Source organism: Carya illinoinensis, chromosome 9 (assembly GCF_018687715.1).
Source record: "Carya illinoinensis cultivar Pawnee chromosome 9, C.illinoinensisPawnee_v1, whole genome shotgun sequence".
Classification (NCBI taxonomy): Eukaryota; Viridiplantae; Streptophyta; class Magnoliopsida; order Fagales; family Juglandaceae; genus Carya; species Carya illinoinensis.
The window spans coordinates 26,742,352-26,814,440 of NC_056760.1; the positions used below are offsets into that span (position 1 = coordinate 26,742,352).

At 35.8% G+C, this 72,089-nt stretch overlaps 1 protein-coding gene and 2 long non-coding RNA genes across 3 annotated transcripts; 1 reads left to right on the plus strand and 2 right to left on the minus strand.

The window, feature by feature from the left end:
- Positions 1-23,804: 23,804 nt before the first annotated feature.
- LOC122275219 (alpha-L-arabinofuranosidase 1-like) lies at positions 23,805-41,594 on the minus strand. Its single transcript, XM_043084200.1, has 17 exons — positions 41,228-41,594; positions 40,524-40,578; positions 39,895-40,109; positions 39,478-39,599; positions 39,229-39,382; positions 37,915-37,984; positions 31,221-31,366; positions 31,062-31,107; positions 30,911-30,963; positions 30,091-30,238; positions 28,777-28,895; positions 28,564-28,635; positions 28,387-28,487; positions 26,033-26,089; positions 25,721-25,919; positions 24,751-24,897; positions 23,805-24,145 (listed from the first exon to the last, which is right to left on the minus strand). The coding sequence occupies exons 1-17, from the start codon at positions 41,402-41,404 to the stop codon at positions 23,996-23,998; spliced, it is 2,031 nt and encodes a 676-aa protein (XP_042940134.1). The 5' UTR covers positions 41,405-41,594; the 3' UTR covers positions 23,805-23,995.
- Positions 41,595-54,180: 12,586 nt separating this feature from the next.
- LOC122275051 lies at positions 54,181-55,541 on the plus strand. The gene is made up of 2 exons (XR_006228482.1): positions 54,181-54,878; positions 55,028-55,541. It is a non-coding gene; the product is annotated as an uncharacterized LOC122275051 (long non-coding RNA).
- On the minus strand, positions 54,937-57,143 carry LOC122275050. The gene is made up of 2 exons (XR_006228481.1): positions 56,610-57,143; positions 54,937-55,635 (listed from the first exon to the last, which is right to left on the minus strand). It is a non-coding gene; the product is annotated as an uncharacterized LOC122275050 (long non-coding RNA).
- Between the last annotated feature and the right edge of the window lie 14,946 nt (positions 57,144-72,089).

Sequence of the window (72,089 nt, forward strand, 5' to 3'; positions counted from 1 at the left end):
TAGTTGATTGATTCTTGCAATTTTAAGGGTGATTTAGAACATGAAAAAATGGAATTTGTGAAATTTGCTGAAATTTGAGGCCAAAATATAAATAGTGAAAGTTTAAGGCCTAAGTAGCAATTTTGGGAAATATAGGAGTAGTTTTGTTAATATCATTTTTGAAACCTTTTGATTATGAACATCTTCCTTAGTTTTACAATTCCTAACTTAGAATGCCTCTTATTATAGCCGTACCAAAGTCCTAAAATACTCGAGAGTTTGTAAGTTAGCTTCTAACTTATTCTTAGATAATTTATTTATGATTCTAGTATAAGTGCCACATTCTTACTAAATGTCATTTTGAGCATAAAATATAGTTAAGCATTTGATTACTTGCTTACCTGATATGTGAATTTCTCACAATTTTAGCATATTACATGCAAATTTCATTTTTACATAAGCTTATTACATATGCACATATCATGAAATCCATTTTTCAAGTATAGCATGAAAATAATTTTTTTCACAACTCCAAATACTAGGACGGGGAATTATTTTAGTGAAACTCTTTTGTCTACTCGAAGTGAGTAAAAAGGAATGGTATCCCCTAGGTTGCAAAGAGCAGTCAATAAGATTCGAATGGATTCTTTTTAAAAAATGCCAGAGCAAAATCATATAAGGCACCTAATGCTGGTTGGTGCATAACACATATGTTATGATACCAATGCATTGACTAATGAGTCTACAGACAACGTAATTTCAACAAGAGTTGTACTACAGTCACCGGCAGGTACTGATAGTGCAAAAGGGGATTTGTGATGATACCATATGTTATGCTATGTTAATGATGGCTCTAATAAATAAGAAATTTTCTTTGGAAAGGATGAAGTGCAAAATGTTCTCTATATAAAAATGTGAATTTAAGTTTTTCTGAAAGATATTGAGAAATCTGGATGGGAGACAAATACGATATTCTCCTGCATGCATCTCATGTTTATCATTAATCATGCATATTTTATCTCTATGTAAGTTGGCTTTTTAACTTACTATGATTTAAGGAATCTTACTTTAGTAGTCCCTTTACTATCCTCTAGAATGATAAAAGTTGTGTTAGGACTGGCGTATGAGGAACAAGATAGTAATGAATTTCAACCCTTGGCTTAAGATGGTTGAGGATGAGCTTGAACCTGATGGGAAGCTGGATTTCATATTGATGTTTATAGCAATGCTCTGTACACCATAGAGCAAATGAGAGAAATGATCTAACTTGTTTCTTTTTGAAAACTTTGATGCAGTGTCTATAATAAGGAGAATCCATCTCCCCCTTTATGTCTGAACTTATGCCTTACTATGTAGACCTCTTTAAGTAAGACAGTATCTATCTATGGTTAATTTGATCTATTAGGATGTTTAGTTCATTCAAGCATGGATTTTTATAAGTAACCCTTATTCCACTGCGATTATTGCATACCTCTAGTTGCATACTAGGATGCATTACATATTAACTATTATGAATGAAGGTATATAACCATGTGTTACATGTCCCGATGCTCCAAGTCTCCGTTATATCCCAAGCGAAGGTTTAGGGCATCACAAGGCATTGGAAAAGAGACAAGATCTCAATTTTGAGATCGTGAACCATTTTATTTTCCTTGGAATTGAACGGCAGAGTGATTTCCTACTTAGTATTTACATGATGGTTATGATGGATTTTATCCATTTTGATGAATGGGTGGTTCCTTGCTTTGATAATAACTTTGCATACATGAGATTTGCTCAGAGGGTGACTTCTCACCATGCTTATATACTTGTTTTATTTAAGAGGTGGTTCCTCACCATAACTAGGAATACACGTGTTTCTACCCAGAAGGTGATTCCTCGCCATGCATAAATATATGTGTTCACAGATCATTTTACATGAACCAATGCATACATATTCATTTGCATTGTCTCTCATTAGTGGTATTGTCATAGATGCTTAACCTACTTATGGTTTTGTTTACCAGACTTGTAGACCTTGATACAGTATGGTCCAAGGGGTTTCCCAAGGAAGAAAGATCGAGCTCACCCAAGTGAAAGAAACGGAGGCCCTAGTCCACTATTATTTATTTATGTTTCATTGAGCTATACTTGTTGGTGAAGCAACCAACCATGTTTGGTTTGTTGTACTTGAACATAAGTGATGAACAGTTGGTGCTATATGATATTATTTTTCTGTAACTTACTTTACTTATCGTGTATTTGAATCATGATTATGCGCCTATGTCAGGCAGTGATACTAGGGTGTTGTCGACCGGCTGGCATTGCTGGCACCATAGATCCTTGCTAGGGCCCTTATCAAGAAATGAGGCACCATAGCTTGGTATCAAAGTGCCTTAAAGCTGTGGATAAATCCATAAAGTCATGTAAGGATAGTACTAAAGAACTAGGGATTGATCTATAGCACCATAGGCTTGAATTTTAGCATGATAGGAATTGATCTACACTAAATAGATGAGAGACAAACTAGAATGCCCTAGACTTGGGTTATGTGGGAAGATTCGATTATGGTGCAATCGAGAGTTCCACGAAACAAGCAACCAATGTGGCAAGATTTGTTGAGATGTACATGCTGGTCAAGAGACAAATCATGTTTAGTTTGTTGTATTTGAATTTAAGTGATGAACATTTGGTGCTTATGATTTTATTTGAGAAATAACAATTACATAAGGGTAGTATTAATCTTAATGGATGAGCCTTTTATCGATCTAGGCATCTAGTATGATTCACATTTAGTCTCTAAATAAACCTTCACTTATTTTGCTGTGACTTACTTTACTTAACATGCATTTGAATCATGATTATGCGCCTAGATCAAATAGTAATACTAGGGTGTTGCCAACCAATTGGAATCCCTGACGCCACAGATGCTTGCCAGAGCCCTTTTTAAGGAACGAGGTGCCACAACTTGGTATCAAAGCGCCTTAAGGCTTTGGGCAAATCCATAATATCATGTAGGGATAGTAACAATGAAATAGGGATTGATCCATAGTTCCATAGGCTTGAATTTTAGCATGATAGGAATTGATCTACAGTAAATAGGTGAGAGACAAACTAGAATGCCCTAAACTTGGGTTGTGTGGCAAGATTTGATTATGGTGTGACCAAATGTTCCACGAAATGGGCGACCAATGTGTAATCGCGGGGGAGATTAACCTCGTGATGAGGGAGACAGTGAGGTAGCACGGGCGATTAACCATATATTGGATATACTCCAACAGCAAAAAGAATACTACCAACACCAAAGGTAGCTGCAACAAGTTACTCACCTTACAGAAGTACAACAAGGGTGCACGTAAAAAATTTTTTTGGCCTATGTTACCAAAGATTCTTTGGTAATGACAGACTGATGAAGGTGGAAAGGTATCCTATGGACATTGAAAGGACCTTCAAAGTGTGTGGTTGTATGAAGGGTCAAAAGGTGTTATACACAAGCTATTTGCTCCAAGGGGAAATGATATGGTGTGGTGCCAAGAGGCAGCTGCTTGTCATGGAATTGGGATTCATGGCAGTGCTTGCTTGGTAAAGTTTTAAGAAGAAATTTGACGATCAATACTTTTCCATGATTATGAGATAGTAGAAAGCAAAGGATTTCTATAACGTATTTCTGGGTAGAATGATGGTCGATTAATATGCTGCTAAATTTATAGAGTTAGGAAGGTTTGCCCCTCACCTTATCTCTATCGAAGAGAAGCAGATTGTGCAATTTTAGGATGGGTTACAGCCGCGTATACGGATGTAAGTGGCTTGTCTCCTAATCCATGATTTTCAGAAGTTAGTGAACGTGGCATCCATCGCAAAGCGTGAGCATTGTAGTTTAGCAGTTGTCAGACAAGCCAAAAGCAAAGGACATTTATGGGAGAATGCAACAATTCAGATTTTCTCAAAAGTTCATGACAAGAATAAGGGTACACCCACAAAATACTCTTTGAGTATGTATGAGAAGTAGTGTATCAGTGTGTTATCATTTTCATAGGTCTCACGAAGGGAGTGCCATCAAGCCTCACTCGCATGCTATAAATATAGACGGATAGGGCATTATGCTAAGGATTGCCTTCAAGCAATTCTAATTTAGAGGACTGGCTCTATTGGAGGATGGGGAGACCAAAGGTAGGCTGTACGAGAAATAGCGTACACCCGAACATGAGGAGAAGTCAATGAGGGTTTGATATTATTCTGGGTATGGATTGGCTGCTTCGACAATTTGCAAGTATTAACTGTCAACAATGAATGGCAATGTTATAAGTGCCTGAGATGGAGGATAGAGTATTTCAGGGTAGTAAATTACGATGATTGCCAGGACTAATTACCTCATTGCAAGCCAAGAAGGATTTGGCAAGTAAAGTCAAAACTTATTTAGTGCATCTAGCACTCAAGATGAAGGAGTCTAAGTACAAGGAATACCCATAGTGGACAAGTTCCTAGAAGTATTAGGGGAATTTTCAGGATTAACACCTCTTACAAAATTTGAATATTCAATCGAACTGAAACCTGGAATAGTTTTGATACATAAGGCACCCTCTAGAATGGCCCTAATAGAGCTAAAATAGCCAAATAGTTAATTACAAATAGTAATGACGAAAGGATTTATTAGGCCTAGTATATCGCCTTAGGGAGCAATGGTACTATTTGTTAGGAAGAAAGATGTGACCCTTAAAATGTACATTGACTATCAGGAATCAAACGGGGAGTTAATAAAGAATATATATCCTCTACCCAGGATAGACGACCTGTTTGATTAGTTGCAACGAGCTACAATATTTTTTAAGATTGATCTTAGATCTGGTTATCACCAACTAAAGATCAATTACGGTGATGCCATTTGGATTAGCTAATGCCCCAGTGGCATTCATGAATATCATGAATAGGGTGTTCAAACCATTCTTGGATATGTTTGTGGTAGTGTTCATAGATGATATCTTAGTATACTCCAACAATGCCGAGGACCATAAAAACCACTTAAGGCTGGTACTAGGGAAACTTATGGAACACAAGTCGTTCACCAAACTCACTCAATAAATGTGAATTTTAGTTAGAAGAAGTTAAGTTCTTTGGTCATGTGATATCCAGGGAAGGAGTCGCAATGAACCCAAGTGAGATTGAAGTAGTCATGGATTGGCAGAGTCCTAACATGGTGCATGAAGTTAAGAGTTTCTTGTGATTAGTTGGCTACTATAGGAGATTTGTGGAAGGATTCTCCAAATTATCAAGCCCTTTCAAGGCATTTACTGGCAAGAACATCAAACACATTTGGACCGACAAGTGTGAGAAGAGCTTTGAGGAATTGAAGAAATGCTTGACCATAGCTCCTATCTTGGCATTACCAAAATCATACAAATCATCCGTGGTATATAATGATGCATCAAAATATGGATTAGAATGCATTCTAATGCAAGAAGAGGGAGTAGTGGCTTATGCGTTGAGGCAATTGAAGGATCATAACAAGAACTAGCCTACTTTGATAGGAAATTAGCAACCATATTGTATGCCTTGAATATTAGGTAGCATTATCGATACAGACAAGTGTGCAAAGTGTACATGGATCGTAAGAGTTTGAGACATCTCTTCCCCTCCCAAAAGAACCTCAATATGAAATAAAGGAGATGATTGGAGACTATAAGCTATTATTGGTGTGCAAAAAAAAAAAAATGTTCATAGACCTAATTAGATTGAATGGATTGACCAAACCAATAGCTAATGGTCTAGTCAGAAAAAAATGATGGACTAAAAGTTTTAGTCTGGGACCCCCTCGGACTGAACTAATTACAACCCTATTAGTATCAAAGCCCAGGTCGAGAGATTTTGCAGACCTTTAGAGAATAAATCCATATTTAAAATCAATATTTTATGAAAAAATTTATGTTTATTATGTTTACGTTGTGATAGGTTTATTACTGAGCCTTGACTCATTTTAGTTTTATTTTATATTTTAACCACACCAGGTGAGCATCTTTATAATGATTGAGCTGCAAGGCGGGATTTGGCCCAATGAGGCGTGGTAGAGGCCTAGAGGATATACATAGCTTTTACATTAATGAATATTATAGTACTACAAAGTTTGAGAAATTTTAATAAGTGCTTCTACATACTCTCTTTTATGGCTTCAGTATTTTGAAAGATTTTATTTATTATAAATAATCTTTGTATTTTTCGCTTCCTTTAAAATAATAGAAAATCTATTTTTAAAACCAAGGTTTGTAGTAGCACACTGGTCCCCTAAATTTTTTTAAAAAAATGTACATTATGGGAGTGGAGTGTTACAATTGGTATCAAAATTAGGTCGAAAGATTTTGTAGAAATATATTTTACAAAGAAATAAATTTTTTTAAGGAAAAGAATGGAAAACATGAGAGAAAGAAAAAGAAAAATCTACACCAAGTCTCTCAAGACATATCTTACGTTGCAGTAAGTATCTTGAACTATTACTATTTTATTATTTTAAAAGAATTTTAATGAAATTTTTAGATATATGCAATAAAATTTTAAACGATGATTTAGACACATGCATGTCAAAATGGCACCTACTATGTGACCCTGGAAATTTTATGGTTACTGCTACATGATTGATTGAGGTAATTTTAGTGTACTAGTAAAGGGCCTAAGCGACCCAAGGTTTAGAGCTTATCTATACAAATAAAGAAGGTGGTGTTAGGAAGCTTTTGCTTTTACGATTTATGGTGTATCTTGTTCATATGAATGGATGGAAATGACCTTATATTTTATGGAGTTTCTTTTTTGGAAATTAGGAATGTAGCTAGTAGGTTTTGGAGTTATGACATAGACTTATTTATGGTGTATAGTATTTCATGATGAATGGTGGTATATATCTTTTGTTCTATAGGTAAAATGATTCTATCACCTAGCATGAGTTGTAAGATTTAGGATCCTACCTATGGAGAGTTTTACATTGCTACTTATTAGTTGCATGTAAGGGAGACTTCAAAGACTGCCTAAGACCCCAGTGTCAGATTGAGACCCTAGGTTCACGGACTATTTTTGGAAGAGCCTGAAAGCAGCAATGGGCATGAAGTTGAGATTTAGTAGCAAAGACTGACAGATAGTCGAAAAGGACAATTCAAATGCTAGAGGACATGCTAAGGGCATGTGTGTTTTTTTAGAGGCTTATGAGAAAGTCACGTCCCACTCATTGAATTTGCCTATAATAATAGTTACCAGGCGACTATTCAAATAGCTCTTTAAGATGCCTTGTACAGAAAGAAATGTAGATAGCCTTTATGTTAGGACAAAGTTGGGGAGGCTAGAATAATTGAGCCAAAGATCATATAGGAGATGAGAGAGAAAGTTAAGCTTATTCGGAAAAGAATGGTTATATCTTAGAGTAGGCATAATAGCTATGCTAATGTAAAGAGGGAGTTGAACTTTGAAGAAAGTGATTAGGTGTATCTCAAGAGATCACCCATGAAAGGAGTAAAACATTTGTGCAAAAAAGGAAGCTAAGGCCAAGGTGCATTGGACCCTATCAAGTATTAGAAAAGTTAGGCTCAGTAGCATATAACATGGTGTTACCAAAGGAATACAGAGGGATCCATAACGTATCTAAAGTTTTTTGGTTAAGGAAAAATCTTGGGGGCCAACAAAGTGAATGATTGATCCATATTTGGTTCCATTGCAACCTAACCTCACTTATAAGGAGAGACCAGTACAAATCGTAGCAGGAAGGAACGAAGGCTACAATCCAAAACCATATCGTTGGTGAAGGTGCAATTGGAAAAAACAGGAAATGAGGAGTTTACATGGGAAAGTTAGCTGGTCATGTGGGAGCAATATTCATGCTACAATAATTGACCTACTAAGTGAGGGTAGATTAATTATAAAGCAAGAGTGAATCTAAAAATGAATTTTTGAACTACCTTTTGGTTATAACATCTAGAACTCTCAAAACTGTCATCATGGAGCGAGAGAAGAGGACGACACAAAAGGCAGCCATACCTCCAAAAGTAATCCATCTCTTCATGGAAGCATGACATAAAGCGGCAACGCTAGAAGGAGAACGCTAGCAAATCGAGGAGGAAAGCCATCAGAATGGAGAGGATCATCAAAGGGCTAGGACTCTAAGGGAGCTATTGTCCCAGACGTAGATTATGAGGGTCAACAGATGGGTTGAGGAAAGAATGGACCATCACCTCGATTGGTGTCGACAAAGAACACCAAAGAATGCTCCATCCCGAAGGATAACCCTCACCGAATTTTAGGGAAAAAATATTTGTTAAGGACAAAAAGATGTCAAAATCGCATTGAAGCATGGGAAGAAATCCTTTCCCACAGGCAAGGTGCTATGAAAGATAAAGCAATGGGTCAAGCAAAGTGCAACTAGTCCAAAGAAGGCGAGCATCACTATGTAAAAAGCCCTGCCTGACACAATTTCAAACTGGGTGATAAAGGTCTTTTCACCTTGTGACTGGTGAGCAAGAAATGTGTTGATCGTGCTAGGCTGAGAGCGAAGAGTTGAAGATGCTGACAGTTTTGGAAAAAGGCGGTCCATGGCAAAAGGCGAGCTATGGACAAGGGCAAGTACAGGTCAATGATAAGGCCAATACCGATGTAAGGGCAATCTAAAATAATGAGGAGATGCTCAGAGCTGACAGGTGCTGTGGGTGAAGGCCTATACTCCATCTGAGATGACATGTCTGGAGTAAGCCTATGGGAAAAAAAAAAAATTATGGATTTGTAGGCCATATCATTTGATCTCAAAGGCATGGTGAGTTTCTCGAGAAAGAAGGAGCAACACTTCTCGTGATAGAAACAGAGATTCATCTCTAGTATTACTTATTTGTATTTTGGTTAGATGTACTTGTTGGGTGATAAATTGTGTTCGTTTTGTTGTACCTAAATGTAAGTGATGAGGAGTTGGTGTTGTGTGATGTTATTTGGGAAATAACAATTCATATGGATATTATCATTCTTCATGGATGAACCTTTTATTGGTTTAGGCCTCTAGTACAATTAGCATTTAGTTTCTGACTAAACCTATACTTATTCCACTGCGGCTTACTTTACTTAATGTGTATTCGAATCATGATTACACATGTAGATCAGATAGTAACACTGGAGTGTTGCTAACCAACTGGCATCTCTAGCACCATGGATCCTTGCCAAGCTCCTTACCTCGAAGGATAGGGTGCCATGATTTGGGTTCATAAAAGGGAATGTATTGTGTCACATTCATGAACCAAAAATAATTTTGGATGTTGTAGCATATACCATCTTTGGATATGGTGTGTGTTTTTTCGATTAATATACTCTTATAATGATATTAATGTGCTAAAACATTCTTTTGCTTTATAGAGCTTGCTGAGGATGTGGTCCTAAGGTCACTACTTAGTCAATGAAAATGATTACACAATACTATCTTACTGATGGTATATATCCTTTGTGATCAATATTTATAAAAAAGAGAAATAAATCATGCTCTAATCGAAAATAAAAAAAAAAAATATTTGACTACAGCTCAAGAGTCAAGAAGAAAAGATATAGAACATACATTTTGGAGTGCTTCAACACTATTTATAATTGTGCATGAAACTGCACGATCTTTAATTTTATCTTAAAATGTTTAAAGATATTATAATGGCATGCAAGATGTTTCATAATATTATCTTAGAAGGTAAGCAACATATTTACCTTGGGGTTGGATAGAAGACTTTGTATATGAACAAAATGATTATACGTCCCAAGATCCAGTGTCACATGATCATATAGATGAATTAGTCATTTTCACTAAGATTATTATCGCATTAGAGATCAACGAGTTCATTGTCAACTCCAAATAAATCTCATTGTGCATTTATGGAAAATATGTAATCAAATCTTAAGAAATTATATTTTTAAGTTTCATTTCATTTAGCTTAATGTGATGTGATATTTTCATTTTGCCTCTTAAGTACTTGTGAATTCTTTGTGGGTAAGTTTGTGTATGAGCTATTTATGAATAATGAAAGCAAAACTTAATTTGGTGGAAATCCAAGAAAACGACTAAGATAACATATAGTCATAATTTGTGGTTCGGAACTTTCCATATTGGCGATTTTCCACGCTCTCCTAGGGTTTCATTTTTTTCTCACATTACATGGCTGCTACTGAGGCTTTGCTTCCATAGGCAGGTCATCCTCGGATGTTCACTGACATGGTTATGGTAGCTCCACAGCCATTATAGGAGGTTGATGCCCCTTTTCATCCCTTGAAGGTGATCGACAGAGAGGTTTGTTTTCTTTTTCATAAAGAAGAGATAGATCGCTCTATTGAACCATTTCGATTCTCTCTAGACCTGAAGTTCATGTAGTTGAGAACTTCCATTGACACCATCAGATCCTTCATCCGAAGCCATTAGGGTCTTACTAGGAAGCCTATTGTCTCAATGATGAAGAGGCTAGGTAATGTTTTCATTCGTATGGCATCTAAAGATGATTTCAATAAAGAGCTCTCAAGGGAAGCCTATGAGATCGACGAGGTGCAATACTGTGCTTTTAGATGGACTTCTTTTTTAACCAAGAGGAGGAGCCTTCTAGGGTTCCTATCTAGATGGGCCTTCCTGGACTACCTCCCAATTTTTATCATTTATCGATGTTAAAGACGCTTACTGCATTGATAGGAAATTTTTTTAGAAGAGATAATGCAACGAGTTGTGCTACATAGACAGATAGAGCTAGAGTTTGTTTGGAAATGGATGCATCTCATGTCCCATTACAATATTTCTTGATTGGGGCACCAGGACAGCCGACTAGTTGAAACCAATAGATTATTTATGAAACTTTTCTTGCCTACTACTCTCGATGTAAGAAACAAGGACATAATGATAAAACATGCAAGTATGAGGGACCTAACAAAAAAGTGTAGAAATTTATGAAAATATTGAAGCTTATAGAAGGGACCAAACTGGACCCACCAATGGCCAAGGTGCCAGAGATTGAACCTAAAGGAAAGGAAAAAGTGGGAGAGATTGGAAGTACGACGACGATTTTGACATGTGATAGAGGTAGATCTATAAATGATGCATGCATATTTGGTTCCTGAAGGATGAGAAGATATGTCTTCTATGAGTAATGAGGGTGCCCAAGAACATGGCACACGTGTGGACAGAGAGAACTTTGATGTGGCAGACAAAGGTGGGGTGCCTATTTGGGAGGATGCAGGAGAAACCTTCTCTATTGCCAGAATGATGATCAGGTGAAAGAAGGTGATGAGGTGCAAAACAAGTTGGGAGGTAGCATTGGTTCAATTGTGATAAATACTGCACTGGGGCCAATTTTGCTCAATGAGGAGAAATTGGGGGTGAGATGTTTTACAGAGGGTGAAGAAGTGAAAATTGAGACAGTGCCCCTTGATGACTTTGGGAATGAACGAGATCAGGTGGATGGACCACTTTTGGAAAAAGGGGAAGATGATGAGAATCTCTTGATGGTTGACCTTAATGAAACTATTAGGGACAGTAGCCGAGTGAAACTGGGGAAAGCAATGAGTTCTAAAAGGGTGGTGTCTTGCCCTACCAAACTAAATTTATGATTGGACCGTATTTTGCATGGAACATTCAAGGTGTTGGGACATTGACAAGAAGGTTAAAGAAATTGATTTTAAAGTTTTAAGCCAAAAGTAGTGGCCTTAATCGAACTCTTTACAGCTACTAGTAGGGTCCACAACTTTCCTCAATGGTTCATGTGTAATTAGTTCATTACTAATGAATCTTATGAGGGGAAGATATGGATTATGTGGTGTAACGAAGTGGTGGTCCAGGTTTGTAGTATGAGTAATCAATTTATTACCTTGAAATTAAAGGATGAGGATCAAGAATTGTTTTTGACATTTGTGTACGCCAAATGTAATCAGATTGCTCGAAGAGATTTATGGGCTGATTTAGAAGGGACTAGTAATTCAAATAACCCTTGGATTGTTAGTGGGGACTTTAACATTATTCGATCAGATAGTGAATGTAAAGGGGGAAGGCTGATTGAGCTGAGCTATTGCATATTTTTATAGATTTAGAACCAATATATTTTAATTTTTTCATTACATTATTATTTTTTTTATATGAAAAAATTATTAAAATGTATTTATCCGAGTTGTGATTTAAATTGATTAATAGCATGAACTTATACTTAATTTTATAATTTGTGATTTAATTAGACAATGTTTCTTTACATGCATAACATATTTTTAATATTCTATTCTTTATATTTATTTTATTTTATTTCTAATTTTTATTTTTATTTTTTTTATATAGACTAAGAAATTAAAAGGGACTTAAAAAGAGCATGGCAACATATATATATATATATATATCTGTATTTATTCAAAGGGCCCCACAACACACATATTACTTTTTGGAGATTCAATTTGCACAGAGGAGATTTTCTTTTATTGGGTATTATTTGACAATGTTGACCAAGGCTACATAAAATGAGAAGGGACTTTGACCTACGGAAGAGATTTCCTTTAGGGAGATTTTATCGAGTGTCGCACGCTACTTCAAGGGATATGTGGACTTTTGACCGGGGGAGGAAAGCATATATCTTTTTGACCTGCATGGGATTGTTTTGAGCGCCGCATAAAACTTCTTTCTCTTGGGGCCATTAATTTAACTATTATTTTCTTTGAGTTTTTAATTAAAGCCACACCAAATTTTCTCTTGGGGCTTTCTATTCAACATCGCACGAAATTATTAATTGGTAGAAGAGGAATTGCAGCGTCATTGAAAAACTCCTTACAGGGTCCAATTGTTGCTACAATTCAGCCTCCTCCACTACTTTCAATTTCCATCTCTATTAAATTGACTTGATCTTTTCATTCTCTACTTTTTATTTAATTTCAGTTTAAAATACATGAAATATTTTTGAGATTTTTGGCTTAGAAGTTTGGGTAATTTATTTGCTATTTATTTATTTCGTGTTGTTTATTTTTCTCACTTTTTCAAGCTTTCATTTAACGTTCATTACAACTGCTATGGATTAATTTTGAGAATTTGTAATTTGAATACAGAGATGAATTCTATAATCTTAATTTTGAGGATTTTCAATTTTCAGTTCGTATTTTGTCAATTACTTTCTAATATAATTTAATTCTTAGTTTAGTTTTATTAATCTCTTAGTTCCATTACATATTAGATTGATTAAAGTTTAATTAGGACTTAAATAATTTCAGTTTTATTGTTTAATTTTCAAATTAATTAAGATTGTTTAGTTTAGTTGATTCTTTGATTGTTAATTTCAATTTGTTAGTCTTTTAATTTTCATTTCAACACTCAAAATCTAAAAATATGAATCTAGTCCATGACTAGTGCCCTTTTTCATTATTGTTGCACTCTTCCATTCATTGCACATATCATCATTTTTATTTTCTCTTTGTGAAGATTTTCACTATTTTCAACGAGTTTGATTTTAAGTAACTTTCCTTGAGGAGACGATTTAGGAATTTATTCCAAATTATTACGCGACATCCTCCTGCACTTGGGATAGCCTTTGTGCTACTCATTTTGAGTGAGTCAAAGGCCTCATTCGCGTGTGGCTATGGAAGATTTTAATGTTTGGATCCAAAATTGTGGCTTGATTGATATGCCTATGCAAGATAATAGCTTCTCTAAGTGCAATGGTTAGGAAGGCGTAGTAAGGAGCTAGGTGAAGTTGCATTGAAGCTTAATGGATCCAAACTATCTAATCCAGTATCCACAAGCGACTACTCGTTATCTCTTTGTCCGAACTCATAGCCACATCCAAGATCTCAAAGCATTGATTGCGAGATTGGAGGAATCACTCCAAACATATTTTAAAGAGGAAGTTGAGCAAGACCTTCTTGTATCTAAGTTGGAGATGGACACTTTGCTAGATGAGGAGAATTTAAGACTATCGCATATGGCAAAGGTGAACTAGTTGAAGGATGGAGATCAAAATTTTAACTTCTTCCATGTGGTCATTAACAACAAAAAGAATTTAAGCATTTCAAAAATGAGACTTCCGAGTGGAGAAATGATTCACTGTCTCGATGATATTCATCTAGGGGCAGTGAATTATTTTCAAGACTTCTTGCAAAAGGAGAGACAAGGTACACTGCCTAACTTAGAAAATCTTATTTTTCAGGTGGTTCAGGCAAAGGATAATCAAAAAATTATTGTTGTGCCATCGATGGAGAAACTTAGAGAAGCAATTTGTAGTATCCCAAGGTCTAGTAGCCTAGGGCCAAACGGTTTTAGGTCTGACTTTTATACTGTCTGTTGGTCGATTATTAAGGATGATATGCTAAAAGCTATGTCAGAATTCTTTCAGGGTGAGCCTTACCACGAGCCTTTACATCCTCATATGTGGTGATGATTCCAAAGGTTGACAAATCGACAGGTATTGATAAGTTCCATCCAATTTCTCTTTGTTCGGTCTTTTATAAAGCTTGTTCAAAGCTAATAGTCTCTTGCCTGAGTCTTTTGCTTCCAAAGATGATCTCCATGGAATAAGGTGCCTTCATTTCGGGTATGAGTATTTTCAAAAACATTAGTCTCACATGAGAAATGGTCCACTCGATTAATAGGAAAGTTGTTGGTGCCAATATTTTAGTCAAATTGATATAGCAAAAGCATATGATCGTGTGGATTGGGACTTCCTATTACATGTGTTGGCTTATTTTGGCTTTTCGTCACAGGTTTGTCGATTGATTGAAGCTTATATTTCTTCCCCATGGTATTCCATTGTAATATATGGCACGACAAGGAGTTTCTTTCAAGTGGAAAAAGGGCTCCATCAAGGAGACCCTTTATCCCCGTACCTCTTTATTATATTACAAGAATTTCTCTCTCATCTTATTAAACAAAGCAATTTAGAGAAAAGAATTGGTCAATTTGTTCAACCCGCAATATGCCATTGGTTTCTCACCTCATGTATGCAGATGATGTGGTCATTTTTTCTAATGAAGCAAAGAAGTCTCTTCGAGGTCTTATGTGAGTTCTCAATACTTATGAAGAGTGGTTAGGTCAACGAGTTAGCAAAGAAAAAACTACAATTTATTTCTCTAAACAGTTCACAGTTGGGAGGAAGAAAGTTGCTATGCAGTTGACAGGTTTTTTTAGAAGGCACCTTTCCATTTAAGTATCTTTGAGTTTCTATTGTTACTAGTCAATTAAAGGCCATAGATTTAGATGAGATGGTGAATAAAATAAGGAAAAAAAATTGAAGGATGGAAAATGAGGCTTATATTTGTTGGGGGAAGACTCACTCTGTTGAAACATGTGTAATCAAGTATGCCTTCACATCTCCTTATCGTGGAGCAGGTTCCTAAGGTCACTATATATATGCTTAATAGACTGTTAAGTTCTTTCGTTTGGGGAGAGACTAATGGAAAAGTTAAGAAAAAGTGGATGACATGGAGTAAATTGTGTTCCTCGTTTGAGGAAGGTGGGATTGGGCTGAGAAAATTTGAAGATTTGCAAATGCCTTTCCACTCGAAAGTTGCTTCGAAGCTTATGATAGAAGGTTCTCTGTGGGCGCAATTCTAGACAAAATATGTGGGAGATGGGCATTTATCCTTGGTGGCCCCTAACAAAGTATCTTGGTTCTAGAAAATTGTACAAAAAAATGCATCCAGTGGTACTTGATCAGTCCAAATGATTGATAAAAGATGGGAGCGTATCCTTTTAGTTTGACAAGTGGGTGGATGATGGGTCGATCTGTAACCAGTTCCCAATATCTGCTAATCCAAATCTAAAAGTTATTTATTGCAAAATTGAAAGTGGATGGGATATTGATTTACTACAAAGTCTAGTGGGAGTGTATAAAGCTGAGGAGATCTTGTCATTTTTGGCAAGCCGAATAGAATGTAAGGATGGATGGTTCATTTTCATCCAAGACCACCTGGGACTATGTGAGAATCTGAGCGCCATAAATGCAATGGTCCGAATGGGTGTGGCATAACTTTCTACCCTAGAAAGCCTCGATCATAATGTGGAATGCATTACACGATTGTTTTAAGTGTTGATGATTGTATCCGAAGAGTGTGAATTCCTTTGGTCTCTAAATGCGAATGTTGTCAAGAAGGAGCTTATGAGGACCTTAACCATGTCTTGTTTATAGGTGAGTTTGCTTGGGACATTTGGCGAATATATAAAAGGCATTTCAGAATTTCTTCTGTAAGGCACCTTGATTAGAAAAACCATATCCAGTATTGGTTTCGAAGGGCTACATGCAACTCACAAAAAGGTATGTTAATTGGCATTCGTCCTATTATTGTGAGTTGGAGACTTTGGTCCAAACATTGTCTGGCTCGTATTGAGGGTTGGAGTGACTCGGTGGAAAAGGTCTTGATAGATATTAAGCTTTGGCTTTCGTTTATGACCAAAAGTATGAGCAAGGTGGAGAGGTTGTCTAGATCTGATTGGTTAATATTTTGGAAACTCCATATCCCTATAGTGTTGCCAAGAGCCAAACGTATTAGAGTGTTGAACTGGTTGAAACTGAGAGAGGGAAGGCTCAAGCTGAATTCAGACTGGCGTAGTTTTGGAAACCCAGGTTCCATTGGCGCTTGGGGTGATTCTGGACCACATTGGAAGACTCATTTTTACCTACTCAGTTTCTTTGCCTCTAGGGTCAAATAACTATGCTGAACTCATTGGTGTTTTGGAAGGAATTAAACACTATAAGCATATAGGCTTTATGGAAGTGGATATAGAAATGGACTCTATGGTTTTGCTTAATTGGTTATGAAAAGGTAGATGTGGAGTCCGGTACTTGGAAGACTACTGGGATGACACCTTGCATATCTTGAGCACTCTAAAATATTCTATCTGCCACACTTTAAGGGAAGGTAATGCTACAGCTGATTTCTTAGCTAAGTTGGTAGTGCATGGTGTTAGTAATAATTGGAATAATGTGAATGACTTGCCACAAAAGCTTAGAGGATGGGTTTAGTGGGATAAGCTTGGTCTCCCTCACTTGAGAGTTTCCTAATTGTGTATGGAATTTAGTAGTTTGGAAATAAGGTTATCTTATTGGAATGTCCTATAATCATGGTATTCCTTTACCAAAAGTGAGGGTTTTGTCAATAAAGCCTCCAGGTTCCATCCTCTAATTTTTTTTTTTTTTTTAAAATAGCTATTTATGGACACTTTGACCTCTTACTTCAAGGAAAGTGTCCTATGGATCCATTACATAGATTATTTTGGGAATGAGATAAAAAGGTTTTTAGTCTTTTTTTTTTTTTTTTTTTTCCAAAATCAATATCATTGGGATAGGCATTGTTGTTCATTCACCAAAAGTCCTTTCCACATAATGGGACTACAAAAGCCCAATTTATACTCTTGAGTAAGGTCACAATTCATGTTCAGGGGTTTTATTTGTAGCGTATCAAGTTGTGAGTATTAGACTATATAATATAAGTGATAATGGACAAAAAATCAAATTTGGAAACATTGCCACCTCCAACCGCATGATTTTCTGCTGCTTTGTCCAACATGATTAATGCAATACATCTCTCTAGTAACTGTTGTACAATTTTTTAGTTCCTAAAATCTTGTCTTTCCATTACATTGCACAGTATCTATTTATACTGATCTCAAATACAAGGAAATGTGTAATTTTTCCAAAATATATCATGTTTATATAGATCAATCCAAACATGACCTGTTTAATTAAATAGGCTAGACCCTAAAATACAATAATTAGAGATACTTTTCTAGAGTGTGCAAATTCTGCATAATTCATTTGAAAAAAATGAAGCATATTATGAAAAAGTAGGTTTTTTTATGTGGACCATAAGTGTCTCAGTTATTCAAAAATAATGCATGAGATTTGTAAACCTTATAACTATACAAATCATTTTATTTTCTAAATCAAGATAAAATTAAACATGTTGGACAAGTACCATAGACGACGCATCTCATGTCTATGAAATTTAAATAAAACCTTTGAAAACCTTAATCTCTCTTTGAAATAATATTTTATTTTTCTAAAAGATCTTATTGTCTAGACTCTAGATTCACCAAAGTAATTTACCATCTTCTTAATCTTCTTATTGTCTATGATATTTTTTAACAAGAGATGTCCAGAAATCAATATCTCCTACCTAACTAATAAAAATTATGATTATTAAAAAACAACTAAAAAAGATTATGATTATCAAACATACTAAAACCCTCCAAGTCCCAGATTAATTTGTGAACTGGTATTGCAAGTGAAAAAAATATTTCATGCAATACACAAGCAAGTGAAAGGAAGAACAAATGAGAACAAAGGAAAACATGGAAAAAGAATTTGAAGGATGAATTGAAAATTTTCGCTATGGATAATGAAGCAAGTAACAACCCGACTTTCCAATCTAGCGAGAGGATTGTGTTGAGATACGTTAGACACAAGAACTCAAGTCATGTGTCCTTATGAGTAATATGTTTTAGTATCAATGTGTGCTTAGCATCTTATTAGATTTAATAGTTGCAAAGGATTATGGTCACAAAATTTCTAAAATATCAAAGAAAAATATACATAGACAAAGAAAAATGCAACCATGTCCAAAAATCAGATCCACCACCAATACACATCTAATGCTTTGGGAACCTACAACATGCCCAAATTAAAATAAGCATTTCCTTCATAAAAGTAAGTAGAAAGTTTCAAGGAAAGGAATAATTACTCTATACTTCAAGTTACCATTACTCACAAGAGGAAATCTAGTTAGTGGATAATCCTCAAGATCTTCTATTCTTCTACCTCTTTGTGCTTTGCACTTATATGATTGATTTGGTAAAAACAATTATCAGAAGAAATGTGAACATTTAAGTAAAATATAACATTATTCACCTAATCTGTGTAGCCAAACTCTCTCTCTCTCTCTCTCTCTCTCTCTCTCTCTCTGACCCTTCGAAATCTTGACCCCACACCATAAACCCTCGTCGGAGGGGAGGCACCATCTCCTCCTTCTCAATTAAAACTTAGATTGTTTTCTAGTTTGCTTGTTCAGCCTATTGCTGGTTTTCTTTTCTATTTTTTCTTTTCTTTTAACTCTACATCAAACATGTCCAATCTATTGCTTTCAAGTCCACTGTGTTTGCCAGTCGCCGATCTTTAAAACCCTGGTGGAGGAGTAGCCAAACGATCATCGCATGATCCGCAGCTGCCACCAAAGTCGTGTCAATTTCCTACTTGCCAGCCCCTTTCTAGATCTCCTACCACCACAAGTGTGGCATAACTGGACTACCCACTTCTGGATCCTTCCTCGGGCTTTGTCCACACCAGTGTGTAGCACAAACACCAAAGACAACCAGCAACTCAGATTGTCCACACCAGCGTGCGTACCTCCAAAGACAGCTAGCAACTCAGATTGTCCGATTTTAACTATCAGACTATTTTATTGCTTTCCCTAACAAAGAATTTAGGAGGAAAGGATGTGAAGACCTTCATCAACAACTCTGGATTAGATGGTTGCAATGCTTCTTTCAAGGATGTGGATCATAATTGCATTCAACAAATCCACCAGTTGGATTTTAAGATCACTATTATAATGGTTCCCTAGGCTTGGGTCCAATTTATTGGTCTCATTGCCTGTTTTAAATTTGTTTTTTATTATATGCACTACAATTTCTATGAAGAAATTTTTGTCAGGATCCCCTACCCTCTCCTCTTGTATTCTCTTTAATAATTCAATGCAAGTTTGATGGAAAATGTAAAACATGATAAATAATAAACAAAATATGTAATAAAAATATCACCCTTTACTGTGTAACTTCCTCCTTATATTTTGGTGTGCACTTAGGCCCCTACTCACACTTTAGAATTCTAAGTGCTCTCATGCAGTCACATGGTTTTGTTAGGGACTTCTTTATCCTCCCACCCAACCTCAAAGTTGCTAGATGTCTCCATTCCATCACAAAGGTTTGTCACTTTTCATTATCGTTCTCATGGTCTCGAAGTTTTGCTTTGATTTTCCCTTCCCACCAGATAGGTTGAGACTTTTCTTAATTTCTTGAATAGTGGATTTTTGCAAAGCCTAGTATTTTTAGAATGCATAATTTAGAAAACAAGCATAGAAAAATTAAAATGATTAATATAACTTTTTAAAACAACTCAACTAGGTAAAGGAAAGAGCTTACAATCTATCCCAGACAGTCACTTTATCCCATGTACTAGGTGTCAACGTACTTTTCACATATAATATTTGGTTGTTGTGAAAACGATGATAGAAAATTAAAACCAAACACAAGTAAATCAATCACACGACACAAAATTAACGTGATTTGGCAACATGCCTATGTCCATAGAGCTTTAGAAGATTTTATTATATTTACAAATGACAAAATACCATTTGGGGCAAAATTCACTATTCTAAATCGGCTATAAATATGTACTTACTGACTGATGTTCCCTGGAGCAACCTATCAAGCAAACTCTTTACTTGAACTTTACTCTAGCAACATGTCTCGCGAACTTTCTATCTAGCACTTCTAGAATTGCAAACAGTGTCAAAAACCCAAATCTCATCCTGGTCGGGTCCGGTTGGGTCAAATCATTAAATTGGGCTAACACACAAATAAACCAGGCTCCACAAACCCAACAATTTTCCCATTTGGAGACTAGTACAATGAATGCATCATCCTCGCCTCCCAAACTTGTAATCCTCCACCTCTTTAACTCATAGCCTTTGTCTTCAAGCTAGAAGACCAATGAAGTTGCACACAACTTCAATTCCTCAAGTGTAGTGCCTTCTGTCAACCCATCTTGCAAGGCAAATCTAAACTCCTATTGCACTAGGAATATTTGCTCTCGTACTGACCCTAGCACAAATTAGAGAACTTGTGGTTGAGGCCCTCATTTCTAATCTAGGCAATTGATCCCACCTCTTGCTTTTAGTCTATTATTTCTTTAGTCGACGTGCCCATCTCTTGTGCAGTTTATGCTTCATCCTTGGAAGTCCAATTAGCTGCTTTTTAGCTAACTCCCACTTGCTCAATATCCCGTCTCGCAAGATTTTACTTTTGTACCATGGTTCACCGCCTTCAGGAAACAAGATATAATTCAAGGTGGATGGCCATTGTGGAGGTCTAGTTGTCCTTGTAGCTCTGCAAGCATCAACTGTAGGTGTAGATGTCCATGGAACACTAGATGCTCTACCCCGTCTATCACACCTTTGCTCTGCATCATGATCTCGGGAGATTTCCCAAGGCTTACATGAGGAATGGAAAAACTAACTCCATTTTGCTTCCCATCTAACTCGTGCGACCAATCCTACTCTGTTGCAACCGTGTATTTTCTTACACATCACTAGACCCTAATGTCAAATACAAAGTGCCAGTTCTCTTACCACGCACCAAGACTAGCACACCTTTTGTGACTTTCCACTCTCCTTAAAAAATGCTACTATATGACCATTGTCGTCAAGCTACCATATAGAGATTAGACTTTTCTTTAGATCTAGAATGTGTGTGACTTGTTTCAAAGCACACACGCTCTTGTTTGGGAGTACGATGCACACATCACCCATTCCCACAACATCCAATGCCTCTTTATCAGTTGTGTTCATGTTTTCAAAATCACAAGCAATATAGTTCTGCATGATCTCTTGATATAAGTTGCTATGGAACGAAAACCCGTAGTCTAACACCCAATCATCAACTTGACCATGCACTGCAAGAAAGAGATTGTCCTATATTTCTTCAGCTACTGCATTCACAACATCATCCTCAATCTTTTTCTTATTTTGGCAATCTCTTTTGATGTGACCTAACTTGCCCCAATTCTAACAAGTGATATGCTACCTAGATCTCAACTTGCTTCTGCCCCTGTTCTTGGAACTTGACCTATCATGTCTCCTACTCCGATTATCAACATTCAGGGCCAAACCTGAACCCGAGATCTCACCAAGATCTCTCTTGCTTACCTTCTCAGCTAGGATTAGATCTCAGATATTGTCATACTTCAACTTCATTTTAGTGGTAGAATCACTTAGAACCATTCTTATGGCCTCCCAACTATTTGGCAATGACGCTAGCATGATCAATGCCTAAAACTCATCATTAAATTCAATTTCAACAAATGAAAATTGGTTTGTGAGTGTTAAACTCATTCAGGTGTTAGGCAACAGACTTACTTTTTGCCATCGTCAGGTTGAACAATTTCTTCATTAAATGAACCTTGTTATTTGCTTACAACTTTTCATACATACTAGAGAAAGCTACCATGAGATCCATTGTAGTTTTATCCTTGATAACATTTTGTGCAACCGATCTTGACAGAGCTAGCCGAGTAACCTCCAAGACTTGTCGATTTAACAGGTTCCAATCAACATCATCCATTCTCTTTGGCTTTTTCCCCAATAGTGGAAGATGGAGTCTCTTCCCATAGAGGTAGTTCTCTATCTGCATCCTCTGGTACCCGAAGTTTGTGCCATCAAACTTCTCGATTCCAACCTTTACTTCATCCCCTACCAACGTTCTCCCTTCAAACATGAATCTTGGCTCTTAATACCAAGTGTTGTGAAAATAATGACAGAAAAGTAAAAATAAATACAAGCTAATCATCACACAACACAAAATTAATGTAGTTTGGCAACATGCCCACATCCACAGAGCTGTGGAGGATTTTATTATACTAAGAAATGACAAAATACACTTTGGGGTGAAATTGACTATTCAGAACTAGCTATACTGTTAATTAAGTACATATTTATAGTGACACACTGCGAAAGCCCACTATTCTACTTTATTCACTTGAGCGGAGTATTGAGTGTGGCTTGAGCGAATTCTTTGTCTGAGCGAACTTTCTGCCTGAGCTTTGCATCGAGGTACCCTTCATGGCTCAAGCCTCCTTGAAAATCTGCTTCAAAAAAAAAAAAAGTTGAGAACGCATCCTCGTTGGATTCGGTTATCAAATCGGGTCAACCTTCCAACAAAGCAAGCCCCCACAAATCCAACATTGGTAGTGTTAATTGAATTGTATTTTTTGCTAATGCTAGTTTTTAAACCCTAGGTTATTCGCTTTTGCAATTTAAAGTTTCGGTTGTTTACATTTTGACCCTTCTTGCTTTTGGTGTTTGCAAGTTGACCCCTAAACTTTTACTAAATTTACATTTTTTGTCTGATTTTTTAAAAAAAAATTATATTTAATTTTCTTCTTATCTTACTCATTTTATGTGGCGGAAGTTTACATCCATCCCATAGCCTACAGTCACTCCTGAATCATGTATCAAAACCCCCACCGCCTTTTAAAAAAAAAATTAAAAGGCGGTGGGGGTTTTGATACATGATTCAGGAGTGACTGTAGGCTATGGGATGGATGTAAACTCCTAATAAGTTTTGATACCCAGTTAATGACTCAAATTCTTGTAACTCGTGGTTAGGCTTATAGAGTCTGGAGGACAAAATCCACTGATCATTCGATGCAGTCATGATTTGACCATAACTGATTATGTAGCAACATGTTATTTTGAGAATGAGAAACCCTTTAACACCATATAAATTACTTGGGACAATTACAATTCACCCTAAAACTACTATCCCTTTTACAATATCACCTAGAAACTACACACAACCCAACTCGAACCACAAGCTAATAAATTATATTATAGAGAACAAAGAAGTTCAAATCTTAAATTCAAACCATAAACACTATCAATTACTTAAATTTCTATTCGACTAATCGAATCTCCACTAATTTAGATTTGATCCACAAGCAATTATCTGAATGCATGTATGTTAATCCAATACTGCAATTATAATGCGTGATTACAGACCATTTTGTCTTGAGATATCACCATGGAATGGAAATGCAGTGTGCCTGGGCGTATTAAAATGAACTGAAGGATATAATTTCATCTCCAAGAACAAAGAGCATTCATACGTATACTTACAACCATGAAAGCCGTAAGCAACGATCGAGTTTGATATTACATACTACAACATGACATTCCAACTGAATAGTTGGCCCGCAAGCATGCTATCTTTTGTTGGGTTATTACCTTCATTTCTCAAAAGTACAGTACTTGATATTCATCATTAGTCAATATTTTAAAAAGATGGCCTAGAGAAATAACCACTTCTTGCGGTTCTGATGCTGCTAGATCCTTTCAACAGATCAAATGAAGTGAGAGAATATGGAAGGAGTACGACATCCATGTCCTTGCCAGCATTTTCAAGTGAACTCTGGGTCGGTTTGACCTGGATACATACCATGGAAGACAAAAAGTTTTATTTAGAGCTATATGTTATTTCTGACAATCTTACCATTCAAGAGAGAATATTCTTTACCCTTTGTCAATTTTTTTCCCCTCTTTTTTTGATACTGTAATTTTTTGTTTGTAGTAGTAGATTGTTGGAATTATGAAACCATGTATAGACCAAGAGATATGATCCTATATAAAAATCACATTGGCAAGAAGATGTGAACAACCGAATACGTCTAAATAGTTGCTTGTTGATTAGTAGCCAACTAAATCAAGGGTTTACTGCTTATAAGTTTTCCTTTAGATTTTTGCCCAACTTTGGCTGAGTAAAGATGGTGGAGAAATCTAACCACCGCCTTTTCAGCAATAGGATATTGTCTTGGTCAATGAATATTCACTTCATAACTATAAATCAAAAACCTATCCTAATCTTTTGAGAATGTCTGAAGATCATCTTTACTTAAGGTAATGAAAATGAAGACAACCTAAAAAGTTACCTACAAAATAGCATGTAGAAGTATATCTAAATAGGCGGACAAGCCCCCCAACAGTTCAGAAGACATGTTTTCTAGTCTACTGAAAAAGCGATTCCTGAATTACCTTCTTTGGCTCGTTGAAGGAATTCTCATCCATCAGATTACCAGAGGTGAGTTCGGTCTTGTTCGACCCGGATAACTGTATGGAGTTTGGCTCCAATCCATCCACACTTATCTTGAGATTAACTGTGTCATTCCCAAAGTTCACAATCTGCAAAAAAAAAAAATTATCTCAAATTAATAGCAGTGCCACATGTTGAGTGCTGTGGAGTCTGGTCCACACCGCTCGAGCGGAGGCATTGGCCACTCAAGCGAATTCAGACAGAGTCGAACGCTTGATGTCAGCTCAACAGTGAGCTCGAGCAGGAAGCTTTTGCTCGAGCGAAGTCAGGTAGAGTCGAAAGCTCGATGTCAACTCGACAGTGAGCTCGAGCAAGATGCGGAAGGGAAGTTCGCTCGACACGCCGCTCGAGCAAACATACAATTTTGTAGGGTTTCCGCCGTGTAACTATATATATGATGTTTTAATTTATATGACCGTATGATTACTGTATGAATGAACACTGTGGACGTACAGTGTTGAAGATCCATCTTGTAGTGTGATTTTCCTCAATAATAAAATCCTCTGCAGCTCCCGTGGACGTAGGCAATTTTCCGAACCACGTACATCTTGTGTCGCGTGTGATTGTGTGTATGTTTTTCTCGTTCGATATTATTTTTCAACTCATTGTCATCGTTTTTTCACAACACCGCATGGATCGAAAAGCCATATTCCATTGATCAATTTCAAAAGCATGTGGTGCATCTACAAAATTCAAAACAACTAAAGAGCTAGAAAAACCATTTCTCTGCCATTATTAACCACATGTATGCAAGTAACTAAAGACAAGATATTCCAGCAAACAAGTAACTGGATAATACGCCTAAACAAAGAAAAATCTATGTAGATGTTTGAATTTGATGGAGCTGGAAAGTGGGGTAGCTAGGAAGCATTGCAGTATAAAAATAGTGAGGTCACTTATGAGGAAGCAAACCTTTATTCTTAGGTAACTCTTGCCATCATCCGAATTATTCCACATAATTGCAGATGCAATGAGGGAAGTGGTTGTATTTGGTTGGATTGTTGAATGAAGAACAGTTGCTGAACTAGACTCCCTGAAAAAATGTTGCGCCCAGTAGCTTGGTGTTCCATATAGCTGTGAAGAGTTAAAGACAATTGCATCTGGACTCCACCTTATTAGAAAGTTTTTCAATCTCAGTATAACAATTATATAAAGGTGGAATTTTCACTTTCGAAGTAAAATATATGGAAAATTATTTTATGATAAAATTTTGAGAGAAATTACTTCCTGTCATTGTCATTCACAAAAAGTGGTGCATAGCTTGCCATGCTAACTATATCACTGCATTGAAGAAAGAAATGGAAGTCCTTAGCAGCTTTTCTTTCTGATTGGTAGTAAAACTTTTATGAGTATAGAAGCTAATTAATTGCAAAGGAATTGAAGATCAAGAATCAAGATCCTTAATTTATGCGTACAAACCCATCTGGAAACTCTAGGATTTAGGGACATTTGAGAGACAAAGCATTGACAATTTCAGAAAATTAATGCTAATCAAAGCAGTTTATATACTCTACTTGGTACTTATCTGTCAAGCTAAATGGGCATTGGTTTCCATTTTATGTTTTTTCCCTTTCTTTCATACTTTTCCGATTTTGCTTTCTTTTTAACTAAACTGGAAACCTGATTAGAAGCTAATATTTTCATTGTTCAGCAGCTTGCACATATCACGCACATCTCCTTAGCATGAATTTATCACTACATAAAGGCTCATGCTCAAAGCACTAGTTTGGTTAGCAAAGCATGAACTGACACAGAAAAGGAAAGGCCAAACACTTTGGCATAATGGCAAGAACCCTCATAAGATGTGGGCTCCAGATCGGATGTCTTCTAGAATAATGGTTCTTCACCCAACACTCCTCCTATTTGGTTGTGCGGGTGAGCCTTTTGGATTCCCACTTTCCTCACGAAAAGGAAAAGCAAACAAAATGAAAGAAAGAAAGAAAAGCAAAAGACACAGCTCAGCAAATAATTATGCCTCGATTCCACTCTATTTGAGAATCCATGAATTTTAGGCACCTACAGTAGTAGCAATGATGGGAAAGGCAAATAACCAGCAAGGTGGTAGATTTATAAAAGGATCTTACAAAACAAATTTACAAATTGATGTAACTCCATGTGAGACATCAAATCTACTTAACAATAAAAAGAGCTTTACAATCTAACATACTAAATCAAGCCACATCAATTTGTAAGTTTACTTTTGTAGATTTTTTTTTTTTTTTGTTTTTAAACGAAGCATTTCTCATAATGAGCCAACCATGTATGCCTTCACTAGGAGAGGGGTCCCCGCCATACACCTTTGTTTGAAGCCATATCATCCATCAACTTCCAGCTATCATTTATTATATCACACCCTCTACACTATCACACCAATCTATTGGCTTTTGGGTGGCATCTTTTGTTTAAATCAAACAACTCTTTTGTTAGCAGATGCCTTTGTTGCACACGACCAGACCATCTTACATGACATCATTCGTGCTACTAAGGCTTTAGGATGGGCTTTTATTTCATTTTTAACTAAAAACTTGATATGTTCAATGTTATTAAGGAAATATGTTAAAGGAAATTTGGGGGAAAATTTAGAAAGCTCATGCATAGAGAAGAAAAATTAGGAAAAGATAAGGAAAATTTTGAAGGATACCTCAAGGAGAATATAAATGCAAACAAGTTCATTATTTTTGTTTTGATTGGTAAACAAAATATTATTGATCATGAGAAGCAAAAAAGTTCATTATTAATGTCATTTCTCAAAGAAAAATTATTTAGTAACATTAATTTGCCTTATTTACATCCCCATATATGATGATGCATTTCTCATCATAGTTAATGTTCCCTCTTATTTTCATTTGACCACAAAAACTATCAAGGTATTGACCATTCAAAATCTCACTCCATCATATATCAAATTGACCTATACTCAATATCTGAGTATAATTAAGTTAATAAGATTAAGAACTATTTGCTATTAATGAATGTGAATAACAAATTCAGTTGACAATAAGTTTGTAAAACTTGCATTGGCTGTGGTGCAGTTCATGAGTACATCATATGTGTCCGCCTTTTTAACTAGAAGTCACATCTTCCATGATCAAGAGGAATCTATTTGTAGTTTTATCTGATAAAATGCCTAATTTCACCACTAGCTATGAACTATAAGTTTCCAAGTGCTTAGCAATTATAACTTCAGTGGACTAGTCTCGTTAAGTGCACCTGAATCATGGTATTAATGGCTTGAGAACTACATACAATTCATCTCATGAGATCTATACGAATTAAAATAAATAGATATGCCCATGGAATAAGCATTCATCTAAGAAAATAAACAGTTTTTAAATTTTTTAATAATAAACAGTTTAATCGACTTTTAGAACACAATTCTAACATTTCGATTAGGCAAATGACTGGGGAAAACTCAACTATCAATTCAGAGTTGATATTTTTATTTTCTTTTTCTAGGATTCGTTTTGTGGTTCCCCTAAAGAACGCTTTGGAGGAAAAAAGAATTGTCAAATTTGGACTGAATTGAAGTAATTGCAAGCACAATTTTACAGTAAGCAAGTTCAAAAATTACATCAAACCTGTTCTGTTCAATCCCAATAAGGAATGCAGCCTCAGCCAGCGCTGCTAAAAGATTTCCTTTGCCAGCATTCCCAGTTGCAGCATACTCACTTACAAAAGCCTGACGCATATCAATGAGACCCTTTTAAGCATTTGATCAAATTCATATATTATATCATACAGGGACAACATCACACCTTTGGACCGCCACGTGATGTATGATCGAATCGATGAGCCATCGAAAACATGTTGTTGGCAGATGTATAAAGCTAACCAAAAATACAGAGTAAGATGATTCTGTCCCTCATTGCCCAACGAAGGACGAAAGATATTCATATCATACGACATAAAAGATCATTGAAATGGCTCCATTCACATATCAATACAAGAATTGAAGATGAGAATTTTACATGATAATCATAAAAATCTGCAGGGTGATCCAACTTTCGAGAAAACCCGAAACAATTTGTGATAATTTTGATGTCTGGATAAGCCTTCTTTATGGCAGTATGGAACTTGAGGTAATTTCCTGGTCAATGAACAATAAAAGAATAAGGAAAAAAAGAATAAAGTCATAAATCAGATGCATCACTCAGAATCTGTATTGCAGTGGCAATTGTTTTCTGAATTCTTTGGTTTCTAAATTTTTTCGGAAGGAATAAGGGTTATTGCAACAACTAAATTATTGCATACATGCAGTCAGTCAAATTAAGCACAAAGGGTACACTTCAGAATCCACTTGGAAACAAAAGTTAGAAGTGTTTTTCTGGAAGCACTCAGCTTTTGGTGCGCACAAAGACAAAGGAAAAATAAATACATCCATCTAGCACTTCAACAATTCAGGTACTATATCTTCCCGTGGCAAAATTTCCAATGAGGCAAGTAAAATATGAAAACAATTCCATTCAATGATGAGAGATTTTAAAGGTGGCGTGTTGCTAACAGAAGCTTAAATGACTATTTTAATGAAGATCTGAATGCCTTTCATAGCAGCTTTTTTTCCCTCCAACATGAAGTTCTTGCAATGCAATAGTATTTCAGAATATCGTACCAATTGTTTCTCATTATTTTGCCACTGAATATATGCAACTTACTAGCATTTCCTGTTTAATATTGCAATCATTCTTTAGCATTAGGATGATACCTAGTATGATGTTTTCTGAGTCATTCTAAATTGAAAGAACAAATAAACGACACTCTCTGAGCAAGAGTTACATGAGTTTGTGCGTGTGCATACAAACTATGCAAAGGTATGAATGTGAGAGAGAGAGAGAGAGAGAGAGAGAGAGAGAGAGAGAGAGAGAGATTGCGGGCCCTATCTAGGTAGGCCAATAAGGATCATGCTTGTGACTATTAAATCAGGTTTTTCCACAGTACATAAGAGTTTGATAAATAACATTGTCAGACATTTGGAAAATTATAATGCCCAATAAAAAGCAACATAAAGTGCATTAATTATGTATGACTAAGTACAAAAGCAGAAAATGTGAAATAGACTTAACTGACTCAAAAAGGACCTACAGAAGAAGCTCTGGAGTAATTGAATCAGATACATTAAAATGTTTCTCATATCGATAGGTGACTCTTAGTCATATTAATCATCTTTAGCATGGAGAAGATAATCTCTAGCCCAATTTATAATCGCTATAAAGGCATCCAATCTATCTGTTAAATAATAACTAAGAAAATAATAATAACAACAACATCAAAACATAGATGGAAACCTCGATAATTATTCTTTTTCAAACAATCCTCATTCCCAAGAGCAACATATCGCAAGTCAAAAGGTTCTGGATGTCCCATTGCAGCTCGCATAGAACCCCATGTAGAATTAGGATCACCTCTAGCAAACTCAATGCTATCGAGGGCTTCCTGTAATCAAGTCATTTATCATCAAAGAAACAAAAATATCAACTTAATCTAATAGGTGTGAAAATCACCTTTTGTCCTAAAAGTTTAATGATGGGAAGAGGTAGATTTTATTATTTGTATTATATTCTTAACACTTCCCCTCACATATGGGCTAGACTGTCTCTCGATGAGTGGGACCAACAAGTGGAATATTTAATTAAAAAAGATAGAATATAGAGTTAGGGTCTGAATTCAGAACCTTTGCTCTGATATCATGTGAAAATTATCACATGTCCCAAAAGCATAAACTAATGGAAAGATGTAGATTTAATAATTTATATTTGCCATAACACTCTCCCTCACATGTGAGTCAGGCTCCCTGCTTTGTTCACTTTTACAAAACTCTCATCTCATCTCATCTCATCTTAATCATTACAACTTTTTCAAATCCCAATACAAAAGTAATATATTCTAATAATATTTTATTCAACTTATCTCAACTTATCTTATCTCATCTCATCTCATCTCTAAAATCAAACGAGGCCGTGCACGTGGAATACTTAATTAAATGGAGTAGAGCGTAGAATCAGGGTTTGAACTCAGTACCTCTGCTTTGATATCATCGGGTAGAGGTAGATTTTATTATTTGTATTATATTCTTAATAGTAGGGAGTAACAAACTCACATACTTACTTGCACAAAAGGCCTGACACTAGAAGAACTAACTTGATCATTATGACTGAAACCTGTGGAATTGTTTGAATATATAAAGTAACAAAACATTTATTATTCAATTGCTAAATTGAAAGAAAAACAGTTAGAATGACAAGCATTGGTGAAATACCACTGTTAAACACCCATACTGGCAATGAACCTAGGTCCTCTGTTAGCTGCAGAAAAGAAAAAATATTGTATTTAAATCTGCTCAAGAATCACATAATGGACATTTTCTGGTCATTAATAATGCTAACACTCCACGCCCAAAATGAAAGAAGATGCCTACTTGGAGAAACTCAAAGTAACCAAGGCCATCATCCGTCCAGTACTTCCAAACATCACCAAAGTGCCCTGGTCTCTCCTCCCAGGGTCCAATGGTCGCTTTCCAACGAAATGCATTTCTTAACCATTCACCTTCAACAAAGCAGCCACCTGATGCAACATAACTATGATGTCAACATAACTTCTGAGGAATAAAACAATATATATGTAATAACAAACTATGATGTCGCTCAGTCGATTAACAAACAGAAAAAGGCCCAATGTACATATTAAAATTTACAGCAACTTTATAACCATCTTGAAAGTTGAAGCTTCTCTTTCTTTTTGAATGGGTTGCAGTTGGAGGTAGTAATGGGAAAAAAATATAGAGGATAGAAAATGATCGATCCAAAAGGATCTGTAATATGTATGTCAAATCATTTCTTTCTGTTCTCTATGCTTACTAATGAGTTTAAAATGTGTTTAAGTGTTGAAGGTCTTGTGGCTCGATCTGGTTCCCTGAAGCTTTAAGTCAGCATTTAAACAGACACATGAGAAGCATGTGTTGTGCAATCTGAAGAGGTGATCTGAGCCGCTGGGTGTGAGACACTTGTCACAGATCTGTTGCATCATATATATATACTCACTTATGTGTTGTAACCCTAAGAGGCAGACTCATTTTATCGGCTGAAAATCAGAGAGGCAGAGAGGGAGAGAAAGGGGCTTTTTCTAGGGTTTTTTTTTCAGGGCTTGCTCTTGAGTGAGAAATCCGTGCGATTTCTATGTGAGAAATGAGAGGGTTTTGTATCACCATGAACTGAGGTTTCTCTGTGATTATTGGTTTATTTATAAAGATCTTTGAGGCCATTCCTGCCGTGGATGTAGACCATTAGGGTCGAACCACATATCTCGGTGTGTTCTTTCTATGTTTTACTTATTTTTCTTGTTTCATTGTTCATGCTTATTTCCTTGCTAATTTTCTGATATATTTGCTCTCGGTTATTTTGTTGATTCATGTTTATATTGGATTTGGAAGCTGTTGTATATTCTTGTATAGATCTGTGTTGGTATTCCGTTGGTTTTGTGAACATAGTTGATAATCTTGTGGATATTGTGAATCTTGAGCATTTCGGTTTTGAGTCAAGAAACAAAAATATATTTGTTGAGTTTCAGAACCGAAACATATAAGGTTTTGTTATCTGTTTTTGGATTTCTTTATTAATAAAGTCTTGAAAATTTTATAACTATAAAACATAGGTTTTATAACAATTGGTCTCAGAGCCAGGTTCATGAGGACCATGAGATTTGATATAGAGAAATTCACTGGTGAAAATGATTTTGGCCTATGAAGAATCAAGACAAGAGCACTGCTAGTCCAACATGGACTGCAGGATGCTCTCATAGGTGAGAAATAGAAGGGCTCTTCCTCGAAAGAGGAAGATAAGGGGTATGTCCAGAGGGACATTCTCCAGAAAGCCCATAGTGCCCTAATCCTCTCTCTTGGGGATAAAGTCCTGAGAGAGGTGGCTAGTGAGGACACGGCTGAAGGAATTTGGCTGAAATTAGAAAACCTATATATGACAAAGTCTTTAGCAAACAGATTACATAAGAAAACAAAATTGTATACCTTCAAGATGACCCATGGGACTCCAATAGGACAGCACCTAGATGAGTTCAACAAAATCATATTAGACTTAGCTAATATAGACATTAAGGTGGAGGATGAGGATCAGGCCATCCTCTTGATGAGTTCTTTGGACTCATCATATCTAGGTCTAAAAGAAAGCATGATGTATGGTAGGGACTCTTTGACACTTGATGAAGTACAATCTGTACTTCATACTAGGGAAATTCAAAGTAAGGGAGATACCAAACAGAATCATGGGGAAGGCTTGTCTGTTAGGGGCAGAACAGAAAAGAGAGAAAGGAAGGGCAATAATAAAAATAAGAGATATGGGTCTAAGTCAAAGGGGAAACAATTCAAATGTTTTCACTGTCACAAGGAAGGGAGTTTTAAGAAAGATTGCCCTGATAGGAAAAATAATCCTGAGAATAAAACCAAGGAGGCAGGGGATGCCTCTGTGGTTTTAGAAGGGTATGAGAGTGTTGAAGTACTCACAGTGAGTGAGGTTGATTCAAAAACAGAGTGGATAATGGACTCTGGATGCTCTTTTCATATGTGTCCAGTAAGGGAGTGGTTTGAGACATTCTCTGAACAAGAAGGGGGACATGTAATTCTAGGTAACAATAAGGCCTACAAAGTCATGGGTATAGGGTTAGTTAGACTTAAAATGCATGATGGAATTGAAAAGGTTTTGAGTGAGGTCAGATTCATACCTGAATTAAAGAGAAATTTAATTTCTCTTGGTATGCTTGACTTGGTAGGTTATTCTTTCAAATCTGAGGCAGGGGTACTTAGAGTTACTAGAGGTTCCCTAGTTATCATAAAAGAAGAAATAAAAAATGGGTTATATACACTACTTGGGAAAATAGTAGTTGGGGAAGCATCCCCAACTCAAAACATAGTAGAGAACAAAGCTGTACTATGGCACAGAAGGCTTGGGCATGTAAGTCAAGGGGGGGCTTTTAGAATTACAAAAACAAGGGCTGCTGAGTGATCCAAACCTAGGAAACTTACCTTTTTGTAAAGATTGTATCTATGGAAAGGCAAACAGGGTTAGTTTTAAGTCAGCAACCCACAACACTAAGTAAATCCTAGATTATGTTCATTCTGACCTATGGGGACCAGCAAGAGTAAATTCACATGGTGGAAGGAGCTATTTTCTCTCTTTAGTGGATGACTACTCTAGGAAGGTTTGGATTTATATCCTTAAAAATAAGAGTGACACCTTTGAAAAGTTCAAGGAATGGAAGACCCTTGTGGAAAACCAAGTAGGTAGAAAACGCAAGATCTTAAGGACTGACAATGGTTTAGAGTTTCTCTCAAATGAGTTTAACATGTACTGTCAAAAGGAAGGAATTCTTAGGCATAAGACAGTAAGGGAAACCCCACAACAGAATGGCTTAGCTGAAAGAATGAATAGAACCATCTTGGAAAGGATAAGGTGCATGTTGTCAAACTCAGAGCTGCCCAAAACATTTTGGGCAGAAGCTGCCACTACTGTTGTACATCTTATTAATAAGTGTCCTTCATCTACCATAGGTTTTAAAACTCCTCATGAGTTATGGTTTGGAAAACCTCCAAAGTATGACTACCTAAGAGTTTTTGGGTGTGTTGCTTATGCACATTCAAAAACTGACAAGTTGGAACCTAGGGCACTTAAGTGCATCTTTATAAGGTATCCTGAAGGTGTTAAGGGTTACAAGCTGTGGGTAGATGGACCAGGAAGATATAACAGCATAGTAAGCAGGGATGTGACTTTTAATGAGTCACAAATGGCTTGGGTACAGGGACAAAGGGTAGACCAAGAAACTGTTAAGTCCCCAAGAGGATCTCAGATTGAGGTGGATCAAGTAAAGGCCCAATCTAAACCTAAAATTGGGGAAAGTAATCACCCTGAGGAAGAATACTCAGGGGACATGGTTCAAGATGGAGCTAACTCCAATAATCTAGTAAGAGATAGGCAAAAGAGAGTTATTAAACCTCCTATAAAGTCAAGCTGACTTAACTGTGTATGCCTTAACAATAGCTAATGAAATAGTTAATCAAGAACCTAAAACTTATAAAGAGGCAATGGCTAGCAAGGATTCCTCCAAATGGATCATTGCTATGCATGAGGAAATGGAATCTCTAAATAAAAATAAAACCTGAGTTTTAGTGCCTAAACCTAGAGGGGTTAAGCTTGTTGGATTCAAGTGGATCTATAAGAAAAAGGAAAGCATGCCAGGGGTAGAAGGGACCAGGTATAAGGCTAGACTAGTAGCCAAAGGGTTTACACAGAGGGAAGGAATTGATTTCAATGAAATCTTCTCCCCTGTGGTTAAACACAGCTCCATTAGGCTACTGCTAGCTTATACAGCTTTTGAAAACTTGCATCTAGAATAGTTAGATACTAAACTGCTTTTCTGCATGGAGAACTTGAAGAAGAAATTTATATGCAGCCTCCTGAAGGTTTTACCAAAGAAATTAAAAATAATCAAGTGTGTCTTCTTAAAAAATCCTTATATGGTCGCAAACAATCACCTAGATAGTGGTATAAGAGATTTGATACACACATGATTAATAATGATTTTAAAAGAAGCTGCTATGATAGTTGTGTCTATTACAAGGAAGAAAAGGGAATATTTGTTTATCTCCTATTGTATGTTGATGACATGCCGGTAGCTTGTAAGGACATTGTTTTAATTAATCAAGTTAAAAGCATGCTAAAATCAGAATTTGAAATGAAGGAATTGGGTCCTGCTAAGAAAATTCTAGGAATGGAAATTGAAAGAGATAGGAATGTTGGTTTGCTTTACTTATTTTAGAAAAATTACATTTCTAAAATTCTCAATAGATTTGGTATGGATCATGTTAAGCATGTAGCTACACCCTTAGGACAACATTTCAAATTGTCTTTAGATCAAGCTCCTAAAATAGACTCTGATATTAGTTTTATGCAACAAATCTCTTATGCTAGCATGGTGGGAAGTATAATGTATGCAATGGTCTGTTCTAGGCCTGATCTAACCTATGCAGTGAGTGTAGTTAGTAGATTTATGGGTAACCCAGGAAAACCCCACTGGCAGGCCATTAAATGGGTATTAAGATACCTGGCTGATACTACTAACTTGGGTCTTACTTTTGGGAACAATGTGAAAGAGGATTGTGAATTGGCTGGCTTTGTAGACTCTGATTTTGTTGGGAGCATAGATACTAAGAAGTCATTAACTGGTTATGTATTTACTGCTTTTGGAGGGGCTATTAGCTGGAAATTACACTTACAATCTGTGGTGACATTGTCCACCACAGAAGCAGAATATATAGCATTGACAGAAGCTATTAAAGAGGCCATATGGTTAAAAGAGATTGCAATTGAATTAAATATTTTCAATGGTAACATCATAGTGCATTGTGATAATCAAAGCATGCTTCACTTAGCTAAAAACCAAGTTTTTCATGAGAGGTCTAAGCATATTGATATACGGCTTCACTTTGTAAGAGATGTTATAGAATCCAAAGTAGTAGGTGTGGAAAAGGTCTCAACTAAGGATAACCCCTCAGATATGATGACCAAGTCTGTCCCATGGTCAAAGTTCAAACACTCTCTGAACTTAGTAGGTATGGAGTCAAGAGTCAGTCCCCATTAGGGGGACAGTGCAGAAATGGGCCAATGATGAGGGTCATTATAAACACCAGGCAAGTAAATGTTTTGCCAAGGTGGAGATTTGTAATATGTATGTCAAATCATTTCTTTCTGTTCTCTATGCTTACTAATGAGTTTAAAATGTGTTGAAGTGTTGAAGGTCTTGTGGCTCGATCTGGTTCCCTGAAACTTTAAGTCAGTATTTAAACAGGCACGTGAGAAGCATGTGCCGTGCAATCTGAAGAGGTGATCTGAGCCGCTGGGTGTGAGACACTTGTCGCAGATCTGTTGCATCATATATATATATATACTCACTTACGTGTTGTAACCCTAAGAGGCAGACTCATTTTATCGGCTGAAAATCAGAGAGGCAGAGAGGGAGAGAAAGGGGCTTTTTCTAGGGTTTTTTTTTTTCAGGGCTTGCTCTTGAGTGAGAAATCCGTGCGATTTCTATGTGAGAAATGAGAGGGTTTTGTATCACCATGAACTGAGGCTTCTCTGTGATTATTGGTTTATCAATAAAGATCTCTGAAGCCATTCCTACTGTGCATGTAGACCATTAGGGTCGAACCACGTATCTCGGCGTGTTCTTTCTATGTTTTATTTATTTTTCTTGTTTCATTGTTCATGCTTATTTCCTTGCTAATTTTCTGATATATTTGCTCTCGGTTATTTTGTTGATTCGTGCTTATATTGGATCTGGAAGCTGTTGTATTTTCTTATATAGATCTGTGTTGGTATTCTGCTAGTTTTGTGAACATAGTTGATAATCTTGTGGATATTATGAATCTTGAGCATTTCGGTTTTGAGTCAAGAAACAAAAATATATTTGTTGAGTTTCAGAACCGAAACATATAAGGTTTTGTTATCTGTTTTTGGATTTCTTTATTAATAAAATCTTGGAAATTTTATAACTATAAAAGATAGGTTTTATAACAGGTTCCATGAGTTTCTTGCTCATTTTCTCACAGTAGTTCTTGGACAAATATATGATTAACATTGGAAAAGAAATAATATGTATAAAGAAAAGCCAAAATGGGACGTCAACCAAGATCACAAAATAAAAAATAAATAATAACAAAAGGTTAAGATTTAAAGTTGGCAGCATTTATAAAAATTCAGAAAGACTTCAAAGAGGAAAAAAAAAGGTTGAACTGAGACCCATCTGAACAAAACTTCAAGAAAAGTCATTTGATTTCACACATGGATTCTCCACACCATCAAAAGCACTTCTGCTAAGTAATATATCATATAGTTTTGGATCATAAAGAGAAAATGTTGATACAAATAAGCATTCAAAACAATGAACGACCATGTGCCTAAAGGGAAGATGCAGATAAAGTATTATGGAAATATAGGCTTCAGCATCACAAATGTTAAACTCAGAAACTTATATAATGCAGTCTAAATGTTCCTAAGAATAATTAAAACAATCTGAAATGAGAATTCTTAAAGCATGCAATTTATGCTCACCTGGAAATCTGATAAATTTTGGTTTTAGATCTGCTAGCATTTCAGCAAGCTCACTTCGGAAACCATGTCCCTGTGCCAAGACACAGTTTTTTGAAGACTAACAAGACCTCAAAGGAATGCATATGTACTAAACCATAACAAGGTGGCTCTCGGTGAGCATTCAGGTTAAAACGTGATAATAAGTAAATATAATTATTATGAACAACTTACAATGAAGATAACAGCTTCCAATGCTATCAAAGCTCAAATGATTAGAGGTGAAACCTTGCATATATTAATCTTTATTGAAGTTTTGAAGTACCACAAATTAGTTCAATTCTAACAAGCATCAGAATATGAAAATTGATCAAACAAGGTTTATGCTTTTTCTTTCAGCATGTATTACTTTTCAATGTCATTACGTGCATATCACTTTCACAAATTTAAGGTGTGTAATGGTGGCTGAACACTATTCAAGTAGATGACAAAAATGGCAAAAATCTATGAAGTTTATTTAAGATTTTTTGCCAAATAGCTTTTAAAATGTGTTCATTATTTCTTGTTTTCTCACAATGGACTTTCCCTGGATAAAGTCAACAATTCTCATTTGACCAGTTCAATTTATACTACCTTGTAAAGGGTTGATATCAAAGAAAGAAACAACAATAGCTTAAGGTAAAGTGGTAGATAATTACCACTTGCAGTGACTGCAAGAGACTTTTTGTTGGTAGATTCTGAGAAGACAGAAAGATTGCAAAAAACTTCATTTTTGTAATATTTTCATTTTTGTAAATTATCAGACTACCCGATTCTATTTTATTTTTTTAGCTAAGAGAAGACAGTCGAGAAGTCAAGATCATGGCACGAATTCTAGTTCACCATAAATTCCCTTATCCGGACTAACAATTGATTATCAATGCAAGGGAGCCTATAAATGAAGAACGAATCATCTTAAACCATCTTATATTCACAAATCTTTTACTTCAATAAATATTTTCAGAATCAAAATTTACATACTATAAGTTGCATGCCATGCATCAGGCATAATAAACATTAGGGTACATGTATACATTACAATTCATGGTATGGGATATGGATGATGTGAAGAAAAGGATAGCTCGCAGACAAGATCCATCCACACCACATCATATAAGATGGACAGTAAATTCACTGATCATCCCTCAAGAAGACCTTCAAATCATTCGTTATAAACCTCTATCATAAATGTATCACATGTACATGTATAATCTATCTTATATATGTAAATAAACCACAGTTTGAGTGCATGCATACCTCCTGTAATGACCATTTATGACTTCAGAAAGAAACAGATACCTTATATGTATCCACGGGCATAGCTGAAACTTGGTCAAACCAAATAACTCCTTTTCTGGTTGTAGTCAATTGAAGTCTTGAATTAGGATTTGTGGCATTGGCTTCCAACAGGACCTCCATCTTCTTCCAGTTTGAGACGTCACAAGAAGAAGCTCTGAGAGGCAGTCAAATGATTTCAAAGGATGCATTAGCCCTGTTAGATTAGTTAATATTTACAGAACACTCAAAGAATGTACAAATGTTGCTCACATTATGTCATGAGTTGCCAGTGTCTCCAAGCCATTTGGCCCTGTCAATGACACGGATACATTAATTGCTCCTGATGAACGAAGATACAGAACAACTTTGTATTTCTTTCCTTTCTCAATATTCTGAAAGAAAACAAAAGTGAGCTTGTACAAAAGTTTGAAATAATAACTTGGCAGAATTATGATACAAATGATGCAGGACATAGCATCCTGTTGCCTATGTACCTAAACATCCTAAAACCCATATGGACTGTAATTGTGTCCTAACACATTCAAGATTTTCCCAAAGAAGAAAAAAAAAAAAGTTGATTTCCCTGCACACGGGATTAAACTCATTAACTATTCCAGATAAGGTGGAGAGAGAGAGAGAGGCATTATGCAAATTAGTGATCTTGTTGTAGAAAATGTGTCAACTTACCATGCCCCAGAAGCCCGGGTTATAAATACCAACGCCCCCAGCAGGACAGATATCGGTACCTTCTGCGTCACATAGTACCTCCATTCGGAGTGCAACCTTATTGTGCTCAAAACATGATGAGCGGTCCGTGGACAGTGTAAGGGATGAGTATTCATCCCCAATAATAGACCAAGGGTCTATGTTTGAGGGTGTATCAGGTCCCCCAGCTTCAAAACCTGGAGAAGAAACTTTGTGAGAATCCCTAACACTACAATATAAAGATGAGGTCTTGCATTAAAAAGCTGGTTGTACAAGACAATAACAAAGTCATGAAATTTATATGAAAGTTCAACAAGCATTGTTTTTTGGGTACCAATGCTAAGCAAACAGCTTCATCGATAGTTGGATCCCAATATAACTTTTAAGAATCTCAAAATTATAAATGCTTTTAAAATCTCTCTCTGTGAGTTCCAATAGATGCAGTTTGCAATCTAATGAAGCATGTCAAAATCTTCTTCTACAATTGTCAGGGTGATCTAATATTTCAGTTTGAACATCCCAAATGCGAGAAATCAGACAAAAATTAAAAGTAGATTTCTTCTTTTTCTAACTCTTTTGTACATTGGAAGTTTAGAGTACTTAGAAATGACCTCTGTTGCTCACAAGCTCTGCCCACAACCCTCCAGCACCGGCATGGTTAATCTCCTGCAGAAAAGCATTTGAGAAAATGAATATTCCCCCTAGTCACACGTTGTTTTTATACACACAACCATTGAAGATTCATCATACACATCACAAGGGCTCACAAATGCCATACTAATTTAAACCATTTAGTTTTATCTTTAGAGACGTTTCATAAGATTGACATCAAATGAAGCACGGCTAATCTGATCAATCATGTTTCCGTATACAAAATCCAGAACTCCATGGCGGTGCTTTCATGGAATTCCTCACTTTTTAAGAATGCAACTCTATCATTTTGTGCATGTACTCATAAATAAATGGGAATAATTTGTACAGGCCTGCACCATGCAACCCCACACAAGACTTCTGAAAAAAAGTTGATCAATTTGAAAAAACTCAATTTTTCCTAGTGGGTCCCATTTTTTCAAAGTAGCGGAGACCTGTGCTAAATACTAGCATAGGTGTGTGCACAAATACTGTAAGTGTAAAAACTTGAAGCACAACAAAGTCACAACATAGACTGCATCTAGAGCACAAGCAGGAATTCAATATAAAAAATGTGAAAATGATTTAAAATACAAAAGCAAAAAGCATGCAACAGAGAAAACAACATACAAGAAACTCAATCAGCGTTGAAGAGGATGTTCATAATTCCAGGTGGACAACTAACCTCAAAAAATATTCCGAAAAGTGTTTCGGGTATTGGACGTCCCAATGCTTCAGAAGCATTTACAAGAAATGCTGTTTGGTTGGCGTCATCTCCAATAGAAAGACATTGAGGCACCAAAAAACTCCCAATGAAAAAGCAAAGCAGAAGAACACTGTAAGGAACCTTGCAAGAACCCATGTTGTCCTCAACACATCTGCTCTATTCACAAACTTTTGAAGAATTGGGAAAGGAGCTTATTCAGTTATATTCTGATGAATTCAACAGAAAAGTAGACAGCTTGATAAGCAACTCTGGACTGACACCTCGCAGAATGAGAGAGTCTAAGAGCGAGGAGGGACAAGAGTGTTGTTGGAAGTGGGAGCTTCACTGTTTTTTGTCTCTGCCTAAGTTTATTACAGCCAGAGCTTTTATAGTTAAGTTAAGAAGAGTCTTTGCCTTGCCTTCACGTAAGCAGCTATTTTTCAGGCAGTGGATTTCAAGCTACAGCGACTTCCTCGTTTGGTTGTGGACCCCCGCGCCCGCAATTCTATCTTTCCAATAGTGATAAAATAACTTACGAATAATAGAAAAATTAAAAGATTTATAAAAATAGTGAGAAAAAGTTAAATAAAAAATTATAAAATTAAATATAATTACAATATAAATTTTTAATATTATTTTTATTTATTGTAATAATTAATTAATAATTAAATAAAAAACTTAAAAATTTAAATATTTAAAATTAAAAAATATTTATATTTAAATGTTGATATAAAATAAAATAGTTTAAAAGGTTTATAAAACCAAACCAGACTAATTTTCACAAAAATCATTAGTCCTCTGCCTTTCTTGTATCTCAGCTCCATTGATGTGGTGTTTGTTTCCAACGATCCAAAATTTTGTTCCAACATTATTTTGGCTATATCTACAATTTTAGAAATGTGAAATGAGAAGATAAAAACAATTTTAATTGATATTACATCTTATGGTAGAATAAAAACACAACGTATCTATATTCTAAGAATACCTACAAAATAGCTCAAGAATTATTAAATGTAGTATCCCACATATTTCAATGGAGCTCTAATTATATCATTGACTAATTCTTTTAGAATATAGACTATGTAATTTGAGTCTTCCATTGATGTGTTACATTGCCTTTGGTATTCTACTAAAAATTTTAGTTTCTCCAAATGTTCGGTTTTCTTTCCCCTTCCCAACACTCATTGAACAAAGAAAACACCCATTCATGAGGCCTCGAGTAAAAGTTTTTGAACTGTAAAAGAAAATGGGATCTATTATTAGAAAATATTTTTTTCATGTGAGGGACTGCAAATATTTCTCTTAGATAGCATGATGATATATTTATAATGTCTTCCCATTCAATACTTCTTATTAAGTTTTTCAAAATACCAAAAAGGTCTTTAAGGTATTCTCAAATTTAAGCTATCATATAATAACTCATTTTAGAATAAGGTTAAATACAGTTTTAAAGTGTGCAAGTCTTATACATTCTTTTAAAAAAAATGAGATTCACCATTTAAGAAAATGACTTTTTTTTTTTTGAAATGAGAATTACTATAGCTAAAATGGCTTTTATAAAAATAAATTTACAAACTGACGTGACTTTATATGATATGTTAGATTTACTTTACAATAAAAGTAACTATATAATCTAGCGTATCACGCAAAACTACGTTAGTTTATGAATTTACTTTTATAAAATCTTTAAAATATTTTTCTTTAATAATAAGTGGAAATATGACAGGATTTATGAGAGATTTGTTTTTTTAGAAGATAAAATTAAAAAAAAAAATTATATTTAAGAATAGGATTTATTTTATTTATTAAGTAAAATATAAAAATTTAGATCTTACAAATAAAAAAATTACATCATACGCAATTTTAATGGTGTAATATTATACACTAACTTACAAGTTTAAAGATAAAAAATTATTAGGTATTTCTAAAGAACGGATGATGTTGTACTCTTTTCCTATCACAACATATCGTGAATAAAAAATATTTATTTAAGTACCAATTTTAATTGACATTACATCCTATGATACAACATGTCTGTACTCCAAAAATATCTAATAAATAATGTAAAGATTATAAAATATTGTATGTCAATATGATAGTAGTATTGCCTATAGGCTTTCTTTTGAAAAATTAGTTTTTGTAATGTTAAAAAATGTGAGTGGTTTTTTTTTTTAGGGGTGGGCTGCAAGGACCCCAACAATAGGGGTGGGTAGCAGGTGCCTGCCACCCACTGCACCGCCCCGTTCATCACGCTCATATGAAAGGGGCACTGCAAAGTTGGGGGATGGAGGGGGCTCAGCCCTACTCCGTAAATACCCCGCCCTGCCCCCAAATTCATAAGGGGAACCCCAACCCCTCCAACCCCCTCCCCCCAGGGGTCCCCAAAAAAAAAACTTTTCAGTAGTTTTCAGTTTTCCCAAACCTTCTTTAACAACCCTTTTCTATCTCGATCTCTCGTCTTTGAGCCTCTGCCCCTCCTAGGTAGATGAATCCACTACTTCAACCCTCTGTCTTCTTCCTCAAAATCTCATTCCTCTGAACATTTTTGTTTGCAAGACTCTCTCTTTCATTTGCAGGTTCTTGAAGCTTTTGTTTTCCTTACATGTATTTCACAAGAAACCAAATTAATAAGGAAGAAAAATAAAGGAAAAAGAATAAACCAACAAGTTCGCAAGCTCCACAGACTATAGAGGGTAGAGCATGTTTCCAGATCTTCAAATGAGGTTGTTTCACTCCTTCGAGTTCTCTCTATGCTAAAATATTTATTTCTGATTTTTGTTTTCACTCTCATTTTCTTTTGAGGGGTTTGATTCCATCAACGAGTTGTGGAGTTTGGTTTTGTCGTTGCAATTGGAAAAATGGTGGACACTGGACACGGTTCTAATTGATTAGGGAGGGGAGGGGCAGGGCGGAGGGCGAACAGATGAAAGTCAAACCCCACACCCCGTGCAACGGATGGGGTACCCTGCCCCCGCGTGGACCAGGGAAAATTGGGTGAAAATATTTCCTACCCCCACCCATGTGGGAGCGAGGAAGGGTTGGCGCTGCCCCATAGGGGGCAAGTAGCACCCCTATCCAACAATTGTTTGTCTAACCCCACCGACTGGCCCCTACATGTTTGGCCACACCTTCAACCATCAGATGCCAGGGTGCATGCCCCTACCTCCACCATGAAGATCAAGTGAAGATGAGGCCCAAGCTAGGCCCAAGCCTGCCCGTTCTAGGCCCTATATGTTCGCATATATATATATATATATAACTATTTTCTTTAACAAAACAACATCGTTGTAATTTAGGGTTTTGTTACTTCGTATAAAAGGCCATCCCCAAAAGTGATCCCCTCATCCTGCCTCTCTCTCTTTCCCTACCCCCCTCTCCCCCGTTGTATTTCTCTTCTTTCCTCTCGCAATGCATTGTTGCCGTTGCCATCATGGTCTCTCTCACCCTCTCGTCGTCACTCCTAACAGGTATATATATTCCTTTCTCTTTCCTCTCTCAAATTCTTAGTGCCTTTAATTTAGTATTTTGTGGCTCTGTCGTTGCCATCATGGTCTCTCTCTCCCTCTCACTGTCACCCCCCGCTGATAAATATATATATATATATATATATATTTCTATCTAGTTGGTGGTTCACTGGTTAGGTAGTACCTCACAAGTTAGTTGGTATTTTATAACTGGTTTTTTGGTGGGTGGGTGGTGGGCACTTTGAATTTATCAAGGTGGGCGAATGGATCAAGGAGTCAATCCACCCCGTGACAACCAGACAGGGGGAACCTACTCGAGGCCAGAACCTAGGGGCCCAAACCTCCAAACCCCCCATACTAGGGCGGGGGGTAGGATAGGGGCACCCCTAGTCGTCTTCGTAACACTCATTGAGCAACGAAAAAAGCATTCAAAATTTTTTTCAAAATTTGCTAATATATAACGTCGTGTTTTATACACATTTGAGTCAGGCCATATGCAGTTCGGGTCTTCTATCTTGAGCTTGCTAACACAAAGAAAAGATCAAGAGATGGTTGCCCTTGTGGTGACTGTGGGAGCCTCCAATGTCAAAGTCAGTAATGTTTCCCAAAAATATGCAAGAGAGTAGTGAAAGTATAGAGATTTCAGAAAGTGAAGAGTGTAACCCCCTTCTGATACCTAGGGGTTCTCTTTTTTACTTGGCTTTAAGGATCAGGCAGCCATGCTCTATGGTTTTTTTTTTTTTTTTGTTGGGGAGGGGGGGGGGGGGGGATGTCCTCCCAAAGTCCCTTCCACCATCCCATTTAATATGGCGTGGCCCTCTTGATGATGTATTAATGCAACATGATCCTCTAGAAGGCGCATTTAATGTGACGTGATCTTCAGTTTCGTCTTAGGATTCAGTCCTGTCGAAATGGCATATTTCTCTCCCTTTTTCATTGGGACATATTTTCTATGCTCCCTGGCCAGTGGACTAACCTCTGCTCCAAGGCCTCGAATCTGATTTTACAGGTCAAGAGCCCTTTAGTCAGGTTGACGGACGACTTGGTCGATACGAGCCCCTGGGTATTAGGCTCACCCTCTGGGCCTTTTGGGCCTGGGTAAAAAACCTCCCAACAATAAGATTCCAATTGCTACCAATTTTAATAAATAAGATATGCTTTATAATTATTATCGAATTAAAGCTATCACATAATAATTTATTTTAGAATAATGTTAGATATAGTTCTAAGGTATGAAAGTCTCATACACTCCCTTTGAAAAAAATGAGATCCACTATTTTAAAAAATAATTTTTTCATTTTAGTCCCAAATTTACCTATTTTTAGATGGAGTGCACATTATTCATATATCATAAGACTACAAATATCAAATCTCTTACTTAACATTGATGATATAGTTAAATGGTCCTCCCCCTCAATACTTCTTAGTAAATTTTTCACAAAAATAAAAGATGTCTCCCCGTCCATTAGAACAAAGAGTATCAATTCTAACCTTGTCTCAAAGAGACTTACTCTAATTCAAAACACATATTATTCTCATCTTACCATGTTGATATTGCATTGTGTATCAACACTGCTTGCATGAGCTCTTATATAAGAAAAATGAAAAGATAAAAGAGATGAAGAAAGATCTCACGTTATGATCATAGTAAAATATGAGTAAAATAGAAGTTTACTACAAAGCTTTCTCTCCGAGTAAACTCTCACAAAATCCTTCCCATTGCCCCACCCAATATTTGTTACTGTTCATTAGGGGAGGGGGGTTGGTGCTTTGGCTCCAACCAGCTCCCCTCCTTGTTGGCCACGGCCCTATCCATTTCTATTAATTTACGTCTTTTTCCGGTTGGTTTTTATGTGTTTTTCCGTTAGCACTATCACTTGCCGATCTACTACCTTCCAATGATCAAAGGCAGACACACGCCCCTCCATCAGCTTCCCTAGGTGCCGATTGTCCTGTTAGCAGAAGAAATCCGCTCTTTTGTGCAGCGTGTACGGCTCACACTTGGCTTATGCCTTGAGTCAGATCCATGCGTCACCATGTTTTGGGGAGTTTTCTGCTGCCACGCTAGACAGTTTCGGGTCCAGCGCCTTCGACTCTTCCAGATCTGACTATTTCTCTCTCCAGTTGTGGCGTGTGGCCTACACACTCCGCCACCATCAGTTTTGGCCCTTCGCTGATGATTCATCACTATGTTCTAGCTCTCCCTAATCTAGGATCGAGTGAAAGTGGATGTAAAAGTTCATTCCAGCCAATCCAAACCAATACGTTGCATAACACCCCTCTATACTGCTGCTTCCCGCTATAGTTTTATAGTTTGTTCATCAGACCATATTGAAACCATCATCAAGCGATCTCCCCTTGTGGGAATTGAGTAAGAGCCATTTGTTTGGTTCCCATCATGTCCTTTGTTTTTTCTTTTTTTGTTTTGTAGTATGTGTTGGCTTTGGGAAGACTGTAAGAGACTCCTACTCCATCAAACTTGTATCTTATATCCGTTAGTTTATCTATAGATGTCATACTTGCTGAGAAAAAAAAATAGAAGTTTAGTATAAAGTTGTTTTTCAATTCCAAATGGCCACTTACTTAGTAACTTCAGAATTAAAAATGGGAAGAAGCAGTAATCATTCACTCTTGAATCTTTTACACTCATGAATAAAGCATTGTTCATATATTTAAAAGAACATTAGGAGATTTGTTTTATGATGCGTTGCGTTCACCCCAAGACAAAACATCCTATACTTTGTTTATTCATATTCTTTCATTTGGGGGCATCCATCTCATGATCAGCCATTTTGATAAACACTTAGAATGAATGTGCCTTCGAAACCTCAAGTTTTGAATCAGGCCCTTCTTTAAGATTTCCGTTTATCTAAATTAATGAAAAAACACGGGGCCTTTGACACATCAAAAATCAGTTTTTCTTAATTTAAAAAATAAAATAAAATATTAATAACCATAATTAAAAAAATATAAACAACAAATAAGAAAGAACAAGGTTGGATCATGAGCACAAGATTCCCATGGCTTGTCCATCAAAAATCAGTTTCTCTTAATTTAAAAAATAAAATAAAATACTAATAACCATAATTAAAAAAATATAAACAACAAATAAGAAAGAACAAGGTTGGATCATGAGCACAAGATTCCCATGGCTTGTCCACAACCAACTGATTCAGCCATGCTGTTGTGACCTAGATTTGGCTATATAGTGTGGGTGGCGAAATTTGGCCACCACCACGAATGTGGTTGAATCTAGCCACTCATGTGCTAGCTAGACTTGGGATATCACAAGATAGCTGAATCCAGCCACCCCATGATGGCATATGCTCAATCAGCATGGGGGTTGCTAGATTCTACCACCCCACCCACAACGTGGTGGCCAAAATGACTTTGTTACTTTTTTCTATTTTTAGAAAATAAATTATACTCGCTTTTTTATTTTTCAATCATTAAAAAATGAATATAAGGTCTAGTGCAAATGAATATAGTGAATATTCACTATATTCAAATGAATATAGTGAATTGTATAATGGCTTATAGGGTAGTGGGCTAGGTGACTAAACTAAGCTCTAGTTGAGGTTGAGTAGGCCAAAATTCTTTAACAAAACTAGGCTTTGGGATGTAGATTAGTGTTGTTAGCATAGGCGCGCGCGCACAACCATGGCATATTTTATCATAGTTAGGGCAACTGTTTGAAGATTTTTTAATTTTTTTTTTTTTAAATGTGTTTGAAGATATTTCTGAGCTAACAAGAGTTGGTGCTAAGTGATGATTGATAATACTTTCAACTAGACTTACATATACGGCAATAGTAGTTGCTTCAACTTTTCACTAGTATTAAGATTGTTTACAAAAAAAAAGATATATTTTTTAAGCAAATAAATATATAGAACATCAAACAAGAACATAAAAATCAAGGTGGGGAGCTCGACAAGCACCTCATAACAACCAAAATAGTGACAATTTTCTTTTATTGGGACCGGTGTCTGAAAACAAAGTCTTGACTAATCCCGAGGGTACATAGTCCCTCAGCAAAGAATTTCCCATAAGTGCACCTAGAATAATTTAAAGAAAAATTCCCTTAATTCGATGACTCCTAGTAATTGTTTACACCTAGGAGGATTTGAACCTTAGATTTGTAAAGAATATACTACGTACAAAGATTAAGGTCTTTACCACTTGAGCTAAGCCCTTAGGGTTCAAAATAGTGACAATTAATAAATCAAAGAAAAATAAAGTTCAATATGTGGAAAATGTGACCACGGGAGCATTATCCCATGGATAGATCCTCTAGAGTTTTTGACCAAATTATAAGATCAAGACTAAGAGAAAGATACATAAATAGATTTCATAAGGCTTATTGAACATTTAATACTACTTATGTAATTCACTTGGACAACCATTAATGTTGTGGAAAAACTTCATGCATCTATTTATCTTTCAATCTAAGCCTTAGAGTTTAGTTAAGAATTCTAGAAGATCCAAATCCTCCTTCCATGATTTCTGGTTTTGAGCTGCTTTCATTGCTTAAAAAATTTCAGTTTAGTAAAGAATGTTGCCACTAAAGAGCATTAAAAAAAGCCAATTTTGGGCTAATTCCAACTTCCAAGATTGATATCCAAGTAATAGAAAGCATTCTTGAAAGGGCGAAGTATTTTATAGAACACATCACTCACTCAAAGTTGGGACACAAGACTAATAAAATAGTGATCAGTGGAGGAAAGTGGATAAGTCACCTCCACAAATTGAGTTTTTTTTACGGTTACGTTTTGGGTTACGTTTTTGGGTCGGAATGAAAACAATCACAAAATGGTATTTTACTAGTTTGATATCTATCAAAAATTTGACTCTTTTTTTTATGACGATTATGTTTTTGTGACGGTTATGTTTTTATGTGGCCACAAAAACCATAAACTGCTGTAGTGTGCATGACCAAGGCATTTGATAAAGGGATTTGCTAGACGCAGTCGGTAAATGCAGTCGGCATGCAGTCGGCTGTACGGAATAAATAAAAAAAATAAAATATTTTTTTTCATGGCTGTACAGAATGAATAAAAAAAAAGTTATAAAAATAATTTTTTTTTTTCATATAGGTCCCATATTAATTTATTTTTTTCAAAGCGACTGCACGCCGACTACATTTTCCGACTGTACAAATCATTTCTCTTTGATAAATGGGATTGAAAATTTAAACTGGATAACCTTGGGGAGTTTGGGTTTTCTAGAATTTGGATTAAGATTATTCTAAATACATCTCCACTCCTTTCCAATTGTAAGTAAATGAGACTTACAAAGGTTTATTGAAATGCTCACGAGTGATTAGCTAGGAAAGATGACTGACTTTCTCTTGGTATATATCATAGATGCTAGGTATGCAAATTACAATCATTTTTCCTAAGAAAAATAATTTGTATAATTTTACAGTACGTAAATCTTGTACACTCCATTAGAAAAAAGGTGAGTGAACATGAAATTCATATAAAAAAAAAAAAAAAAATGCATGTGTTTTTAAATTGCGAGTCATTCTTTTCAAAAGAAACGTACGCACAAGACTTGCATAGTATAAGAGTGTATTTAGCATTCCTCTTTTATGAATAATTCAACTGTAAAAGATATTATGCAATCATATGAAGAAATCTCAAGGCAGCCGGTTAATTAGAAGCCCAAATTAAGCACATGCCTTGTTATCCCACATGCAGGTAAGTCCATGTCATTGCATGCCATTTCATTACCATTTATTTACAAACCATTTCACTATTGTTTAAAGAATTTTTATCTCATCTTATTCTTCAAACAAGGCCTTAGTTGATTGCTTATAGTTGCTTCATTAACCCTAGAAACTACTAGCTAGACACTTGGGGCATGTTTTGGGTAACACCAAACATTTTCAAAATTTTCAAAATTTCTTATTTCTTATAATTTCATTATGAATATATATCACTCAAATATAAAATATTTCTCTATTTCAAATTTTAAATTTTTCATTTAATTATTATTCAAACTGCATAAACATTAATACAACTTTTACAAATTTTCAAACAAAAATAATATTAAAAAATTATATTCAAATAACTTTTTAACTTTATCTATTCACTTTCACATACTCAAATACAATACTTATTTTAAAGAATATATTTTTATTTGATTTTTTCTCTCTTATTTTCCCAAAAGCCAATAAAAACAACTTTACTCAAACTATTGCATTGTCATTCACAAAATTTTGAGATACTTTGAGCATCCAAACATGCCCTAGTATTTGTATAGTTAGTAGAACTATTTTTTTTTTTTCTAATACAATTGGTTTCCCAAATAAAATACTAATTATAATTATAATAATAATTATGCCCACACCTAGTCCTATCTGCTAACATATTTAGAGCGTATGGTCTTGATATTCTACAACCCTCCCAGAAAAGCTTCCGATTGAATATCCTTCGCTTGTAGATTCAAGACTCATGGTTCTTCAACCTAGTTTCTCATTGAGATTCAAATAGCATTGATTGGGGGTGCATCCAATTCACTTAATGTCACCATCGCATTAGAAATAGACAAGTTCATTCTCAACTCCAATTGAATGTCATTGAGCATTCATATCAAATATATAATCAAATATTAAGTAATTATATTTTTTAAGTTTCATTTCATCTAGCCTAATGTGATGCGATACTTCCATTTCCTATCTTAAGTAGTACTTGTCAATTCTTCGTGGTCAAAATTGTTCTGAAAGTAAGTTGGTGTATCAACTATTTATGGACATGTTGACCTCTTGCTTCGAAGTGTTATCTGGATCCATTAGGTGGATTAGTGTGTGAATGAGATATACAATTTTATTTTTTTTTTTTCCCTCCCAAAATCAATATCGTTTGGGTAGACCTAGTAGTTCATTTAAAAAAGTCCCTTCCACATAATGGGACCAAAGAAACCCAATTCATACTCTTGAGTAAGGGTTGCAATTCATGTTTGCGGATCATTTACGTGTCGTGTCAAATCATAGTACAAAATTATATGGATCAACCAAATGTGACATATTTAATTAAACGGCCAGACCCTAAAATATACTAACATGATCCACAGGTGACACGACACAATTTGTATAATCCATTTAATAGATGAGTAATGCTACATACAGTCGTGGAATTGCAAACGCCGCGCAATCGCTTTGAAAAAGAGTGAGATCCACGATTAAAAAGTTAATTTTTTTTTTCATGTGAGTTCCATATTAATTCATTTTTTTCAAAGCGACTGCATGCCGCTTGCACAACCACGACTGCAAATATCATTTCTCTTAATGGATTATTTTGGACACAACCCGTTTTACCTTTTTCATCTCATTTAACTCATTTTAACTCGTTTCATATATATGGGTTTGAACTGATCATTATTGTATTGAGTTAAGATGTTTCATATGTTTAATAGTTTGAGATATTAAGTAATATTTTCATAAAATAAAAACTGCATATTAACAAAAAAAAAGTTTAATAGTTTGAAATATTAGGTAATCAAATACTAATATTAATATTATATCCCAACAATAAAAAATTAATTATTTATAAAATTTGAAAATAGAATTTATTCGTATCATGCGGGTTGATTGCATTTTTGTGGGTTAACTCGCAATTGATCCATTTATTACTCGTGCCTCATTGGGTCAATCAGTTTTAACCTAAACCCATTTATTTCGTATTCTGTTTGCGGGACCATTCATATATTGCCACCTCTAATCTTGAGAAGTAGCCAAAACATTATGGTAGAATAAAAAGCATGACAAAATTAATTCCAAGTCTTCAACTAAACTTACATAATATAGCCTCAAAAAATTATTTCATTTGAACTTACACGCATCACAAATAAACAGGCACTAAATTTGATATCATGAGGCAAATGAAGCACGAGGAAAAAAAGCATTAATTTTAGAAGCAGCAGCAATAATGGTTCAAAAAAAATTTTGAGTTCAAAGATCTCAATCCAATAGCCATCAGGATCCTTAATAAAGGTCGTCCCTTTCACATTTTTATCATCTGGTTTATACCTAACTCCACACCTATGACAACTGCATGCCCATGAAATAAGACAACTGATCAAACATTACTACAAGTCCCCGGCCAACCTGTTTCTGGATTCATTAGTACACTACCCCATCTGTTATATCAACTCCACTTTCACATACAACCCTCAAGCCCAAAACAAAGCAGAACGTTTGCTACAAGCCATTAACTACAAGCCAATAGCAAGATCTAATTTTAATACTTATTTGACAAAAGCTTCATCCATAATACTGTGAAATACATGCAGCTAGCAGGAAAAAAAATATTAGCACTACACCAAACTAGACTATGCCTAAACATTTTTAACTTTCAGCAAGGTTAAGCTCAGAAGCCATTTTGCATATACACCCAGCTACTGGTTTAATGTGCCTCCCAACTTATAAAGAAAAATCAAAACAATGATTACCTTCCTGTGTATTTAGTGTGCCCTCTAACTAAACCTTCTAGCTGTAGTTTGTGTTCTTTTCTTTTTTTTTTATTAAAAAAAAAAACACTATTAACATGTAACTATCTAGGGCTGGTTTAGTTTACAAAAACCAAACTATCTCATTTCATCTCATATAATCATTACAATTTTTTCAATTTTCAAAACAAAACTAATATTAAAAAAATATATTATAACGAAATTTTATTCAACTTTTAATAAAACATTTCATCTCATTTCATTTCATCTTATCATAATTGTGCAACCAAATGAGGGCTTAATATTGCTGCATTGCAACCTTTCAAAAAATAAAAAATTGCGACTCATGCCCAACACACTAGTCATAATTTTGTGGACCTTCGTTTCTAAAGAATTTCCAATTGAAAAGGACGAAAAAACTCTTGCTGTATTGGAGACAAAGTTAAGGTGCCTATCCTCATAATTTCAATCTCCTCCATCTTTCAGTGTAGCTTGGGCCTTTCTTTTGGAAGGCGAATAATCTCTTTTCGGTCTTCCTTTTCTACTCATTTTCTCTCTTCTTCTCTTCCTTCATATCATTAACCAAGCCAACAAGATTTGGAGACATGATGTTTTGCCTCCTTTGTTTCTCTCTCAGTACTCTTTTTGAGCCTTCTTGACAATAGGTCTCTCCAAATCTACAAACAATGATGGAGACATAGTGTCTTCTCCTAAACATTCTCAATTCTCAACTCATCTGCGTTCAACATTTTTAGTTCTCATTTGTGTATTTATTTTATATATATAGAAAAAGGGCAAGAAAAAAATAAATTCTATTATTTTTAGCATTATATCCTCTGCATATTAAGGGCTCGTTAGAAATCTGCACCTACATAACTAGAACCAAATTTCTTAATTACAAAAAACACCTACATTTTTTGCCCGTACTTGGCACATTGGCCCGTCCATTTTGTATATAAGAGTACTAAAGACACTGCCTATGTTGTTGTACTGGTGACAGCTCCCTGGCCGGCCCAACATGTCATTTGTCTTGGCTAGAGTTACTCCCTTTATGATTACTTCAGCTAGGTTCTCTTTCCCACGATGGCCCAACATTTTCTCCATACCATCTATGTTTTTTAACACTATACATATCACTTTACTCATTCACTAACACACCACGTGATTCTTCACATTTTCTCTGAACCCATAGCTGGAAAAGCAAATTTTCCTTCTCTGTACAACTCCCCTTTCTTCTTCCTTCCCCAAGCCTAATACCTAGAAATGAGCCCTAATTGTCCTGAAAAAGCATCAAAAGTCACTAACGACATTGTGGGAATCTCCCTCTGCGTCATGCAAGAATTCCCTTACAACCCTAGTGAAAGACACTCAAATGGTCTTCGCCCCTCTTCCACAACAGTACCGTCGCGTGGCTGACCTACAGTCCAGATTCCCCTGCCCTTCACAGTGGGTTCGGCTTGACTTGTAGATCGACATCAAGGCCTTTGCTATTCTTGCGGCATTTTTGGCAATGGGTTTGTTGATAATCACAGGTCCAGAGAGTGCTTGCTTGTGAAACCGCTGTTTGAACAGAACAAGCGTATAAATTCCTCATGCCCAAGCCAAGCATATCCACCAGAATCAATCTCACCTCATGGCACTCCACTCTCATTTCTGGCCATAAATGGCATATGACCCATAGGTTAGCCACGACAAATCCAAAGACTCGGTCCTACTAGGTAAGCAGGCCTCTTCTCCAAGGTTGGATTTTAATAAAACAGAGTATATGCAGAGATATTGAATGGGAATGTTTGTTCTCTTCATTGTTTTTGTATTCGGTACATGCTGCTATTTATACACATAAAACATAATATTCTTTTTATAACAGATTTTATCACTAAAAGCATGACACTTGTATAACAAAGATTCATTCTGGAACATTCTGGCTTGGCACATCTTCAGTATTTCCTGATGAGGTATCCTTTGAGTGCTGATCATGTGTGGTAATTGTATTGTTGATACGCCCCTGCGAGCCAAGCATGCCTGGAAGAACAGTGAGGCTTGATCTAAGTGTTGAAAATGTGAAAGTGGATAAGGGCTTTGTAAATATATCAGCAAGCTGATCCTTGCTTGAGAGAAATGAAACTTGAAGAGCTTTTTCTTGAATTTGGTGCCTTACAAAATGATATTCAATATCATTATGTTTGGTATGAGAATGCATCACAGGATTCATGGATAGGTAAGTTGTCCCTAATTGTCACAGTAGAGGGTAGGGGGTTTTGAAAATTCTTAATTCAGACAAGAGAGATTGTAGCCACAGTAATTCATAAGTGGCATGAATAAGAGCCTTGTATTCTGCCTCAGTACTTGATTGGGCTATAATAGATTGCTTCTTTGAGCTCCATGAGACCAACCTTTTGTCATAAAAGACACAATAGCCACTAGTCGACTTCCTATCATCGAGGCACCATGTCCAGTCTGCATCGGTGTATGCAGCTAAAAATAGAGTAGAAGATGGTTGAAGAAATAAACCATAATGAAGTTTATGTTTTAAGTGGTGTAAAATATCCTTAACACTTGCCAATGATATAAGCACGGGGCATGCATAAACTAACAAATACGATTGACAGAGAAAGCAAGATCTGGCCTGGTGAAGAGAAAGTACTGCAAACTGCCCACTACACTTCGATATGAAGTAGGATCTTTTACAGATGTGGAATCAAAGGTAGACAACTTAGTGGAAGGAGACATGGGGCTACTAACTGGCTTAAATTTTAACATATTCTTCTTTTTTAGCAAATCCAAAATATATTTCCTTTGAGAAATAATAAGTCCAGTAGCATCTCGTCGACATTCAAGACCCAAGAAATAATGTAAATCCCCAAGATCCTTAAGAGGAAAATCTTTGCTTAAAGTAGAAATAAGCTGAGCAAGAACACTTGGACTGGAACCAGTAAGCACGATATCATTAACAGAGACTAGGAAATATACAACCAGAAATTGATGCCGATAAATAAAATTGGTTGGGTTTAGGTGTTGAGAAGTGTTGTAAATAGTATTGAAAAAGTAGATGAAAAGTAATAATAGAATATTGAATAGTAGTAAAAAGTAATGAATAGTAGTAAAAAATAGGTGAAAAGTAATAATAAAATAATGAATAGTAGTGGAGTATGTTAAGAAGTGTTAACGTACTTTCAGTATCTAAACACATCAAGGTGTCTGATTTTGAAACAGCAAAACCCAACTCTAGTAACCGAGAGCTAAGTCGTGCATACCAGGCGCATGGATCCTATTTAAGGTCATATAAAGCTCGATTAAGTTTGCATGCACAGTGGGGAAATTGAGGGTCTGTAAACTCAGGTGGCTGAGTCATAAATACGTGTTCATCAAGAGTCTTATGCAAAAATACATTTTGGACATCCGACTGGTGAATCAACCAACCAAAAGAGACTGCGATGAAAAGAACTAACCTAATGGAAGTTGGCTTGATCAAAAGACTAAATGTTTCATTGTAGTCCAAGCCTTCAAGTTGACTATAGTCCTTAGCTACCAGTCTCTCTTTTCTTCGTTCGATGGAACCATTGGACAGGTGCTTGGTCTTAAAGATCCATCAACAGCCAACAATATTTTGATTAGAGGCAAGAGGAACCCACGACCAGGTGTTGGTGAACATAAAAGCATCAAATTCAAGCTGCATCACATGCCTCCATTTGAGATATTTGGAAGCTGGAGTAATAGAGGTGGGTTCCTTAGAAACAGCAGTGGAAGTCGCATGGGCACGCGGTAGAGGCCATGGAATGGTGCAGTCAGTTCTTATTCTAGGGTAAGTTTTATTTGCTTTGGCTCTAGTTTGCATGGGATGAATTGAGGTGGAGGGGATTTCAGAGAAGGAAGAGGTCGCACTGGGAAGAGAAGAGGTTGGAGATGACAATTCAAAAGGTGCCCTTGATGAAGTAAGAGATGGGCTTGATGTTGAAAAGGATTCAGGTAAGATAGAAGAAAGATGAGTTTGTGGGCTAGGAATAATATCATGTGTTGGTGATGAAATTTTATTGGAATTGGAAGGTGAGATCGTGGGCCTGGTAGTGTGTTGGTTAGAATAAGAAGGAGAAGAAGGCCCGTGAGGTTGAGATGGAGGAAAGAAAGGTAACTGATTGTGAGTAGGGTTGGGCCAAGAATAACATTCTGGAGATGGACTTGAATTAGACGTAAAGAATGGAAAGTTATTCTCATCAAACAACACATCACTTGATATGTACATGATTGCCGTATGAACATGAAAGCACATATAGCCATGATGAGAGGAACGATATCCAAGGAATATACATGGGAGAGATCTAAAACTCATTTTATGATTGTTGTATGGCCTAAGGTTAGGCCAGCATTGGCAACTGAAAGTTTTTAAAAACATGTAATTGGGTTTTTGAAGAAATAGAACTTCAAATGGTGATTTGTTATGTAAAATGGGAGTAGGAAGTCTGTTGATTAGGAAAATAGCAGTGACAAAAGCATCAGACCAGTAAGAATGAGGTAAAGAAGAATGAGCAAGAAGTGCACTGTTTCCACAATATGTCTATGTTTTCTTTCTATTGATCCATTTTGGGAGTGAGCATGGGGACAAGAAATTCGATTAGAAATACCAAAAGATTGTAACACATGATTAAGAGATCTAAACTCTCCACTCCAATCAGATTGCAATGCACAGATTTTTGTATTAAAGAGAGTTTCAACATGATGCTTGAAAGATAGAAAAAATGTGACTACATCGGATTTACATTTTAATGGAAAAATTATAGGTAAACCTATTGTAGTAATCGACAAAAGAAAGATAGTTTATAAAACCACCACGAGATAGCATCTGTGCAGGACCCCACACGTCAGAAAAATAGAAGATGGAGAGGAGCAGGTGATGTAAAAGAAGCTTGACCATATAGAAATTGGTGGAGTTTGACCTTGCAACACAAGGACCATAAACCCGAGGAGGAAGAAGACTTTATAGGAAGAGATACTTGTGAAATGATTCTATCAACTAGTTGCATGGATGGATGACTTAGCCGAATATGCCATTGGAAAGAGGAGACACATTCACCAACATTAGCTTGAGGAGATGAAGATATTTGTGGAAACACATACATTCCATCTTTAGTAGGGCCTTGAAGAAGAACTTTCTTGGTTCGGGAATCCTTCACACACAAAAAAAAAAAAAAATGAAGAGTGAAATTCAAAATATACAATTATCTTCACACAATTTCTGATAGAAATTAAATTCTTGGAAATTGAATGGACATGATTTAGTTTTGAGAGAAGAAGATTGCCATGAGTAGAAGAGATGGTAGAACTGTCAACTGACTCACTCAAAAATAAGTAGCACAAAGGCTATCCCAAGTGTAGGAGGATGTCGTGTAATAATTAAGAATAAAATTCCTAAATCATCTCTTCGGGGAAAGTTGTTTAAATCTAAATTCATATAAAATGGTTAAAAATTTCACAAATAAAAGTGGTGGTATGTACAATGAATGGAATGATGCAACGGAAATAAAAATGGCACTAGTCATAGACTAGATTCATACTTTTGAATTTTTTTGGAGTGTCGAAATGGAACGTAAAAGACTAACAAATTGAAATTAACAATTAAGGATTCAACTATGCTAAACAATTTTAATTAATCTAAAAATTAAATAATAAAATTAAATTTAATCTAAAATGTAATAGGAATGCATATTTAATGGAAGTTTAAATAAACAAGAAAAATAACTAATATAAAATAAAATAAACAGCAAATAAAATGTCCAACTTTTAATCATAAAATATCAAGAATATATCATAAACTTCAAATTGAAATTAAATAAAAAGTAGAGAATAAAAAGATCAAGCCTATTGAATGGAGATGAAGATTGAAAGCAGTAAAGGAAGCTAGATTGTAGCAATAATTAGACCCCTCAAGGAGTTCTTCAATAGTGCTGCAGCATGAATGAAATTGGTTATGTAAAAAGTAGGTGTGTAGCACTGAATGAATTCAGCTAAACCTGAAAGAAGGTGTGTAGCATCCAGTTAAAACCCAATATGTTTCATTCTGTGCGACGCTTAATTAAAACCCCAGAGGAAATTCTATGTTGTGGCCCCAAGAGGGAATTATCTGCTTCCCAAGTGATTAGAAGTCAAATGTGTGGTGCCCAATGAAAATAAAATGGAAAAAAGGTCTCCCCGGAGGTCAAAGTCTCCATCTATATTAAAGTAGCGTCTTCAAGTCCTATAATGCCAAATAAAGAAATCTCTTTCGTGTCCCTTTTGAAGTCCAAAAAGCATCCTTTTTAGACTAATCCGTATGCTCATTTTGCTTTTTGACTTTTCTCTTTTTTAATTTTTGTCCTCCTTGGACCTAAAAAGAAAAGGAAATAAGAAAAATAGAATAAAAAGAAATAATAGAATATCAAAATTGTGTTATACATGTAAAAAAAATATTACCCAATTAAATCACAAGTTATAAAATTAAGCATAAAATCATGTTATTAACCAATTTAAATCACAACTTAGATTTATGCATCTTAACAATTTTTTCATCTAAAATCAATAATAATGTAATAAATTAAATAAAGTATATTGGTTCTCAATGTATAAAATATGCAATATTTCAGCTCAATCACACCCCCAACTAACATTTTGCTAATCTTTGAACAAAATAGTAAAAATTAGTTGAGATGAATATTGCATAAAAATCAAGATTCAAACAAAAGCAATCAAACACAATTCTAAATTCTCACAAAAGGTGATCCATGACTACTCAACCCCAGGAGCTATACCCACCAATACTGTCTCAACAATCCTTCACATAGAATTGAGGAAAATGTATCAGAACTCAGATGTGTATGTGTAGCTACACGGTTGTGTATTCCTCATTACTAGCCAAGATTTGTCATAGGAATTTTCAACATTAAGATTAATCATTATTGATTCTAACTATCTCAAAGCCCAAGGAACTAATAGTTTTCACGCCAACTATGTTTAAAGGTTGAACACTCAACCCCCAAAATTAGGGTAACTGTTTCTAGTCCTTTACTTAGAAAAGTTCATTAAACTGTCTTTCTCTTCTTCTTCTCTCTTTTTTTTTTCTCTCAATTCTTTTCTAATCCTTTATTTTTCTTTTTCTTTCATTCTGTTTTTTCTTTATTTTTCCTTTTTTAGCATGGCTCGGTAGTCCTGCAGTTTATTACTCTTGTGTTAAATCAGTGGACAGTAAATGATGAACACTACAAGTGTAAGCATGTGCAAAATGTCCTTCAAACTTTTTCCTTTATTCTATATAAATCTTACCAAGTCTCATCTCAAAAAGTATAGCAGCTCAATGTTTCAAACCATATATCAACTAATATGATGCATCAGAAATCATGCTCTATGCTCATGCTTGAACATAAATCTTCAAAAAATAATTTTGTTCAACCACTCCACCAAGGTGCTCAAATTTCACAAGGTACTAGAAATGAAGTGTGTGTCAATCATATATGTATCAATGCAAATCACATTAATGCAATTTTTTTTTTTAAATCTGTGCACATACGCTACCCCCAACTAGTGAGAGACATGGTCCTCGATGAATCGAACGAAAGAAAACAAAGTGCACAAGGATAAGTAAGCAACACGAACAAGCAATCATGTGATATAAAATGAAAGCAAAACAACAAATATAAATAACAAATAAAATGTAATGAAAGAAAGCCGTAAATAGAAGAAATAAATAAATAAATCAAAATCAGAATACTTCCCTGGAGTCTTGCACAAGCAAAATCTCTTCGTTTGGATCAAAGGCAGTCTTGAACGGCTTTAGACGTTGTCCATCGACAATGAAGCTATTGTCATTCTTCGAATTGACAATGTCTACTGCCCCGTGAGGATGAACCTCCTTTACAATGTACGGCCCACTCTATCTGGATTTCAGCTTCCCAGAAAAAAAAAAATGTAGTCTTGAATTATAGAAGAGCACATTCTGATCAGGGACCATATGTTTATCATGGATCTTCTTGTCATGCAAAGCCTTCATTCGCTTATTTCCCAAGTGAGAATTGTCGTAGGCCTCCCTTCATGCTTCATCAAGCTCCGAAATCTGCAACTTTCTTAAACCTTTGGCAGCATCAAGTGAAAAGTTAATTTGCTTAACAGCCCATAAAGCACGATGCTGAATCTCAACAGGTAAATGACAAGCCCAACCATAAACCAATCTATAAGGTGACATCTCTAAATTAGTTTTGAATGCAGTCCTACAAGCCTAGAGAGCATCAACCAGTTTTTCAGAACAGTCCTTTCAAGTGGATCAGACTGTTTTTTCAATAATAAGTTTAATCTCTCTATTGGTCAATTCAGCTTGACCATTAGTCTGGGGGTGATATGGAGTGGAGACTTTGTGGGTCAATCTATATTTCTGCATATGTTTTTGAAAAAGTTTGTTAAAAAAATGTGAACCATCATCACTAAAGATCGCCTTGGGCATGCCAAAACGTGCAACAATTCTTTTAAAAAATGGATGACAACCTTATGATTATTTGTTCTACAAGGTATGGCCTCTACTCATTTTGAAACATAATCCACAACAACTAAAATATAAGAATTCTCAAATGAATTTGGGAATGGTCCCATAAAGTCAATCCCCCAACAATCAAATATCTGAAGTGTAAGAATAGGGGGAAAGAGGCATCATGTTACATGTTGTGATTTTTCCAAGTTTCTAACAAGACTCACATACCTTACAAAAAGACTCCACATCTCTTAAAATAGTGGGCCAGTAGAATCCACTTTGCCAAATTTTGGCAACAGTTTTCTTAGCTGCAAAATGACCTCCACAAGTCCCAGCATGGCAAAAGTGAAAAACAGAAATAAACTCATCATCAGAAATACATTGACGCAACAACTGATCGGCACAATATTTAAAAAGATAAGGAGTGTCGAAGTAATAAAATCATACCTATGCAAGGAACTTGCGCTTGTCCTGAGCTGTCCAATGCTCCAGTATCCGGTCAGTGCCAAGGTAATTCACAATGTCCGTGAACCATAGAGCGTGCGACACTGAAAAAAAATATTCATCAGGAAAATCTTCATTCAAGGGAGGAATGGATGTAGATATATCAGGTAGCTGCAGTCGTGATAGATGATCAGCTACCACATTCTCGACTCCCTTCTTATTTCGAATAGTGATGTCAAATTCTTGGAGCAAAAAAATCCAACATATCAACCTGGGTTTAGCATCCTTTTTTGCCAACAAATATTTAAGAGTAGAATGGTCAGTAAAAATGATAACATGAGACCCAATAATATAAGAACGAAATTTATTTAAGGTAAACACAACAGCTAATAACTCCTTCTCGGTAGTGGTGTAATTTTTTGTGCATAATTCAAAGTTCGACTTGCATAATAAATGACTGAAGGCTTATTGTCCACTCTTTGACCAAGAACGGCACCGAGAGTGAAATCACTAGCGTCGGTCATAATCTCAAATGGCAAGTCCCATCGAGGAGTTTGCAGAATAGGTGCAACTGTTAAGTGTTTCTTCAAGATCTCAAAAGCATGCTGACACTCTTCAGTCCAAACAAAAATAGTATCATTTTGCAATAAAGTATATAATGGTTTTACAATACTATTAAAGCTTTGAATGAAACGTCGATAGAAGCCAGCATGACCAAGAAAAGAACGAATATCCTTCACTGTCTTAGGAATAGGCAGTTGAGATATTAATTATATCTTGGCTCTGTCAACCTCTATACCACGTTCAGAAACTAAATGTCCAAGTACCAAACCACTAGTGACCATAAACTGACATTTCTCCCAATTCAACAATAAATTCTTTTACTCACATCTTTTCAACACAGAATCAAGATTTTTTAAACAAATATCAAAAGATTTACCAAACACAAAAAAATCATCCATAAAAACCTCACACATATCATCAAGCATATCAGAAAAATGCTCATCATACAGCACTGAAAAGTAGCAGGTGCATTACATAAACCAAATGGCATTCTTCTAAAAGCAAAAGTACCAAAGGGGAAAGTAAAGGTGGTCTTCTCTTGATCCTCTGGTGCTATAGAAATATGATAATAACCAGAAAAGCCATCCAAAAAACAATAAAAAGCATTACCCGCTACTTTTTCTAAAATCTTATATAGGAAAGGTAATGGAAAGTGATCTTTTCAATTGACCGAATTCAACTTTCGGTAGTCAATACACATTCTCCAGCCCATTACCTTCCTAATCGAGATCAACTCACCATTAACATTTTTAATAACAGTTAAACCAGATTTTTTTTGTACTACCTGTGTCGGACTTACCCACTTACTGTCAGAGATAGGATAGATGATGCCTACAGCTAACAATTTCACCACTTCATTCTTCACCACCTCCTTCATGGTAGGATTCAACCTCCACTATGTATCACGAACTGGTCTCGCATCTCCTTCTAGAAAAATATTATAGGTACAAATTGAAGGATCGATACATTTAATGTCTACAATAGTCCAGCCTATCGCTCTTCGATGATGTCTCAGCAATGTTAATAACTCTACTTCCTGCTTCGAAGTAAGCTGAGAAGAAATGACCACTAGAAATGTATCCTCAATTGGGCCCAGAAAAATATACTTCAAGTTCTCAGGTAGTGTCTTCAACTCTAGTATTGGTATCTCTTCTTGTGATGACTTCATAGCTCTGTCAACTACCCATTTGATTCTGTCAACTCTAATGATGTAGGAATTGTCTCAACAAGAGCCTCAGACTGCTCAGGAAAGCCATCCTCAGATGCACTCTCGGAATCAAATACTAATAACAACTCTAAAACATCAAAATCATATACCATATCAACAGCATGCACATCTGAATCGTTGCATCCACTAGGCATCTTGCAAGCGTTGAACACATTCATCTCCAATGTCATATTCCCGAAAGTGAGTTTCAGTACTCCACTTCGACAATTGATAAGTGCATTTGAATTAGCAAGGAATGGGAATCCAAGGATGACAGGCGCATGATGAATTGTAGAGACTGGTTGCTGCATATCAAGAACATAAAATTCACTAAGTAATAAAATTTGTCCACCTGGACTCTCACATCTTCAACTATACCCATCGACACTTTAACTGATCTGTCAACAAATTGTAGCATGATGGAGGTCTTTTTCAGCTCACCCAATCCCAACTACTCATACACTGAGAATGGTAGCAAGTTCACACTACTCCCTAAATTAAGTAGAGCTCTATCAATGCGTAACTCACCAATCATAATGGAAATGTGGGAAGAGCCGGAATTTCCAAACTTCTGAGGCGTCTCGCTCAATATCAGTGCACTAACTTGCTCTGTTAGGAAGGCTTTCAAATCTCTTGAATCTCAATGTGATATTTATTCTTTTGGCCAACTGCCAATCTCTGAGGATAGGGAACCATAGGTTGGTACCCCTTACTAGTTTCAACCTCTCCACTCACAGGCTTTTTTGACTCTAGCCTCACTTCCTTTGGTTCTTTCTCAGATTCATCAGTCTCTGTTACATCTTCAGGTTTAGAACCAACTACCTGTCTATCCATGGTCATCTCAGGTTGGGGAACTTCCTTTTCACTTCTCAAAGTAAGAATGGTCTTCAATGTCTCAATAACGTCCCTTGAGACATTATGCACTTGATGTTGTTGTTGCCTGTATACTTGAGGATTAGGCTGAGGCTATGCTGGAAATTTCCCCTTCTCTAGAGTGCTCAATGTCGTGCTCATCTTATTAATAGTGCCATGCAACTCATTTATGACCTGAGTGTTCTGATTGTTTATGGTGGCCTGAATCTGCATGAATTGCTAAAGTGTATTGGCCATCTGTGTTATACTATTGTCTAGAGACTTCTTTGCAGATAATTGAGGCTGAGAACTCTGTGCAGCTACATGAGGCTGAAATCCAGGAGGCGCTACAAAAGGATAGCTCTAAGAACTCTAATATGGTTGATATTGGTGCTGAGGAGCACCCTGATGAAATGATTGTTGCAAAGATGGTGGAGACCGCTCAGGCTGATCATTTCTCCATGAGAAATTTGGGTAATTCCTCCACCCTGAATTATATGTGTTGGAAAAGTGCTGATTATGTGCTCTGTTAACCCAGTTAGCTGATTGCATCTACTTAAACCCACTTTCTTAAAATACTGGCATAGTTGGGCAGTCCTGGGTCTTACGGTTCGAATCAGCGCATATAAAGCATGCCTCTACCACTTTCACAGCCTTCACGTTTTCCATTTTCATAACCTCCAGTCTTCTAGTTAAAGTAGCTATTCGAGCTTGAACATCAGTGTCCTTTTTAAGCTCATATCTGCCCCCTCCAGAAATAGCCCTTAGTGGCTGAGCTGTTAACAACACTCGATTAGTTCGAGTATTCCATTGTTGTGCACTCTCAGCAAGATAGTAAAACAATGATAGTGCTTCATCGGGTCCTTTCCTAAAGAATTCCCCATTGCACAACGTCTGAACAAACTGCTTGCATTTTGAAGTGAGATCAATGTAAAAATAGCTCACCAACCTCCAAGATTCAGAACATGATGTGGACAAATGTTTACCAAATCTCTAAATTTTTCCCAACTGGCTTAAAAAGTCTCATCAGGTTTCTGATTGAATTGGCTGATTTGCTCTTGCAAAAACTGAGTTCTCTAAAATGGAAAAAGATTTTGTAAGAATTCACGTTGCATATCAAACCAACTAGAGATAGAATTAGGTCTCAAAGAATTAAACCAAATCTTTGCTTTATCCTTTAAAGAGAAAGGAAACAAACGAAGTCTAATAAATTCATCAGTAATTGCCCTAGTAATAAAAGTAGTGCAAGCCAACTCAAAATCTGTCAAGTGTTGGTACGAACTTTCAGAATTCATCCCGTGGAACTGAGGTATCACTGACATCATACCATGCTTAATAGAAAAATTAGGTGCATCATCGGGTAAAACAATACATGAAGGTGTAGTGGTGCGAGTGAGTTACAAATAATTCTTAAGAGTGCGTGGTGTAGGTGCGGCCATGGTTTGTTCACTTTCAATATCCTCGCTCATAGAAGAGACAAAAGAGCTATATATCTCTGAGCTGTGTATACTACTCTCAATGCTTGATGTAACTCTAAACAACCTATTTGAATTGTCTCTCACCCATGACATAAAACATCAGTTTAAATAACATATATAAGGTTCAAGCAACTGAGTAGTAGATGTCAAATGAAATATGTAATCAGAGATAAGATAGTGAAAAAATAAAAAATAAAAAGAATAACAAGTTTAAATTTAAATCAGACAACTATTCCTAGCAACAGCACCAAAAACTTGACTCACTAAAAAATGAGTAGCACAAAGGCTATCCCAAGTGCAGGAGGATGTCGTGTAATAATTAGGAATAAAATTTCTAAATCGTCTCCTCGGAAAAAGTTGTTTAAATCTAAATTGGTAAAAAATGGTGAAGTCTCACAAACAAAAGTGGTGGTATGTACAATGAATGAAAGGATGTAACGGAAATAAAAATGGCTCTAGTCCTAGACTAGATTCATACTTTTGAATTTTTTTGAGTGTCGAAATAGACCGTAAAAGACTAACAAATTGAAATTAACAATTAAGGATTTAATTACGCTAAATAATTTTAATTAATCTAAAAATTAAATAATAAAACTAAATTTAATCTAAAATATAATAGGAATGCATATTTAATGGTAGTTTAAATAAACAAGAAAAATAACTGACATAAAATAAAATAAACAAAAAATAAAATGTCCAACTTTTAATCTAAAAATATCAAGAATATACCATAAATTTCAAATTGAAATTAAATAAAAAGTAGGGAATGAAAATATCAAGCCAATTGAACGAAGATGAAGATTGAAAGTAGTGGAGGAAGCTAGACTCTAGCAATAATTAGATCCCTCAAAGAGTTCTTCAACAATATTGTAGCGTGAATGAAACTGGCTGTGTGAAAAGTAGGTGTGCGGCAGTGACTGAATTCAACTGAACCTGGAAGAAGGTGTGTGGCGTCCAGTTAAAACCCAATATGTTTCATTCCGTGCGGCACTTAATTAAAACCCCAGAGGAAATTCTATATTGCGGCCCCAAGAAGAAATTATCTGCTTCCCAAGTGATTAGGAGTCAAATGTGTGGCGCCCAATGAAAATAAAATGGAAAAAAGGTCTCCCGTAGGTCAAAGTCTCCATCTATATTAAAGTTGTGTCTTCAAGTCCTATAATGCCAACTAAAGAAATCCCTTCCAGGTCCCTTTTGAAGTCCAAAAAACATCCTTTTTAGACTAATATGTATGCTCATTTTGCTTTTTGACGTTTTTTTTTTTACTTTTCTCTTTTTTAATTTTTGTACACCTTGGACCTAAAATGAAAAGGAAATAAGAAAAATAAAATAAAATAAAAAGGAAGAATAGAATATCAAAATTGTGTTATGCATGCAAAAAATATTATCCAATTAAATCACAAGTTATAAAATTAAGTATAAAATCATGCTATTAACCAATTTAAATCACAACTTAGATTTATTTATCTTAACAATTTTTTCATCTAAAACCAATAATAATGTAATAAAATAAATAAAGTATATTGGTTCTAAATGTATAAAGTATGCAATATTTAAGCTAAATCACTAACATGTTGAATTGGAAGAGAAGTACTGTCACCTACAAAGACTTGTTCATCACCCTTGTACTCAGATGGGTTAAGAGAAATGTTAAAAAAATCGTGTGTTAAATGATGTGTAGCTGCGGAATCAAGATACCAGTTAGGATCGGTAGTGGTGGGAGTTGGTTGAGTGTGGTGTGGTCCTAAAGTGAACTAAGTCGAGAGGGAGGGTGGAGGAGGGGATTAAAAACTGAAATCAAACCTATGATAGCGTGTGTTGGCTGTATGTCCTTGCTTATGACACACTTGACAAGTAAGTCAGTTAGGTGTAAAGAAGGGTGGGGAAGGGGAAAAACTACGACCACCATGTCCTTTGAGAGAAACCATGAGAGAAACCATGACCTCGAGAGGAGTTGTTGCTTGAATGTTTCTGAGTGGTATTAGCTGAGGACTTAGGAGATGTCATAAGAGCAGTGCTTTGATGATTTAATCTGGACTCATGAGTAAGAAGATGACTATAGACTTGAGCTAGGGTGAGGGGATCCACACGAGTTGTATTGGAAGTGACTACTGAATCGTAATCTATGCCTGAGCCTGCTAAGAGAAAAGTAATGAATTCAGAGGATGGTAAGATTTTACCAACCATAGCAAGAGTATCTTGGAGAAGCTTGGCACGTCTATAGTATTCTGCAATAGAGTCTGAACCCTTTTTAAGGGTAGTGAGTTGCACATGCACTTGCATGATGCAAGCTTGCGATTTTGCAACAAATAGTTCTTCAAGGATATTCCATATTTCACAAGAAAAGGATGCGTCGAGAACATGTGCAATCAAAGGTTCAAATAGAGATGAAATAAGGATACTCATGATAGCTTGATCCTATTGTTGCCAAGCTAGAAAAGCTAGTTTGGAACTTTCATCGAGCAGTTGGGGGGAACGATAGTTGCATCAACATAACCGAATAGGTTCTGTCCTCTGAGATAAGGCATGATTTGTGTCTTCCACAGAAGATAGTTGTCATTTTTTAATTTGACAATAATCAAGTTGGTAGAGGAATGGTGCAGTAGTAGTTGCTTCAGGTATTTCAGCCATGAAACAAGCATGGAGAGCTTGTGAACTGAAAACCCAAGACGATGGACATAAGTCCTAAAAAGCTCTGATTACCATAATAAAATAGAGTATACGCAGAGATATTGAATGGAAATGTTTGTTCTCTTCATTGATTTTGTATTGGGTACAGGCTACTATTTATACACATAAAATAGAATATTCTTTATGTAACAGATTTTATCACTACAGATAGAAGCATTACACGTGTATAACAGGAATTCATTCTTGAAAATTCTGTCTTGGCACATCTTCAGTATTTCCTGATGAGGTATCCTTTGAGGGCTGATCATGTGTGGTAATGGTATTGTGGATAGATTTGCATTTTTATCAACCCTAGGTATTTCCATTATTCTAGTGCAACAATATGCCATTGATCATTGATATTTTTTTATTTTTTTTCATTCTGTTTGGTTACACAATTTTATGTTTTATCTACCTATTGATCACTACAACTAGAGTTGTTTGTTCAAAGCAATTAGAATCGGTCATGTTTCAAGTCCCAATTTTTGGTCTTTTGGGATCCACATATTTACATGAGAAATTGACATATTTACAAAGACCCAATTTGTGTATTGTGTTGAGAGATTGATTTTGGCTGAAAATTGAAGCAAGCAACATAACAAAGATTGCTTTGCTTATAAAACGAGTCTTGTATTGACTAGCTCTCATAGAAAAACTAGCTCTCTCACAGGTTTCTAGGCTTTGTCTTTGGAATCCAATATTATATATTAAAGGGTGAATTTATTGCACAAGTTATTGGGTTTGACCCAACTTCATCACAAAAAACAAATGTGTTTGATTTTTCTTTTTGTTATTATAGTTATTAAACCCAAAGGATGGCCATCTACTTTGCAAGCAACCAACAAGATTATCCACCATTGCATGACCACCCTAGATATACACCTGAGCATTAGCTCTTAAGCATAACAGTTGTGCATAATATTTGAAAAATTGAGCACCTTATAACCTTTAAAGCTACTTCCTGAAAAGAATGAATCCATTGTGCTGCTTCTTCAAGATTGCTTGCTCCCAACTACAATATTTAAATCAAAACTTAAGCACAAATATTACAGATGAATACCACAGTTGAGAAAATTTAGTTAAGATGCTTTTATTGGTAAATACAGACCTTAAGTTGATCATTGTCATTGGAAGTATTATAAAGTGTGAATATGAAGAGTACCTGCACATCACGGATAGTACCATTACAAACCATACCCTTACCACATGATAATATGAGAAAATAAACTAAAAGATAAATTTCCACCAATGCAAAACATTCATACTTTTCTATGAATGCTCTCCCTCCCATTGTCCATTACTCAAATGCAGGAATCTGTAATAGCACTTCTAAAAGGTTCCTGAAATAAATAAATAACTAAGTAAATCAAGGCTTTTACTTTTAGCACTTCTACCAAATAATGATTTAAAATATATCAAACAAATAAATAGCAAAGATACACACATGGTACCATTCCATTCCAAAAATGGGCAAGCCAAAATATAACTACCAGATCCCTATTCGTATGGGCAATACTTATTGGATTAAATTAGCAAAGACTCTTATGGATCATATTGCCAGGTAGCAAGATGAACAGCAAATAACGACACAGTGAAACAAAACAAATTAGATTTTTATATTAGACAAAAGACATGAAAGGGAGAATAGAAAGCCACTAGATTTGTAAAAGTAGAATTTAAACAAAAAATGAAAACATCAATAAACTAGCATGCACAGGCGATACTCTTGTATATTTCCCGTATAGTTGAGTTTTTGCCTATTGTTATGATCAATAAAATTTTGTTTGCTGATGAAAAAAAAAATGCAAACAAAAGCATCTTGAATAACTTTAAAAGTATGCTAATGGGAACACCTTCTATGGGACCATCAACACACTTATCATGTCTCCGTAAAAAGGGGGGTTGAAGCACGCAGATTGATGAGAAGTTATCAAACTTCTTCAATGAGATGAGGAAAACAATGGTCACACGACATAAGTGCTATGAGGGTAGAGCTAAGTCTTCGGTAGCAAAGCGTAGCAAGGGATCGAGACTGACCATGGATAGTGATGACGATTGGGACCCATTTGCTCATTATGTGGCATTGATGCAGATGATTTAGCCTCCATTGCTGGAAGATATCTTTTACCTTGTATTCAACAACTTACTTGATCCCATGGTCTAGCAAGGCTTTCTAGCCATGGATGAAGTGCATAGGCGACCTTGGGCCATGCATTGTTGATTTACATTTTTAGTGCTTTATGTCATTTTCTATTGAATCTGTATTAGAGATTATTAATTTTTTTTTCTTTAAACGTTGTTGGGGACACCTTTGAGTGTTTGTCTGTCATTTGCTATTGGTGATGTATTAGATTTTTTTAATCTATTTTCTTTGAACGTACTTGATGAGATATTATTATGCTTGTTTTATGGTGTTATTAATGTAATGTTGTGTTTGTTGACATTTTAGCATATTGGTAATGTGTTATTAATTAATAGTTCTGTTTAGAATTGTTGACATGATAATGTAATTAATATATTGTCCATGCATGTATTCTAACATAATTTTTACAACAGGTTCATTGAACGTGTTGGAGAGAATGGATGCTGATAATTGGTCACCAGGAAGTCCAACATTATACACGAGCGAGGATGGAGATGATGTTCTCGTGGTGATGAGTACGATGCGCTTGAAATAATCACCATTGTTAGGATCGTATCTTCTCAACACGAATGACATTGTAGAATGCCCCAACATAACATAGGCCAATCAAGGAAGATGGTACCCCCATGTTTTGAATGGAGATACCAACATTTCGCGCATCATGCTCGTTGTTACTATCAAGATTACATGAAATAGCCACCTTGATTGGCCTTGAGTGATCTGTATATTATATATGGATTTTACAATAATGCTATTATACACTGGTCAGCAAAGAAGCTGAGAGCCACAAAGCACACAAAAAATATTTCCAAAAATACCCAAACCAAGCCAAAATCCCACCAAATGCTTGCTGCGACAACAAAACACCCAGACCAAAAAAAAAATTGCCAAGAAGGTGCCAAAAAAAAAACGAACCAAAAGCATAAGGTGCCAAAAAAAACCCCAAGAACAACACAGACCACACCAGAAAACACCCCTGAAACCAAGAAGGAGAAAAAAAAAATTGAAGGAAACAAGGACTTAGCAATCAGCTCTTGATACCATGTCAAGATTGTATGAAATAGCCACCTTGCTTGGCCTTGAGTC

Coding starts and splice junctions, on each gene's coding strand:
- LOC122275219 (XM_043084200.1), bottom strand. CDS start 41,404: ATGGGTTCTTGCAAGGTTCCTTACAGTGTTCTTCTGCTTTGCTTTTTC. Junction 39,600..39,894: donor ACCCGGGCTTCTGGGGCATG/GTAAGTTGACAC, acceptor GTTTTCTTTCAG/AATATTGAGAAAGGAAAGAA. Junction 25,920..26,032: donor GTGAATGACAATGACAGGAA/GTAATTTCTCTC, acceptor CTTTCTAATAAG/GTGGAGTCCAGATGCAATTG.